The sequence below is a fragment of the Oryctolagus cuniculus genome, chromosome 9, assembly GCF_051225735.1.
Source record: "Oryctolagus cuniculus isolate XC-2025 breed Fujian yellow rabbit chromosome 9, ASM5122573v1, whole genome shotgun sequence".
NCBI lineage: Eukaryota > Metazoa > Chordata > Mammalia > Lagomorpha > Leporidae > Oryctolagus > Oryctolagus cuniculus.
In genome coordinates this window covers 17901764-17973852 of record NC_142875.1, presented here as the reverse complement: position 1 = coordinate 17973852, position 72089 = coordinate 17901764, and the positions used below count along the sequence as shown (strand labels likewise).

The window sequence follows — 72089 nt, the reverse complement described above, 5'->3', positions numbered from 1 at the left end:
CGCATTAGCAAGAAGCTGGAACTGAGAGCAAAACTGGGACTCGAATGTACCCAATCCAGATATGAAATGCAAACATCTTAAGTGGTATCTTAGCTACTGCGCCAACTTCCTGCCCACGATTTCCACTTGTTAAGTGCTAAACTGGCAACAGTGATGACAGACAAAAGAACAAGTTATAACTGCCTTTGTCTCTTTACATTTTGGTTGCTGAGCTGGGTGTCTGGCCTAGTGGTTAAGACCTCGGTTGAGACGCCCACATCCCACCATCAGAAAGCCTGGGTTTGATACCTGACTCTGGCCGCAACTCCAGCTTCCTGGTGACACAGATCACAGGCGGCAGCGGTAATATCTCAAGTAGCTGGATTCTTGCCCTCTGTGCACGGGACATAAATGGAGTTTCCAGCTTCCAGTTCTGATCCAGTCTGAGGGCCATTACAGGCATTTGGTCTGTAAACTAGCAGAGGGGAACTCTGTGTCTATCTGCTCTCTCACTGCCTCTCAAAAAACTATTTTTAGTTTGTTTGGTAAGTATATCATCTCCAGAGAGAAAAAGGGAAGTTTCCTTCGCTCAGGTTTACAGTTTAAATAGACATTATTTTGATGCTTTATGCCCTAATAGAAAAAATAGTTTAGACTGGGGTTGTAGATTAAAATTAGTTTGAGCCCAAGGCCATGTGACTATTTGCAGCAAATTCTAATTCCACTGATAGTAAAGATCCAAATTGAAGGTAAAAATAAAGCCCAATGATAACTAAATATCCCAAAGAGACTTAAAAAAAATCTAAAACTCCTAATTACTGGTATACTTCACCATTTTACATAATTTCTGATGATATGTTTTCAAGATTTTATAAATCACTTTCTATTAACTTCCTTCACAGTTAAATCCATGGTTGATCACCTTCCAATCCAGTTAGGCTAAATGTATCCCACTTGATTTTCATCTTTCTCCCAAATCCACTGTTTGTGAAACTTATGATTAGTATTAACTCTTCTTTTTTTTTTTGCTTAATTTTTTATTCATTTTTATAAAACATCAAATGGCAAACAGAAATTAAATATTTGTGTATGTGCAACAAACACTGTGGTAGAACAAAGCCTAAGGTTTCTGTCAAGACTGGGCTAGGAGCTGCGGGCCAATGATCTATGCAGTGTGGTGTGCAATTTGTGTTTCAAGGCGCACTCTCTGGAAGCCTGTGTTCCATTACCACAAATGTGTGATAGACATCAAACAAAATACACAAAGACAAATAAACCACCGCGGGAAGGTTAAAATAGAAATCAAAGCCTTAAGCTGCTGGGACGTGTGGCTAAGCAGGGAGGAGACTCTTCACGACATGCGGAGACCAGCGAGAGGTGCTGAGGTCAGTTCTGCCCTCGGTAGAGACTGAGGTCTGTTTCCAGATGTGATACCTCCTCCCCCACACACTCCACCATCCGCCATAAACTCTTGCCAGAGCTGGACCTATGCTGTTTGGACTTTCAGCCTCAAAACATGAGCGAACTAACTCTCTCTTGAGACGTAGCCTGCCTCAGGTAATTTTCCCTAGCGATGATCACAGGCAGTCTAGAGCCCCAGCTGCACACTGAGTGAGGTGGGGATCGGTCAGCTTTTTCCCTCCCGATTACCCAAGCCTCCCCTCTTCTCCCCCCACCCCAAAACCAAACTGAGAGGTAAACCAAGAAAAAGGCAGACCCTGATTATCCAGTAAGAGCTAAGAGAAACCCAGCAGGAGCTAACCACTAGAGTTTTTCATCTCATAGAAAGAATTAGAAACTGGGCACATTTTCTCTGGCTTCACTAGCAGAAAAAAAAAATGGAATTGGTAATGAAACAGAAGAATAATGTCAACTGCTTAAAGTTCACTCACATTTAACATTTCACACACCATTTACATTCCAGTTCACTCTCTACCAAGTGAAAAACAGTTTGTGCCCTTTAGGACTTAGTGGGATGGTTGGCTTTCCTTGAAGTCTCTCTCTCCCTCTCCCTCTTTCTCTCCCCCATTGCTCTCTTCCTTTGCTTTTTATTTTTATTTTTATTTATTTTTTTGACAGGCAGAGTGGACAGTGAGAGAGTGAGAGTAAGAGAGAGAGAGAGAGAGAAAGGTCTTCCCTTTCCATTGGTTCACCCTCCGATGGCCGCTACGGCTGGGCACACCAGGTTCTAGTCCCGGTCGGGGTGCCGGATTCTGTCCCGGTTGCCCCTCTTCCTTTGCTTTTTACCTCAACTCAGCAGTGAAGGGTCTTGACACCAACTGCAACTCTGACTCAGTGAGCCACCTGAGCACCAAGCAATCACAGAGCTCCACCCATCATAAACAAGAGAGCAATGGTCCCATAACAGAACCCTGCATAGCGTCTCAGGTATCTCCGTTCGGCAGAGCTGACTTTGGAGTTTGGGAGCCAAGGTCTCCTGTCTTGATCAGTGAAATTTAACCTGTAGTATGGGTTTCACAAACCTGGTATTCCAAAAAAAATTGATAAATTGAAGGGAACTCCAAAAACTCCAAAAAAGTATTGGGAAATGAAATTAATAGGTAAAAATATCTTGGTAAAAAAACTGAAATGCATAATTTTTCATATTATGCATTTTGCATTAACTTTTTGAAGACTCCGCATATCTACATTTTTGACTACTTCTCTGTTCCAGGCTCTTATACATTGAGTTGCATTCCCCCAAATCTATATGTTGAAGTATACCAACCCTCAACACTTAAAAATATAAATATATGTGGAGATATGGCTTTTTGAGAGGTTACTAACTTAAAATGGAGGGCGGGCCCTAATCCACCCCGACACATGTCTATGAGAGGAAATTTGGACACACACAGAGACACCACAGTCAGGCACATGTGCAGAGGAGACACTGTGAAAAAAGGAAGAGTGACCACCCGCAAGCTGAAAAGGGGCCCCAGGAGAAAGGAACTCTGCTGGCACCTTGTGCTCGGATTCCCAGCATCCATGCAGTAAGACATCACATTTCTGTTGTTCAACCAGTCCAATGCACAGGCAGGCACTATTCTGAAATTATGTCTAGTAACTCATTCTCAGAACAATCTGTGTGTGTGTGTGTGACAAAATAAGCTAATATCCTTTGGCAGACCAGGAAACTAAATCCCAGAGCAAACAATTAAAATTAAAAAAATAATAAAATAAAAACATGGTGAACAAGAGCTTGCACTAGAACTTCAATGTCTGTCCTCCGGCTGCCCCTGGAGGCCTCATGCCGAACCACCACTTCAGACTCCATCTCTCTACCTAGAGGAATCCTCCACCAGGCATCGGTATGTTACTCTGCTTCTCTTGCAACCCTAAAACAAAGAAATATTTCTTTCTACTCAGATTAAGGAATCTCTGGAAACAAAACAAATAAGCAAGTTGGTGCCTCTGTTCCCTCACTGTCTTTTCAAATTCCCTGAAGAAGTGTTTATTAGTATTCTTCACGCTGTAAAGCGAACCTCAATTCAAACTGGCCTAAATTCAATAAAACAAAGGACAGGTGCCAAACCCTCCACCCTGGGCTTCAAAGCCTCTCTCAAGCTGGCAAAATGGCTGCTGTGATTCCAGACCCCACATCCTCACACTGCCTGACCCGGGAAAGACCATGTCTTTTGGCTTGGTTTCCCTAAGCAAGGATCGAGTGTCTTACATTTATGACTGAAACCTGAGGTACAGAAAAGAGGTTTCCACCCAAACCTCAAAGTTAAGGGTTCTTGGGATGCAGGAGCAAGAATCGTCCGGTCTTGTCCTTCTAAGTTAGCAGGAAACGAGGGGAGGAAGACTGGGGCGTTCCAGTTAATGCCTACAGTGTTTCTCCTTAGGACCGAGGCAATGTCTCCCGCAGATGTAAAAACACTAACAGAAGACCAGTACTGTGCGCATGTAGGAACAGTATTTAGCAGTGAGGAGATAAACACACGTTCGCGCACAAGTGTGGGTCGCCACGCTAGCACCCATCCGTGGGTGAGCCAAAGGGCGGCCCCTTAACAAGAAAGAAACAAAAAACCAGAAACGGTACATCCAAGGGAACAGGGGAGAGCCTCGTCCGTCCAAGAGTGGGCAATGCCTCCGGCTACCTGGGTCCACGTCGTTAAAACAAACTACAACCTTCCGCGTTGGAAAAGCAGCCCTCACCTGCATTCCGCCTCCTTTTATAAAGTGGGCGAGTTCTGAGCATGCGCCTTGCTCTGGATGCAGCAGGTGCACCCTGGGAAGGTGGGCGCATCAAACCGACGGTTAGAGAGACAGCATCGCTTTGCAGCAGTGCACTTCCAGCTCACCTAAGCCTTCACTAACTGGCTAGTTTCAGCATATCTGCATGATGAAAAAGGTCATACATGTACTTAATGCTATGTGTTTGGACACTTACAGTGGTTCTAATGCCAAATTTTATGTTTTATTATGAAAAATAATTAAGTAAAAGAAAAAAATCAACGCATTTCACTTCTACGCAGCTGCGGCCTGTTCATATTTCACTTCCAAGTGCCCTTTTGCCATCGAAAGTAGCCCTTGGGAGCCCTCCCAAGCCGCTGGGCCTGAGTCAGGGCCAGCAGGCCTGGGAAGCAGCCAGGCCAACGCCAGCAGGGAGAGTTATGCTCAGACGCCGTTGCACGTGAACATGGGATGAGGCTCAGCAAATACAGTGCTATTCATGGCAGCCAGAAACCCCTATCTCAGACTTCCGGAGATTGTGTAGAGGGAGGAAATTAAGGTCATACTGGTGATTTGAATGAGGGAAAAAACACCATATTCCTTAACTGATGTTTTTTAAAGATTTATTTTATTGAAAGAGTGGTAGAGATAGAGAAAGAGGTCCTCCATCCGCTGGTTCACTCTCCACATGGCCACAACGTCTGAAACTGCGCCGATCTGAAGCCAGGAGCCACGAGCCTCCTCCAGGTCTCCCAGGCAGGTGCAGGGGCCCAAGGACTTGGGCCATCTTCCACTGCTTTCCCAGGCCATAGCTGTAGAGCTGGATTGGAAGAGGAGCAGCTGGGACTAGAACTGGCATATATATGGGATGCTGGCACTTCAGGCCAGGGTGTTAACCCGCTGCATCACAGTGCCAGCCCCTTAACTGATATTTTCCAGTGGCATTTCTAGTGTGCAGAGGAAGGGAATTAGTTTTGGGGTGAGGGGGCCGTGCTGAGAGGTAGAAACAGGAACTGTGTATGGTCAGGAATACAGTCCTGACCCCTCAGCAAACCCAGAGAGCACCAGGGGGGGTTGCCTTCCAACAGTGCCAGTGACCAGCCTGCTTCGGGACAAAAGCCACTCCGCTGCAGTAAAGCTACTCCTCTCCAGTAAAGAGTCAGCCAAGGCCAAGGCAGCCATCTAGTTGCAAGGTGGATTCACAGTAATTTGATGTTCCGAGTAGCTGTTGTTCAAAAACAATGAATCTACATCCATTACGCCCAGCGTGGACTTCAGAATGATTTTTATCATGCCCACTTTTGTGCGGCTGAGCTGGAAAATGTGGGCTGTGACAGACAGGAAGGAAAGGAACAAATCTGCATGTTACTGAGTTGTAAGAGCCCTTTGATTGTTGGAGAGGCCTGATAATGCTGTCAAGAGCCTGGCAGACTGAGCCGCCCCCAAAACATACCGTATCTCCGCTGCGTGCTGCTGACAGCAACGCATGGGAATCGACCCAGGATCAAAGAGTTAGAACTATCTCAAGTAAAACGGTTAAAAATGCAAAGAAGCCTGCATCTTGATAAGAGGACAGCAGGAAGAGAAATGCACAGAAAGAAAATAAATGACCTTGAGTCCATACAGGGCGACGCCTCAGAACTATAAAATCCCTGAAAAATTGAAATAAACAAACAAGTGCGGTTCAGGCACAAGTTGCTGAGCTGGGGTGGGCTGGAAGCTGTGTGCTTGCCACAGATGGAGAAGAGCAAAGAGTAACTAACTGCACCGGTAGCTATTACATGCGTCATAACTAAAACTACAGCTCTGTTTGCAAGGCTGATAGTTTGCTCATACAAGGGAACTTGAAAAAGTTTGTGGAAAGGAGAATCAAAAGATAAGTTTGTTTTGGTGCAAAAAATAATCTGCAGTCAACACACATGAATATAAATAGATTGAATGAATGAAGGAAACAAAGTGTAAATTTTAGCTGAGTATGCCTTCTTGATATGAAATGCAAGATTTCGGAAATACAAAGATTTATTTTAAAAAAGGAACTGATTATTAACAATAATCAAAACAAAACTTTGTCTTTCAAGAATCAAATGCAAGTGTTAGAGATGAAAGTTTAAGTAGGAATGTCAATAATAGTTTTACAGCTCTGGAAATTAAATCTTCAGGAAAATGTGCCATATAATCCCACAGGTGATAACAGGGAGCTATTCAATGGTTCTCCCCAAGGGAAGACAGTGTCTTCAGAAGCATTTGAAGTGTTTGAATCGATTCCTCATTTTCTTCACTTTTTTCGCTTATTCCTTAATGTCCGTAAACACAGCTACGATCTCCCATCGGGAATACTAATCCACAAAAATCATCAGAAAAGGAGAACAGCACGTAGGCGGAGCCAAACTAAAGGAGCCCCAACTTTCTCACATAAACAGTACTTCCTTGCATAAGTAAATAAATGACCTATCCCTGAGTTTCCCCTTTAAATTTTCTCTGGCTTACTCCCCAAATGCCTGTAACAGTTAAGGCTGAGCCAAGGTCAAAGCCTGGGGTCAGGAACTCAATTCAGGTCTCCCAAGCCGGTGGTAGGGACCCAACTCCATGAGCCATCACCATTGCCTCCCAGGGTCCGTATTAGCAGGAAGTTTGAATGTGGGTTTCCCTTTTCATTTTTACCTGTGTACTAGAAGGGAAAGCTTTATAAGACTTTATCATTTGAGTCCCTTTCTCACCATCTAATATAAAACCATTATAGAAAACATTTACCTTTGTCACCGTCAAGAGTTCAGTTTTGAAAAGTGAATTTTCCACAGTGAAGAACATTTTCTTTTTTGCTAACTATTTATATATTTATTTGAAAGGCAGAGAGACAGAGTGGGAGATCGTCCACCTGCAGGTTCACCCCCAAATGCCCACAACAACCAGAACTGGACTAAGCCTAAACCATGGGCCAGAAACTCAATCTGGGTCTCCAGTGTGAGTGGCAGTGACCCGAGTGCTGTAGCCGTCATCTGCTGCCTCCCAGGAGTATCAGCAGGAAACCGGACTGGAAGCCTAGTAGCCAGGACTTGAATAGGTCCTCTGACAACGTGATGGGTCACCTTAAGTGGCAGCTTAGCCTGCTGCACCATATTGCTCACCTTACAAAGGACGTTTGCTGACCCTGCTCAGACCCACACCCAAATTCAGATATTTATATAGAGTTTCCGTCCACAGATTCAATCTCATGCTAAAAACTTCTCCAAAAATTTTTTCTTAATAAAAATTTTAATAGAAAAGTTTTTTTCCATCTCCAACTGAAGTATTATCACATAACTAATATTTTTTTTTAACTTTTATTTAATGAATATAGATTTCCAAAGTACAGCTTATGGATTACAATGGCTTCCCCCCGATAACGTCCCTCCCACCAGCTACCCTCCCCTTTCCCACTCCCTCTCCCCTTCCATTCACATCAAGATTCATTTTCGATTCTCTTTATATACAGAAGATCAGTTTAGCATACATTAAGTAAAGATTTCAACAGTTTGCTCCCACACAGAAACATAAAGTGAAAAATAATAGATGATTTTTTAAATGATGATGAAATCAGATCAGACCTATTGTCATGTTTAATCCCAGTGAGAGTCAAGTTGGGAATTGATAATTTCTTTTTTTTTTTTTTTACAGAAGATCAGTTTAGTATACATTAAGTAAAGATTTCAACAGTTTGCACCCCCATAGAAACACAAAGTGAAATATGCTGTTTGAGTACTCGTTATAGCATTAAATCTCAATGTACAGCACATTAAGGACAGAGATCCTACATGAGGAGTAAGTGCACAGTGACTCCTGTTGTTGACTTTACAAATTGACACTTCTGTTTATGGCATGAATAATCTCCCTATGCTCCAGTCATGAGTTTCCAAGGCTATGGAAGCCTTTTGAGTTCTCCGACTCTTATCTTGTTTACACAAGGTCATAGTCAAAGTGGAGGTTCTCTCCTCCCTTCAGAGAAAGGTACCTCCTTCTTTGAAGACCTGTTCTTTCCACTGGGATCTCACTCACAGAGATCTTTCATTTAGGTCTTTTTTTTTTTCTTTTTGCCAGAGTGTCTTGGCTTTCCATGCCTGAAATACTCTCATGGGCTTTTCAGCCAGATCCGAATGCCTTTAGGGCTGATTCTGAGGCTAGAGTGCTGTTCAGGACATCTGCCATTCTGTGAGTCTGCTGAGTATCTCGCTTCCCATGTTGGATCACTCTCCCCTTTATTTATTCTATCAGTTAGTATTAGCAGGTACTAGACTTGTTTATGTGCTCCCTTTGACTCTTAGTCCTTTCATTATGATCAATTGTGAACTGAAATTGATCACTTGGACTAGTGAGATGGCATTGGTAAATGCCACCTTGATGGGATTGAATTGGAGTCCCCTGGTATGCACATAACTAATATTTAACTAAATTATACCCTGAGTATATGTGAGGTCTTCAAAGAGTTCATAGAAAATGCATATTATGAAAAATGTGTCCATGGATTTCAAACATTTTTATACCAAGATAAACTTACCTTTACTTCTGTTTTTCAACAAACTTTTGACATACCCTGTTTTCTGCAAAGAATAAAAGAGTTTTGCCCAGGAACCAGTATTGTGCCTCTAAACACTTATAAGTATTTAATCTTCCAAAATATATTTAAAAGGAAATTCTGAGAACCTGCATAGGGTATTGTTTCGTTCTCCATACTCTATAATCTGTTCTGATTTCTGAATTCATATCAAATATTTTTCTAGCATTTTCCCCATTCTGGCCAGGCAGTTAACCACAGTAGAAGAAAGTGGATGTAACTTTACAACTTTGTGCAATTTTCTAATAAAACACAAGAGGGCAGGTTTTGCTTTATTGTAAGCTTAATACCACTCCACTAGTAATCAAGGTGGTCATTGCTCTAATTGCAAATTCAGAAATACTCAAAATATACAATATGAGTGAGTAAGCAGGGTGTGCATCTTTGGCAGTGAAACCTCTATTATTTTAATAATGAAAGACAAGCTCAAGTCTTTCTACTTAGCATTGCTTACAACAGAGAGAAATTACTCTTAGGAGACACTCCGATAATTTTAGCTCATATCTATCAACCACCAACGGAGCAGAGAATGATTAAAAGAGAAAGAGACAAAATTCAGTCACATTATAGCCAAGAAGCCTGACTTGACACAGGCAAGTTAATGGTTTCTCCCAAACAGATGGAGTCTTGGTGAAAATCTAGAGAACATATAGGTCTTGAATAGGAATCTTACCTTTGGTTTGCTTTGTTTTAGAAAACTGTAACTTAAAGTATAGTTCAGTTTCCTTTTCTGTTTTTTCATGATTTCATTAAACTAGCTTCCAGGCCAGCTCTCTGCTGTGGCCCTGGAGTGCAGTGGAGGATGGCCCAAGTCCTTGGGCCCTGCACCCCATGGGAGACCAGGAGAAGCACCTGGCTCCTGGCTTCGGATCAGCGCAGTGCTCCGGCCGCAGCGCAGCAGCCGCGGCGGCCATTGGAGGGTGAACCAACGGCAAAGGAAGACCTTTCTCTCTGTCTCTCTCTCTCACTGTCCACTCTGCCTGTCAAAAAAAAAAAAAAAAAAAAAACTAGCTTCCAAAGCCAAAGTAAATTTAAAAGAGCTAATTTCAACTTGAACTGCTGCTACAGCTAAGGTACAGTCAGTACTTGCTATCCTCGTGTTACACACATCAGCAGCCTCAACCAAATACAGACCAAAAATATTCAGGAAAAAAAAAATGGCTTCTGTACTGACATGCAGACTTTTTTTTTTTTTTTTTTTTTTGACAGGCAGAGTGGACAGTGAGAGAGAGACAGAGAGAAAGGTCTTCCTTTAACATTGGTTCACCTTCCAATGGCCGCCATGGCTGCTGCGCTGCAGCTGGCGCACCACGCTGATCCAAAGGCAGGAGCCAGGTGCTTCTCCTGGTCTCCCATGGGGTGCAGGGCCCAAGGACTTGGGCCATCCTCCACTGCACTCCCTGGCCACAGCAGAGAGCTGGCCTGGAAGAGGGGCAACCAGGACAGAATCCGGTGCCCCGACCGGGACTAGAACCCGGTGTGCCGGCGCCGCAAGGTGGAGGATTAGCCTAGGATGAGCCGCGGTGCCGGCTCCGACCTTTTTCTTTATCATTATTCCCTAAACAATACAGGCAGGATAGCAGGTATTTGCATAGCATTTACATTGTGTCAGGTATTACAAGTAATCCAGGGATGATTTAAGGTGTGTAGGGTGTTCCCAGGTTATATGCATTTTACATAAAGGACAGGAGCATCTGTAATACTGGTGTCAGAGGAGGGGTGCAGGGACGAATCCCCTACATCCCTGATTCTGGAGGATGACTGAACTGGGTTGTCTTTGAAGCGTTTCCAGAATGATGCTGCAGGAGTCCATCGGTGTGAAACAGGCAGTGGTTTGCCCGACTACATAATTTAACCACTAACTCCTCCACTGAAACAAAGCTTTTAGAATATCAGATAATAGAGCCCCCGATTATATTCATGAGGACTGAAGGGAGAGGTAGGTAGAAATCTCAACTTTCTATCCTACTCACTCACAATGGTAGACATAATGGTAGGGGGAAAGATGCATTTAGAAATAAATTATGGCTGAAGAGTGTCCCATTGTGTCAGGTCGTGTGGAGCTACATTCCGCCTAGCAAATGTACTTCATCTGAAAGCTAGGTTGTTGATTTCATGGCAAGGATGCAAGATTCTGTCCTTATGCGCTCTCCAACACATATTAAAAGAAGGCCAGAGGTCCCGAAGGAAAGTTCTACTCGTCATTAGTTTATCATTCATTTATTCATTCAGAAAATATTTATAGAGTATCCACGCTGAGAAGGCACTGTGGAAGTGGGAAGAGTTCAGCCTTGGATTTTGTCATTGTATTGTGGAAAGTAATTACCTCCTGTTAGGGGAAAACTGACTCTTTTATGCATCTACATGAGTTAACCAACCTCTAACTTCAAGTTTAGCTGTGAAAGCAAACATCCGATAACCGTTACCTCACTGGGGCTTTCACCCTTCTTGTGAGAGTCCCCAGCACATTGACCGACCTTGAAGGCTTACCTGGAAGTCCTCAAGTCAGCTGCTTCAGGATCCCTCCTCCCTCAGTGACTTGAAGTGGCCACCATAACCCTACCCCGGGACCATTCCTCGGACTACCAGGCTCAAAAGTGATTGCTTACCTGGAGAAAGGCTGCCGGCTCCTTTTCCTCCCTATACAGCAGACACTCAGGAAGTAGCAATTGCTTTGAAACTTACGCAGAAAGGAGACTATCAGTTTAAGAACTTATTTTCAGAAATGAAGTAGTTATTAAGTATCTTATTTTTATACTTATATAAATATAAATATATAATTTGTGTATTTATCAATATATATTTGTTGACTGTCCTAAAGATGGGAACTGATATGCTCATATTAAAAACCAATAACCTCTGGGCCGGCGCCGCGGCTCACTAGGCTAATCCTCCGCCTAGTGGCGCCGGCACACCGGGTTCTAGTCCCGGTCGGGGCGCCGGATTCTGTCCCGGTTGCCCCTCTTCCAGGCCAGCCCTCTGCTGTGGCCAGGGAGTGCAGTGGAGGATGGCCCAGGTGCTTGGGCCCTGCACCCCATGGGAGACCAGGAAAAGCACCTGGCTCCTGGCTCCTGCCATCGGATCAGCGCGGTGCGCCGGCCGCAGCGCGCCAGCCGCGGCGGCCATTGGAGGGTGAACCAACGGCAAAGGAAGACCTTTCTCTCTGTCTCTCTCTCTCACTGTCCACTCTGCCTGTAAAAAAAAAAAAAAAAAAAAAAAAAAAAACCAATAACCTCTAAGTTATAAATAATAATATGCAAAACAACATGTATTTTTTTATTCTCCTTTTTAATGAGTTATACTTCTGGTTAGTGAGATTAAAATTACCCATTGGAAATATTATAATTAACAATGTTAAATCCTAAGCAAGATACAAATGAATGTGAAAGAATTTTAGAATTAAAAAGAGATTTTACAGAGGAGTTATTGTATTTCATTTCACTTCTGAATGTTAGTGTTAGAAAAGCATTTCTATTGAAATTATTATTCATATACATACAATTTTCCTAATATAAGCATATAAACTAATCAGCTCAGTTTCCTCAAAGTTGAATTTGCAATGCTTGTGACATTTTCTGAGTTTACTTGCATAATAAGCAATGTAAATAAATACCAGCTTCTTGTTCAGCAAGCTTATCCTACCTTTAGATTCGTTAAAAGGTATTCATAATTGATTTATGGTAAGGTTAGAAGATGCTAGAAAATTGCATCCCTCTCTTATGAACTACAAAATTATGAAACTATCTCTCTTAGAAAGACATTATAAAACATACTATGTATAAAGATATCCATGCGCATGTCATGGATAAAAGTAGCTAAGCATAATGATTAATATTTGTTACTATTTAGCTAGCTCAGATAGATCTTGCTCTAACCAAATCTTATGAGATTATGAATGAAAATTTTGCTATTCCTGAATGATAAGATAGAAGTGGTTATTTGCTTTACAGAATTATTCATAACAGTTCATCTTAAAAAAGTAATTTCCCCTGGTGCTTTTAACATATTGATTTATACATAATTTTTTAGGAACATATCTCCTATGCACAATTATATCTTCATTTTAGTATATTTCTCTTTCAATTTAAAAATAGAATGCAAAAATGTGTTCCCCAATAACCCTGAGCTCAGAACATAAACTTTACAGCTAGGATCACTATAATGACAGGTTGTTACATTTTTCACCAATACTGTTAATGGCAGGAATTGAAATCTATGCATGTGGCAGCAGCTGAAAAGCCAAAATGGGGCTTCTACCCCCTCTTAATTGTCACCACTGAGCCTATCCTCAAATGTATTGCAACTTCTTAAGACTAACTCTCAAATTCAATTCCAGCTGGGTGTTGTCCATTTCTGGCTAGTACAGTACCATTCCAGGATATAACGTTGGTTCTTGATGAATCTTGCACTCCATAAGCCCCAAGTATAGAAGGAAGCTCCAGGACTTTCTTAACAGCCATCTATTTTACACACATCCATTCCAGTAGAGGGACCATAACAAGCCTACAGATGGGTCACCAGATATGTGTACTGACACCAGATATGTGCAGGTGAAATTTGCCTTGAAATCTCACTAGCCATTAGCTTCTCAGAAGGAAGGGAAATCATGCTAAGTCTGAACGTTGTAGTGAATATTGACTCATTCTTATTCCTCAAGAACTGGTGAGTATTTAGCAGAAAATAACAATTTAGTTCTGAATTGTCATATTTTGTACAGATTATTTACTTTCAAATAATGACTTAACTGATTAGCACTCATCACTAACTACCAATACAGTGCAGCATTAGTGAATCTAATGCCAACTCTTTAAAGTAAGCCAGATGCATTATGTTTGAGTTTTTCCTCTGAGGCTACCTAGTAAAGCTTTGAAAAGACTTAGGATCAGCAAATGAGACCTAAAAGTAATGGGACTCTAATCAAATTGACTCATGTGCAAGCTTAGAGCTTCAGTAGCTTTCTCCAGTCAGTCTTCTGTGGAAAGAGTGAGTCAATACTTGTGAATGGGTTTGGAACAGTAGATTAATTAGAAAACTGTGTATTTTTATTCCCTTTTCTGTTTATCACTACAGGAGCAATGTAAATCCAACCACTGAATCTTCTAACAAGTCTTTGGTTCAGAACTGCAGATTTTTAATAAATTGTGGAAAGTCTAACTTACAAAAGAATATTGAATTGATCTTTCATTCATTTATTCCCCATCCTATGTGGAAACTGAGTATATTTTCATCTTCAAGGCTAGAAAGAAAAAAGAAGCCCAAGGAAGATTAACAGAAGGGCACCAAGAGGGCAGGAGTTGGCCATAGGGGTTAAGATGCCACTTGGGATTTCTGCATTCAATATTGGATTTCCTGGGTTCAAATTCTGACTTTGCTACCAATTCTAACTTCCTGCTAACGCACACCCTTGGATGCAGCAAGTGATGGCTCGAGTACTTGGATCCCTACCACTGTATGGGAGACCTAGACTGAGTTCCTGGCTCTTGCTTTCAGCCCAGCCCAGTCTTGGCCATTGTGACATTTAGGAAATGAACCAGTGTATGAAATACCTCTCTCTCCTTCTCCCCTTCTCCCTCTTAAATTGAGATAAAAGAAGTATACCTAGAGCACAGGTGTTTATAGGTAGGATGAATCTTGGAGATTCATCTGCTCCCCCCACCCCTCTCCTCCTTCACATCGCTATAACTGAAGACAGGTGAGCCAAACAGATTGAATCATGATTTTATCCAGGTCTCAAGTGACACTGACCTACAATTTAAATTTGGTCAATTTTTTTGTTATTTAGTGCTTTCTGAACAAGAAGTGGCTTAATCGATATGGACAATTCTTATCAGATATCTCAATTTGTCAGCTCTATCCTAACTTGGATTACTCTTTAGCAACAAGCAAACTACAAGCATCTTCGCCATCTGGGGTCATCGGCAACACCTGTGAAGAACATCGGGAACAATGTGATTATTATCACAGTCAGTGAGGATTGGCTTGATTTCCGTCGGGGTCAGACCTGCAGGTTGGTGGTCTCTTAAGCAAGTCATGAACTCCCTAGGCTTCTTCTGTGTATCTTTTGTTGCTTAAATGTGTCTCTATCAGGGGTGTGTATCCTCTCCGAATCCTTCTATATTGAAGGAAAACAAGCAGTGCCAAAACACCAACGAAAGCCACCAGTGTTCCCAAAACCACTGAGAAGGTTGTGGTCCAACCTGGAGTTTCTTCAACTGAAATTAAAGCAGAAGACAAGGGTCTACAATCAGGAGTTTCATCAGTTGAATGCTTTCAGAAAAGGAAAAAATAAAATTTGCTTTACACATGCATTTTTTTGTTGATAAAGCAAAACTACTGTTGCTAGAATAAAATTTATCTCCTCCTTCCTCACCAACTATTTATCATATCCACAATTGTTTTTCTTGAAGAAGTTAGAAATGGCATCCCATTATTTAAGTAGAGCTTATTGCATTTTTAAAATTCATTACAATAAATGCTTATGCAGAATAAACCCTCCAAGGAAGAATATAACTACTTTTGTGAGTTAGAAACTCATTTGTAAAAGTGCATGCTAAAATGGTACCTGGGGAACTGCACAATATACAACCCTCAGGTGGAGAAAGCCTGCTATTTTCTCTACCTGTTTTATGGGGTGATAAATGTAGGAGAGCTTCAGATTGGCTTTTATAACCAGCTACATTCTATAGCAGAAGCAGATGGTATTTGTACCCATTCAGATAGTTGTGAATAAAATCTGAATCTTCCACAGGATAAATCCAATCCTCTACTCAAATATATTTTAAAAGCACTCTTCCACAAAATTAGTGAATTCCATTTTTAGTAAATATATACCTATTTGTTATTTCTTCTTAAAATCATTTTTTCCTTGGCCAACTGTTTGTTCTGCACCCTCCAGTCATCTAAATGTAAGATTCTCTTTCTAGTCTCGCCTGTCTATAAACACTCTCTCCCGTGGAGGTTTAAGGCCATGAAGAAAAGAGCACCGAAGCAGACTGAACTTACTGAGATAGCCCCTATCTTCCGCTAGTATCCACTATATGTTTACCTTCCCAGAGTTGCCCATCTTTGAAAGTCCAAACCCTTTGCTTTCATCTTGTCACATCTCCACAATTTCTTGTTCTTTGTTTCAAATGGTAATAAGCTCCTAGGCCTGTCTGCCTCTTTCTGTCTTCACTTCTTTCTAGGAAGGACTTCGTGTCATGTAAAACTCAACAGCAGATAAAATGTGGATGGCATTTCTGTTGTTAATCTTTCTTTTGTCAATAGCATTTGTAGGGTGCCAATTACCCCAAGAAAGTTGCGGAAAAATGCATCCCCTGCCCTTCTGTTCATAGTCCTATCTCCCCAAAGAGGATTGTTAAGTTTCAACATCAATCAATAAATGAACACGAACCTGAATATTCTGATGAGTCAACCCATTCTGGGTATATCTGGGACTCAGTCTGTTCCTGTTAATTGATTATTCTCAGAGGAAATGGAGGTAGGTCAGGATACACATTATTATAATATTACGTTTTAAAAAAGGAAATACGTTTAAAAGAAATGTCCTCAGCTGCCCCAAGAAAGGAAACTTAAAATTTGTTTAGAGAACAGGAAGTAGTAATGAAGAGCTAGATGGAAAAAGAAGACAGGGTCCAAGGCCTGAAAGACTGAGTTCGGAGAGAAAGACTGGGTTCAGAAATCATCTTGATTACTTTGTCAGCTGAGATGTAGGGAAGACAAAACAGACACACATGGGGAAAAGCCACCAGTAGATTGGCTGCGTATTTTTCAACTTATTGACAAATTAAGATTTTTTTTTATTGTTTTCCTTGTCCTTTCCTAACCTGCCCTTAAATCCTTTAAAGAACATGTGGAGCTTTACTGGGGCATGAACAGAGAATAATTATGTGTGTCCCTATATTCACATCTCAAAATATCCTTCCGTGTTTTGAAACCAGGGAGAAAACTTAATGAAAGCTCTGTAATCTTAAAATGTGCCTTAAAAAGTCAATTTAAAAATACATATATAAAGTTCCATGTAGCCCAATCTGTTGACAAGTTGATGTCAACGCTCATAAACCTACCCAGTGTGCATGGTATAGATTTTTTGGAAACAAACTGATCCAGTTACAAAATAATGCAGCTGTATATAAACAAACAATAAAAATATGTTCTTATTGAAAATTGTTATTCATCTGGGTTGTTGACATCAATTGTTTAAACACTGCATTATATTATCACTTGCCTCAGTTACTGAGTTTTTCGGGCCTCTGCTTGAATTTTGTACTCAAAGTAAAACATGTACTTGCCTTCCTAATCCTGGCCCTGCCTTCATGTAATGATCCCTAAGTCCTGTCCAATGTGAATTTATTGGTTAGAAATTTCAAACAAACTTTGGGATTTTTTTTAATTAATCCTATTAATTCACATAGACTCATCATACCAGGAGTAGGAGTAGATAATTCCTCTGTGAAATAAGATCTCTTAATAGCCTACAGTTTTCTAAACCAAGAATCAGCCAACTAATCCATTTCTGATGTTTCACTGGAAGTTTAATGACTCATTTTGTTAAAAACATATATTCTAGAAAATGGCCAATAAACTTAACTAGACTTGAGTGCTTCAATTAAAGGTCTTGGTTAATGTTGAAAAGAAAGCAAGCTCCTTTGTTAGAAGGATGAATCACCCATGTAGAGTTGTATTATTAGTTACCTGGCAGATCAATGGCATAGGTATAGCCAAGTTGCTCTGTGGTTACAAACAGTTCCTCATTTGTCACCGGAGGGAAGAACGGCACCATGTTATACCTGCGATTGTGACCAATGGGTGCCAGCTCCTGAGGCCAGGCATCTATGGGAGGGTCATATCTTTTCATCCACTCATCAAAGATGGCATCAGTAAAGGAATGAAGGACCTGTGAGAAGAGTGGACACAATGTTTAGTGGTGATGGGTCTATTCCAACCAGACCAATCCAATTGGAGCATTCTCTAAAGTAGAATGGAGTTCTTCGGACAACAGGAGCTTCTCTGGACTCCATGTAACCATAATGACAGACACACTAGCATTCTCAGTCAAGTTTTCAAGGCTGGATGGACATCTCTCTCCAAAAAGGATTCAAAATTCCTATGTCAATGAACAAATGAAAGTTCATGTTAGAGATTCAACCTTGGTTGGGAATGTTTGAGGTCTTCAACAAGTGTGTGTTGATTATTAATTTCATAAAAAGTATGATAAGCTATATATTCTGGTCAATATTCAGATGCTTTGGTTTAGCAGGAGAGGAAGAAGATGTTGTATTTACTGGTATTACAATATAAATGGACTGTAATAAAAGAAAAAGGAAGGAAAATCTCCAAAATTGTTTTTCAAATCTTTCTTATCAGGAACACCTTTCTATTTATTCCTTTTATAACCCTCTCATTCAAATGCTTGGTGTTATGCCTGTAAAAGGAAGTCTAAAAATGTAATGCACACAGTGCTCATTTTATTTTCTCAAGAAAGCTGTTAAAGTCCTTTTCAAATACAGCAATTACTATGCTTTAAAATATTAATAGCAAAATTTCCAGATTATAGCCTTGATTTTGCAACAGGGTATAAATGTGAGAGTTAAGTGCAGCCTCCATGTCTGGCAGTATGAGTTCCTCTTGTATTCCTACACTGCAAGTTTAAGGAGCTCAGGGACAGTGCTTGACTCCTTCCTCCTGCCTCGATTTCCAGGTCATGTTGGGGCCTGTCATATGGAGGTAGAGAGGTTGCTATTTCAATAAACAGGTGTTCATTGAATGCATTGTTCTCGTCACCTTCATCTCATCTGTAACACTAACCAAATCATGCTATAGCTTGTTATTTATCTACCCCCCAACCCCCCCAAAAAAAGAGAAAACAAGATCTCTAACTCCTTAAGGTCAAAGAGAAAGTCTTTTCACCTTTGAAGTCTCAGGCTTAGCTTGCAGCCAAGATAGAGCCAACAGTTACTAAGTATTTGTTGGCTGAAGACAGTGTCAAGCAAAGTGGTTTTATTTAAATAAATGTTGGCCCCCATTCCTGTGCACTTCTCATCATTCAGTTCTTCTAAAAACAAGAATGAAAAATCCTTTCCTAATAAAACAGTAGAAAAACCCTCAAGCTTCTTTTTTTCTTCCCCACGATTCAACCTGAGGGACCCCTGACCGGCTGAAGCTCTTTCCTCAATCTGCAATGCTTTTCTTTCGGTTTTCCAGCATCAGAGTCTCTGTCCCTGCACTATGACATCACTACCACTATCCTACCCCACTTCACCCTCATTGCCCCCAGTCTGAATTCTTTGCCCTTTGCACTTCTCAATGGATTTTGTTACACCACCCTTTCAGCTATGTTAATCGTGTTCATTTTAGCAGACAGTGTTTTCAAGCTTTACCCCTGGCTCCTTCCCCCTTATTTTTACTTTGCTCCCCCTACTCCAAGCAGCAGAGAGAGCTCTCCACCTGTATGGCCTCCAGGGGTTACATCAGGATAGAGAAAGGAATCAAGTGATTTACTGAAGGGATTTCTTTCCTGAACGGATTTTTAAAGTTCATGGCAGAGATAATCATCTCAAAAGCAAAAGCATCAAATTATAAAATCTGGCTTTGCGAGAGAGAAAGATTTTTTGAATTCTATAATTTAGGCTTTGAGTAGCAAACGTTAAGGCTCGAAGGAAGAGAGGCACAGTTTCCTGCATCAGCAGCAGCTTGGGAAGAACATGTGACCACAGAAACCAGGCATGTTTCCCACAAGCAGAGCTCAGAAAGGACATATTTGAGGAGAGGCACCATTTCTGGAAAAGGAGATAAGTGATAGTGGTTGGTAGAGGTACCCGAAACAGGTACCTCATGTTCTGGGCCTGTGAGACTCCAGACAGGACTGGTGCTGAGGGAAAGGGGGGAAGAAAAGGGAGCTGTGCTTCATGTTCCCAGCATAGCCAGAAGAGCCTGCAGGCATCAAAGAGAAGTCTTGCTTCAAACATGGAGTTCAAGCAATAGAGGTAGAATGCCCAAGTGGACAAATGCTACTTGTTACTTAGCCAGCATCTATCCTCAGCAATTTTTTTTGCATTTCAACTGAAGTAAGGTGCCAAGATATCCATGAAATTTAGCTGAAAGTCATTGGATGGGATGCCTATGAATAAAGGTGGACATTCAATTGAAAAGTGTGTCTTTTTTTGCCTTTCCATTTCTACTTGCAACTTCCTAGAACATAGATGTGATGGCTGGAGCTTTTCAGTCTGTTCAGTTGGCTTTTCACGCCAACAAAACATTAAGAAAGGAAGCACTCATTGAGAATGGCAGAGCAAAAAGACAGAAGATATTCATGATAATCATGGAGATGCTGCAGCAGCCCTGAACTGCCTGCTAGTAGAGCTATTTTACATAATAGAAAAGTAAATCTCGTTTGGTTACACTTCTGTAATTTGAATTTTCTGTTCTAAGAAACTAAACTAAATTCTAAGTGAGACACTGAGAAAATGTCTAAAAGTACATGCAGTTGCATTTTCAAAAAAGGGTCCATAATATCTCCTGACTCACATTCTTTTCTAGAATCTTATATACACCCTCATCAGGACTTGGAGTTCATCTGCCCTCACCTTGAAATTCAGTTCATTTTTTTATTTTCTTACAACCAATAAAATACAGAAGTGACACTGTCTGATTTTTGAGGTTACATCATAAAATATATTGCTTGCCTGTCTTATGCCTGAGCTCTGAACAATCACATAAAAGCAACTATCTCAAGTAGCCATTCTATGAGAAAGCCCAAGTCAACCCACACAGAGGGACCACATAGAGAAGTTCTGAGATTTCAGGAAAAGACAGAGAGAGGATCTTGACCAGCCCACAGCTGCTTCAACAATGTCACCATCTGACTGCAGCTTCATTGAATGACCCTAAACTACAAGTGCTCAGTCAAGCCCTTCTCAAATTCCTGACCCCCAGAAATTGGAAGAATTATCATTATTGCTTTAAGCCTTCGAGTGTTGGAATGATCTGTCATGCAGCAATGAATGCTCAGAAGGGAAAAAAAAAGGTCTGAGTATGATCATCACAGGCTCATGCTTACCCCAGCATGTTTAAACAAAGCAGGTCCTAGTCCCCAAGGAAAGGGAAGAGGTGCTGAAAGGGGGACAGGGATAAAGCTTGAGATGGGAAGGACACAGCCCACAGACCTGATGTTGGGGCATGACAGCAGACTAAACATTAGCAGTAGACACCAGCCCATGGCAGTTGGTAAAATAGAGAAGATAATATATCCAAACACCTAGCATGGTGCCTCTCAAGTAGGAAATGTTTATTAATTGGTTATGTCTCATGAAGATTCCATCATTAGTACTATTATTATTTTAATTTGGGACAAGGATCTGTGGAAGAATGAAGAAATTTGCATTTTGCAGCCATACAGAGACTTTAAAATCACATTCTCTATACATACAGCCCAATGTGAAGCTGTCTCTAGCACTTAACAAATTGATTAAGTTTTATTCATTAGTGCTTGCTCTGAGTCTAATACTACGCTAAGCACTTTGCACAAAATAATATCTTGATTCCTCAACAAGGCTGATTTGATAGGTGTTATCTCTTGTTAGTTTTCCCAGGGTGTTGTAGCAAAGCACACAGACCAGATGGCTTCAGCAGCAGACACCTGGGATTTCTCTGTATTGGAGTCTAGAAGTCCAACGATAAGGTGTCACCAGAATCGGCTCCTTCTCTGTCCTGGGAGGCGGAACCTGCTGCATGCCTCTGTCCTAGATTCAGGTGGCTTCCTGGTACTCAGGCATTCCATGGCTTGCAGATCTCTGTCTTCTCCTTCACACAGGGCTCTCCCTGTGTGCAGGTGTGCAGGTGTCTAGCCCCAATTTCCCCTTTTAATAAGGCATGATTTGTGGTGATTTCAATGACACTCCATTGTCATCCTAATAGTATTAAGAAAGGGGACCTTTAAGAAATAATTAGGTCATGAGAACTCTGCCCTCAGGAATGCAGTAAGACCATTATTACATAAGTAGGTTAGTTATTGTGAGAGTAGCTTCCTGATAAAAAGGATAATTTTTTTCTGATTTATCTCTGTCTTGCACACTCACTTGCCCTTTCACCATGTTACAACGTAGCAGAAAGGCCCTCGCCAGAGCCAGTGCAATGCTCTTGGACTTTTAAGCCTCCAGAATCATAAGGCACATAAACTTGTATTGGTTATAACATACCCAGTCTATGTTATTCTGCTATAGCAGCCAACAATGGACTAAGGCACGACTCCTGTTAGAGATCTAACCTATTCCAGTATGATCTCATCTTAACTTACTGCATCTGCAACCAATCTATTTCCAAACAAAGTTATATTCTGAGGCACTAGGTATTAGGGCTTCAAAATGTGAATCCGAGGGTTGGAGGAGGACATAATTCAGTCTATCACATTATTATCCTACTTTGTACATGAAGAATAAAAGACACAGAAATGTTAAGTGATTTGTCTAAGATTACACAGATAATATTTGAATCTGAACTCAGGAAGTCTGATTCTAAATTCAGAATTCTTAATCCCCATATTCTGTTTCATCTACCCCACCCCCTTATAATGAAATACTATAATTCTCAGGACAAACTATAATCAGAGAAATCAAGTCTAAAGAACAGACTCAAGTCTTAACAATGGGGAGAAGGTATACAGTTTGATCTTTGACCAATCATGAACTTTTAGAAATGCTCTAAGTTCAAGCCAGAATGTTATGAGAAAAAGAAGAGTCTTGCATGATATAAGGAAGATGTAGATTCAGTGATGCCACAGGACAATAACTATAGTAAAGTACCATAATTCACCCGATGTAAAGTGTAAATAATTAGGGAGGAACAAGACTCTAAAGTAGTTCAGTCTGTAGAGTAAAAGAACACGTTTAAAACAATGGGAGATGATAAGTCACAGAGGGGCTTAGAACATTATACAATAAATGCTCTAGAAGGAACTATATAGAGATTCAACAATTTATAGAATGTAATTTAGGAAAGGTTAGTATATTTCTTTTGTAATTAAGAAATGCTAAGAATATGCAAAGAATACAATAAATAATAATAACAAGCAATAATGTATCCAAGGCTGGAAAGAGAAGTAGTGTAATTTATAGAATAGGTATTTTTGTTAAAGTTGCAGACATTGTTTCTCAACAAGAGACCTTGAATGGCTCTTGAGGAACAAACAGTATATTTGTTAGACACAAATTGAAAATGAGCTCAGTCAGTATTTGTATAAAGGCCAAAGGTCATTTGAGGATAAGAAGTAAAAGATAAGTAAAAATATATTATTGTTGCATTTTATCTGCCATGGAGATACATAACTGCATTTTGATGTTAGAAACTGAATGATTCAAAAATGGGGCTCCAAATTTTGTTATATGAATCTGTTCTATCTTGTTCCAAAAAATAATAATAGGTGCATGAAAGAAAAAACACTAAATGTCAACTTGGAGGCAATATTGAAGAAAACATGATTATGTGGGCTTTCAAGGTAAAAAAAAAATTTAACATACTATTGTAGAAGAAAGCAATCAATCAACAAATACTATCCTTGCAGGCATAAAGAAAATAAAATCTAAGAATGTGTGCATCTCTTTTTGAAGATCACTGGAGGGTAAACTTACTATGAAAGGGTTTTAACTTAGGTAGCTGTAAATTCAGATTCCTATCACACTGGTGAAAAGAAGGGTTTCTGTGCCTGGAGAAAAGCAGCCATGAAAAATCTGCGGCTGCATAGATGTGTGTCCATTACCAAAGGCAAGTACACTTTGCCTTTTTCCACTTGAGTCCATGTGTTACTACCCAGAAGACATCATTTGTAATCAGAGCGAATCATGCTGTGGTATCATGATACTTCGCTGATTCTCTGAGAATCAGACCTGAGAATTCAGACATGAGTGTGTAAAAGTCATGTGATAGACACGAACACAGATGCATATGGGAACTCCAATGTAGAACTCAAGGTGGAAGACATGGATAAAAAAATTAAGTCAGAATTTCTGAGCAATAGAATTCCAAATGGTAATTCCCAAAAGATACATTTAATTGTGCTTGTTACTTGGGGGAAGTATTTATTTATTCTTGCCTCTTCTATCAAGGATTTGAAGCAGTCAGAATGTTGGCTTCTCATGTCCCTAAATAAGCCATATACAGTAGGCATGAAACAGTTAAGTAACACCCAAGCTTCTACTAGTTGGTTAAGCTCTGCACAGGTACTCCATTCAGGGGAACAAGAAATGATCTCCTATAGACTGAATGTGTGCGTCCCTCTCCCAACTTCATCTGTTAGAATCCTCTGTTAGGAACTCTTAATATGATAGTGTTAGGAGGTAGGGTCTGTGGGAAGTGATTAAGCTATAAGAGTGAATTCCTCACACATGGAATTAGTGTACTCATAAAAGAGAGTGCCTTCTCCCTTTCAGTCACGTGAGGACACAACTAGAAAATGGTCTTCTAAGAACCAGGAAGAGTCCACCACACACCAAATCTGCTGGTACCTCAGAATGTCTGGAATGCTCAGAAACATATGTTTGTTGTTGAAACCAACAATCTAAGGTATTTTTGTTCAAGTACCTTGAACATACTAAAACATAATCATAGATTTAAAAAAAAAAGGCACGGGGGCACTTTGAACAATAATCGTGTCTTCTAGGCAGTGCTCAGCAAGGGTGGCATGTGTTTCCCACGTTGGTATATTTGTCTCTCCCCACCTTTCCATATCTACCCTCTCATTGCCCCCTGAGCAGACAGAATAGAAAGTATTTCTCAGGCATTTCAGAGGAGTTACAAGGGGAACACACCCTCCTGCAAACCTTTGTAAATAGGATTGTATACAAAATAGGCACACACACAGAGATGAAATGTATACAATTTATGAGGGACTTCAAAAAGTTTGTGGGAAATGGAATTGAAAGATAAGCTTAGCTTGTTGCAAAACAATTTTGAAATCCTTGCACAGTTCTTTCGTAATGCACATTTTCCATGAACTTTTTGAGATCTTTGTACATTGTTCATAATATATAATAGCATGTATATGAAAAATATTAAGAGATTAGAAATTTAATTACCAAACCCTTGAGAAATAAGGCTTACACTAAATATCATACTTCTAACAGATGAAAATAGAGGGTTACAACAGAGTTCTGCTGTTGTTTGTCAACTTTAAGCGGCCAGATCAATATGCATCAGAAGCAAACAATACATATTGAAGAGAGAGAACCAAGGTGATACTATAGGAACTCCAGGTAGAGACTAAATGACCCCAGGTCATTCTTGGCTATGGAATCATCAAAAGTCGAGGAGAGAGAAATTCAACCAGAGAATCAGCTTAAATTGGTATATAAATTATGGCTGTCATTCTATTCATACTTTGTTTGATCAATAATGAAGTATATATAATTCATACCTTATAGAGGTTTGGTTCTTCTCAACAGAGTCTATGTTATCCTTACAGAGCCTAGAGTTGAAAAGAACTCCTTTAGGTGGCACTTAGCAACTGCCGAATTAAAAAAGCAGTCTCCCATACTGAGCCATGCCAGTCCTCCCACACTTCCCAAACAGGCCATCAGTCACCATGTCTTACACCCCAGCTCTTATAAAACTCATTGAGGAAGTTACTGTACATCAGTTATTATATGTTGGGGCAGATGTTTAACACAGCAGCCAGGACGCTGCTTGGGATGCCCATATTCCCTAAAGGAGAGCCTGGTTTGAGTCCCTACTCCACTTCCAATTCCAGCTTCCTGCTAATTTTCACCCTAGGAGGCAGCAGGTGATGGATCATGTACTTGGGTTCCTGCCATTCATGTGGGAGATTATTGTGTGCATTTTGAGAGTGAACTAGTGGATGGAAGATTTCTCTCTCTTTCTTTCTGTCTCCCTCTCTATCTCTCCCCCTCTCTTTCTCCATTCCCCTTCCACTTCCCCCTATTCCTTCCAAATAAAATGAAAAATAAATTTTAAAGATAGTATTTTAAACTATATAGTAAATAAAGAAATATGGCATTTTAAAAACCAAATACATACTGAAATAAAACTAATAGTCATCTTTTCAAAAGCAATGCAAAATCCTTCAGGCCTGCCTTTCACCCATTAGTGTTAATTCCTATTAACATGATCTAACAGGAGTGAATTACCACAGCCATAATGAATGCAACAGTGAAGGGATCAAGTTAAGAATTGTTTAAACTGACAAAATGCAAAATTGTAATTAGAAGACCAGACACAGGGAAATTTTTGAGTAAAATAATTGTTTTCATAATCTCTCTGCAGTCACTTACTGGTGGGTATGACCTTAAACACATTTCTCAACCTTTTTGACCTTTATTTCTCTATAGTTAAAAAGGAAAGTAGTTTTCTATCCATAGCTTTGTGAGATAAGTGAATAATATTACACAATATCCAGCACAGGGGCTGTCACAGAACAAAGGCTCAGTCATGAACAGTCTCCTAACGAAAGTTCATCAAACTTCTGTGGAACGTTGGCCACTTTTCTCTAGGTTAGACAGGGTGTCAGGGATCACATTAGCTTCCCACAATGAAACCTAGAAAATATACCCTTATTTGACTAGATTATTGTTTTACAGAAAAAATATCTAAAGAAGACATTGTAGTTTTTACTTACTTATATAAAGAACAAATTACTTTCACTAATTCTGACTTTTTTGAATCTTTACTATTCTCTTCTGTTTCCTGAAATCACAATCCTACATAAACAGATTACAGAAAAGGAAATGCAAACAAATTTTTAAATGCATGAAAATATGCTGAACTTCGCTTATATGGACAGGAATGCAAACTAAAACTCACTGAAATTCTCTGTACCTATTAGTTTGACAAAGATGAAAAAGTTTGATAACACAGGGACAAAGAGCATAATGGGGGAGTGTTGCTGTCACTCTGACACATGCATGTTAGGAGGGAATATGTGTCCTCATTCTGGAGACATCTGGCAATATCTATGGCATTTCAAATGTACTTGTTTACCCTTTAATTCAGTGAGTCAAGTCCATCTACTTAATGTTCAGGGTTACCTACTGCAGCATGGTTGTCAAGCAGAAGATCAGAAACCTCCTAAACACCTGCTATGGTTTAGCTGTGGTCTGTCCCCACTGAAACTCAGGATGACATTTAATTCCCAACTGTGTTGAGAGGCTGTTGTGACTACCGAGAGGCAAGTAGGTCGCGAGGGATCTGCCCTCATAAACGGACCCATGCCTTTCTCGAGGTGGAGTGTGAACTCTCGCTCTAGCAGAACTGCATGTTTACAGTGGGAGTGGGTTCTTATAAACGTGAGTTTGGCTGTCTGAGCTCTCTCTTGCCTCCTTTCTGTCACACGCGCTTCATTCACATGCATCTGCCAGTGATGCCCACGTCCTGCTCTTGAACTTCCAGAGGTTTGAGCTAAATAAGACTTTTTCCCTTTGTTCTCAGCCTCAGGTATTTTGTTATAGCAACACAAAACAGACTAAGGCCATATCCATAAATAGGAGACTGGTTAATATTTCAGGAAAAATCCATATAACTGAGTATCTTACTGCCAAAAAAAAGGAATCAGAAAGCCTTTTATGAACTGATACATAGTAAAAACAAGTAAAAATGGAAGAGAAAATAAAGGCACAGAAGTGTCTATGGCATATGTTCCCATTTGGATAAACATATAAAACATGTATATATGTTTATTTGTAAAATACATCTGGAATAGTAGAGAAAAATGATAAGGAATAATGATAATTGATAATTATAACTGTATAAAAGATATGAAAATATGAAAAGAAACTAAAAATTGAGATAGAATTATGGGCATTTTGAAACCTTTTCCACTAATATTACTGCAAATATATATAATATAAAAATAAATAAACCATTAAATATAAAAATTGATATAAATTTTTTAATTTCTAAAAATATATGCATTTCTAAAAACGTGTTTTTCCTTAACGAAAAATAAAATGGATCAATTTTTAAGTGTTTCATTTTTGTGGAATAAAAGCAATTTCACATGGTTTCTTTTTAAAATTTTCAATAAAAGTCATACCAACTCAGAAGTATTTGGCATGAAGGATCATCAAAATATTCACTAAAATGCACATTATAAAAACCAAGTATGGGGTGGGCATTGTGGTGTGGTGGGTGAAGTTGCCACCTGCAGACACTGGCATCCCATGTTGACTCCAGTTCAGTTCCTGGCTGCTCCACTTCCAATGCAATTTCCTGCTGAAGCCCCCGGAAAACGGCAAAGGACGGCCAGGGTGCTTGGACCCCTGCACCCACGTGAAAGACCTGGCAAAGGCTTGTGGCTCCTGGCCTCATACTGTCCCAGCTCCAGCTGTTATGACCGTTTTAGAAGGTGGGGGATTAGCGGATAGAAGTTCTCTCTGTCTTCCTCCCTATATCTTATCTCTCCCCTGCCCTGCCCTGTAATTCTACCTTTCAAATAAATAAATAGGATAAGTCTTTCTAAAAATTAAAATTAAAAAAGTATGGATTTCAAAATTTTTTGCTCCAAAATAAACTATCTTTTAATTCCATTTTTCCACAAATATTTTGAAGTACTCTCAAATTACTGTCCTTGTTAAGAAATGTAAGTGGTAAGAAAAATGTGTATGTGTCTTAGTCCTCCTAGAATTTGTGTGCAAGGTGAAAAACAAATGTGAATGTTCAGCGACTTTCATCCATGCAACCTGTGGACCCCTCAGCCATTGAGGGAATGGAAGGGTGTAGAACTCACCAAAGGAAAGGCACTTTTGGAAAGAAGATACCAAAATCACAGTGAGATACCATCTCATTCACTAAGACAGAAGATAATAGTATTAGTAAGAATGTGGAGAAAAGGGACCCCTTACATATTGTTGGTGGGATGGAAACAAGTATGAAGGCCCCTCAAAAAATTAAAAATAGAACTACCATGATTCAGCAATTCTCCTATTGGGTATAAATCCAAAAACAATGAACTCAGTTTATCAAAAGGACATTTATAATCCTTTTTTTACTGCAACACTATTCACAGAGGCCAACATATGGAATCAACAAATTATGCTTTTAAAAAAAATATTTGAGAGAAAGAGAAATAGAGGGACACACAGAAAAGAGAGCTGCTGTCTGCTAATTCACTTCCTAAATGCTTTCAATGGCCAGGAATAACTCAGTCAAAGCCAGGAGCCAGGAACTCAATCCAGGTCTCCTATGCGAGTGGGAGAAGTCCAACTATTCAAGCCATCACTGCTGCCTGCCAGAGGCTCCACTGGCAGGAAGCTGGTGTCATGAGCGGCAATGAGGAATCAAACCCAGGTACTCCAATGTAGGGTGCAGGTCTTCACTGCTAGGCTAAATGTCCATCCCCATATACACTTTTAATTATAGTGTCTTTATAAATTGGGAAGAATATCACTGTTCTATTGCACAGTTTCTTTTTTGGCAGTTAGCTATTTAACTTTACAGTTCATTGGTCATCTTCTTTTTTGTATTTTATCTAAATTTAATATTGAAGACAGCACTACCTAGCATTCCTGTGGCCTAATCTTATTTTCCATGATAAATGTGTGGCTTTGCTTCAATTATCTTAGGAATTATAAGACTCTCATCAACTGGTTCAGAGTTTTTCCTATATCTTAACATTCTGCCTTCTTTCACTCATTATTGTGATCCTACACAACTTTGTATCTCTCTTGCTTGAAGAGATTTCACAAAGTAATTCTAATAAATGTCATGTGCAATGTGTTTGCATGAATGGCCTTGTGATTTGAAATTCCCGAAGCTATAACTCTGTTAACTGAAATGCTTACGCCTAGATCTCAAAACATACACACACACACACACACACACACACACACAAATCATTTAAGGCTGAATTGGCTTCAACATAAAATTCTTCATAAATAACAAAGTAATTGTGAGTTCTGAAACTATCACAAAGAAAGCAGTGGTTTTCTATATATTTATGTGTATATGATAACATATTATCAAAGAAAAGAAGACAAGGATGACTAAACAGCTAGCATCTTTGAACTACATGTAAGTTACAGAATTCCTCAACCAGGAAGTTATAATGGGGCTTCCATCTACAGCAAAGTGAGAAATATGACCATAGAAATAACCCTACTGCAAATAAGGAACATTGGTTCCTTACAGCAGGGGTGGCAAGCTAAAGCCTGAGCACCAAATAGGTCCCACCAAGTGTTTTTGTAAATACAGTTCAATTGGAACACGGTGCTCACTTGTTTATGTTTTGTCTTCAGCTGCTTTCATGCTGCAAGGGTAGAGTTGCGTGGCTGCAATGTAGATCATCTGGCCTGAAAGCCTACAATATCTGCCATCTGGTCATTTACAGAAAAATAGTACTAAACCCTGTGCACCTGGTGGGTTTCCTCAAAAAGAGATATGGTTCAACAGTCCTGGAAACTTACGATGCTGCAAATCGGAATAATAGCATCAACATTATTTCCTTTAGTAGAGGAGCAATGTTAGGAATGTAATTTTCAATTTGCCAGATGATGTCTCTGTTCTTATAATATTTTGCAGTTCTGGATAAGAAGTATTATGACATTTTTTAATAAATATGGATTATGTGTACAAATTGTATAGCTGAAAAATATATTTTGATGAATATTTATTTAGAGACAAATCATTTGGGTAAATAGCAGAGGAAGCAGATACCAGAAGTGCTTGGCATAAGATGCCAGCTGAGATGACAGCCAGAGCCGGGATCTGGAATGTCAGTTCAGATCCACTGAACAATGGGACAGGCGCTCTTGAAAACAGCAGAGATGGCTGTGGCCCTCACAAATCAGCCCCACCTGGTTAGAGGCTGGGACCAACGTTCTGACTCCTGACGGCCCCTCCAATTAACGCTCTGCACAAGTATTAGAGAAAAGTATTTTTTTCAAAGGAACAGCTCTACTGACTGCTTCCGTCTCAGGATTCTTGAAGCTCACTTCTGCTGTGCTTAAAGCTATCTGAAGAGCCAAAAAGTTACTTAGACCTGGGAGTCCCACCCCTCACGCCATTGGGCAAGCTTGGAGTCACTGGAAGCTACACCTTTATTCTCTCTCCTCTTGTCACCTTTTATTGTTGAATAAAATAATAAATCACCCTTGAAATACCTCTGACTTTGTCCTTGTTATTAACTTGCCTTGGGGCACAGCTATGCCATTATGGAGAACAAGATAAGGAAACTTAAAAGATTGAAAATTGAAATCCAACACATACTTCTCTAATTCTTTGCCACCAGCTACCATAAAACAGATTATCATTTTTATGATAACATTTTATTGCCCTTGACGGTTCTAAAGCATCTTCATATTATCTGAGTCTACTAAGAATCACTTAATGAGAACAACACTTTTTCCCACCAGGAGATTGAGTCATGTGACTCACACTTTGAAGGGAGTGGGAATAGAAGCTCCATATTGTTCACTGACATTTCCAAGATTGAACAAGTAAGTACTGAATTAAACTGACTGGTCTTGTAATCCGTTGTCCCTTCTGCTATGCGACACAGATTCCTTGGAGTTCAGCAAAACAAAATGCTACAAACTGATGTTTGGGGACTCACTATATGGCAGACTGAATAGTCCACCCAAATTAATATGTTGAAATCCTTTTTTCATTTTAATTTTTAATATTTTATTTATTTATTTGAGTGGTAGATTTATAGACAGAGAGAGGGAGACAGAAAGGTCTTCCATCTGCTGGTTCACTCCCCAAATGGCCACAACAGCTGGAGCTGGGTTGATCTGAAGCCAAGAGCCCAAGGCTTCTTCCAGGTCTCCTATGTGGATGCAGAAGCCCAAGCACTTGGGCCATCTTCAACTGCTTTCCCATGCCATAAGTAGAGAGCTGGATCAGAAGAGGAACAGCCAGGACACAAACCAGCACCCATATGGGATGCCAGCACTACAGGCAGAGGCTTTCCCTACTATGTCACAGCATTGGCCCCATGCATTGACGTCTTAATCCTCAGTGTGCCTACATTTGGAGAGGGGCCTTACAGGGAGATACTAGTGTTTAATGAGGTCATAAAAGTCAGGCTGTCATGTGACAGTAGTGTCATTAGAAGAAGAGACACCAGAAATCTTGTTCTCCCTCCTGCCACGATATAAGGACATAGCTAGAAGGTCTGGGAGAGATCCTTTACCAGAAGTCAAGTCAGATGTGCTTTGATCACAGACTTGAACCATGAACTATAAACTTGTCTGTGGCATTTTGTCATGTCAGTGTGGTCTGAGGTATGTTGCTAAGATTCACATTCAAGTGAGAAAAAATTAGAAAAAAAATAGTTTTGTGGTTTTTCTACCACAGTAAAATCTAAATTTCATAATATAAACTCCAAAAGATGGCAAAATAAAGAAGAACAAGAGGTGAAATTTCTCCTGTAATTGCTCCTTTATCCATCTATCCAAGACATAAACCTCTGAAAACAGATGGCGTTGAATTATGGTGAGGTAAGCTTGTGTCAAGTGGAAACACTGTTGGGGCTCAGCGGCTGAAATTCGAATGTGTACATTGTCTGAACACTAAGTCAACTGAGTGAGCTGTACTTGAGAAGGAAAAGGCAGCTTCTGACAGCCAGGAGCAGTCTGGTGTTCTCAGGTAGGCTCCAAGCCCCCATGAACATCAATGTCAGACAAGGCCACTCTGATGAAAACAAGACGAGTCCACAGCCATGTCCAAGCACAGGCAAAGCGTGAACGCTGTGAACATACCCAACAGCCCTCTCCTGGATAACCTCAAAGACTGCTGCAGCTTTAGCAGTTAGAGCTTCCACCCAGCCTAACCTTCCCTCCACGTACATAATAGTGGCACACCCCACCATAAAATCACACTGCTTCTTCACAGCATTCTGTCCAGAGCAAAACGCCTTAAGCCCTGCCCCAAACAACCTAGTATGAGCCTATATCCTGCCAGGCTTCTATGACACCCACTGCGGCTCTCCAGCTCCTCCTGCAGCTCCACACAAGCAGGAATAAAGCCCCCACGTTCAACCACAGCATCCCCTCCTATGTGCAGGATACATGTGCCATGACTCTCAGTAGATGCCCAAGTTCCCTGGTGGTACCGAACCTCATAGCTGTTGTCTTTTCTCACACACACCTATGATGAGGTTCACTGTATAAATTAGGCACAGTGAGAGCTGAACAAAAATGGTTAATAAAGTAGAACAATTATAATAATCACTGGGATAAATGTTTTGTGAAAGTGGTCTGTCTCTCGTTCAAAGCATCTTAATTCCTCATTGATCCCTGGTGATATTTTTGGACCAGGGTTAACTCTGGGTAACTGAGACCAGAGCAAAATCATAGATAAGGGGCTGCTGCGCAGATGTACTTCTAGAAGTCTTTGGATGCAGGGCATTGGCTAAGCGTAGCTGGATAATGAGACCTTGACTATCATACCCCTACACCATTTCTGTTTCTCTCAGGACTAGTCCTTGGTGAACATATCTCAAAAACTAGTAAAACTTGCAATACTGAAACATAATCCCATTGTCAAGTTTGTCCTTCTGTTTTTAGGTGAAACCCAAATCAGATTCAACTATATCAAGGGAGTTCATCTCACTTTGAATTTTCAAGAACCATGCATCTCCTCTTTACTGTCTTATATCTCAGAGGCATGAAACCTATCAACAAATGAAGTGAAGTGACACTAATGTGGGTTTTTATATTAAAGTTGTTGAAGGCATTTGTCATCTTCGTCATTCCAGACCCTTCTCCATTTTCCTCCCCTCTTCTGGCTACCAAAACCTTTCTTTCATGCAGGGAACTCACTAAAGCTGCCTTCATCTCACCAGTGAAAAATCATGTATCATTTATGCAAATTCATGATATAAATTTTATAAAATAATGATAGCATTATTCTAATTTATGAATTATGGACTGTAAACTCCTATTTAAGGTCATTAAAAAGCAGACCATCCCTAAAAAGTATGGGTTTTTGATGAAGAGAGGTGGCGAGGTATAAACGTATCTCTATGGTAGCAATTACAATTAATTTATAGGTTCATAGATCACATTATTCACACCAAAAATAAACACCACTTATGGTAATACAAATAAACTCGATATATTATCTAGAAAAAATTTTCACTATTCTGAGCCATTGAACGTACCACAAAAACAGGGTCATTGGCAGCAGAATGTGGCAAAGCGCTTGTTCCATTCAGGAAAGAGTGTACCAAGTTATGAAGACTCCTCACTTGAGAGTCCAGGGTCCCATCCGCTTTATCAAACCCTTCCAGGGCATTCCTAGGAGAAACCAGCATGTCAGTAACAATGGGCAAAAGCTGATAAAAATCTCTTTATTGTTGCCAGACTTGATCACAATCTTCTAATAGGAATGGTAGGGATATGAGAAGCTCTGTCATAGCTAATTAACTAAGAATTAGCCCCAATCTTCAAAGATAATCCTCTATAAGGGGAGGGGATGCATGATGAATGCTATTTTTCCACCTGCTCAGTTGAACCATCTCTCTTTTGTGTTCTGGATGAAACAAATTTACCTTAAAATCTTTCTCTCATGCCCTTAAAACACATAGTCTACATTTTCTGGATAATTTTTACTGCCAGGGCTCAGAATCCTGCCCAGCACACTGTAATCAATATTGAATTAACATATAATCTTACATTCATATTTCTAAACCAAATAGAACTTTAGCTTGACTGTAATCCATACAGCATTCTAAGCATATCCAAATATTCCCTTCACCTTTCTCTCTTGTTCCTCAAATCCCTATTCAAGAAATTCTAAATGTCCACACCCTATGTCTGTGATGCTCACACCTAAGCACACCTTGGACTCACTGGAGAAAAGCACAGATTTCAGGCTCCAGACTCAGAATTCTGAGTCAGGAGACAAAGGGTGGATCCTAACAATGTATATGTCAATCAACTCCCAGATGATGCCAATTAGGGTGGCCTAGGCACCACATTTTGAGAACTACTCCCCTAACTCGATTCTGTAGGGACAGACCTATTTTGATAGCACTTTTAACAAAACTCTTCACCTTTGTTTGATACCATCTGTGAGCTCTGTTCTACCCTAGCATAAATTATGAGCCCTGCTCCCCTTAGCACAGCCTTGATGCTTACGTTCAACCTACCCTGCCTCTGACAGTTAGAGAGAATTCAGTTTTAGCGAAGACCATGAATCTATTCAGCACCCCTTCTTGGAAGCACCATCCATCTTTTATTTCTGTATATGTATCTAGTAATTCTTTTTTAAAAACTTAGTTTTTTTATATAGAAGGCAGAGTTACAGACAGAGAGAAAGCAAGACAGAGAGAAAGGTCTTCCACCTGATAGTTCACTCCCCAAATGGCCTCAACAGTGAGGGCTAGGCCTGGCTGAAGCAAGGAGCCAGGAGATTCTTACGGGTTTCCCACATGGGTAACAGGGGCCCAAGCATTTGAGCCATCTTCTGCAGCTTTCCCAGGCCATCAGCAGGGAGCTAGGTCAGAAGTGGAGTAGCAGCAGGCGCCGTGGCTCACTAGGCTAATCCTCCGCTGCGGCACCGGCACCCCGGGTTCTAGTCCTGGTTGGGGTGCCGGATTCTGTCCCGGTTGCTCCTCTTCCAGTCCAGCTCTCTGCTGTGGCCTGGGAGTGCAGTGGAGGATGGCCCTACACCTGCATGGGAGACCAGGGGGAAGCACCTGGCTCCTGGCTTCAGAAAAGCGCAGCGCACTGGCTGTAGCAGCCATCTGGGGGGTGAACCAACAGAAGGAAGACTTTTCTCTCTGTCTGTCTCTCTCTCTCACTGTCTATAACTCTACCTGTCAAATAAATAAAAAGGAAAAAAAAAAAAAAAGAAGTGGAGTAGCTTGGAGCTTGGGACTTGAACCGGTGCCTATATGGGATGCCAGCAGTGCAGGTGACAGCTTAACCCGCTACACCACAATGCTGGCTCCATAATAATTCTTAGTCTTTTTTTGGTATAAGAAAATTAATAGTTGGCCTTCAAATTTCAAGTACTAAATACTGCTGCATTCAATTTGAGTTGAATTTTGCCTACGGTACTCCTCTGAGAGCTCAGACCACAAGATTAAGGTTTGTGGCCAATAAGCTTCTAATGTCAACATTACAGAAAGAAGAAAGCAAAGAAAAAGAGCATGAGCATTTTAAAAACATGATGTCTTGGGCAGGTGTTGTAGCACAGCACCTTTAGCTACTGCTTGGGACACCCACATCCCAGAGTCCAGTTTAAGTCCCAGCTATCTTCTGCTTCTGATCCAGCTTCCTACTCATTCGCCTGGAAAGCAACTTATCATGGCCCAAGTACTTGGGTTACTGCTACCCACACGGCAGACCTGGATGAAGTTCCTGGCTCCCAGTTTTGACCTGGCTTAGCTCTGGCTCTTCCGGGCATTTGGGGGAGTGAAACAATGGATGGAAGATCTTTCTTTCTTTATTTATATTTCCTTCTTTGTCATTCACCCTTTCAATTAAAATAAAATTTAAAAAAATACATATTTAATAGGGTATTCTGATTCTAAAGACTGTATCTATTTAGGCACAGAAATTAGAAATACAAAAAAAAAAAAGGTGGTACTGAGAAACTAAATCAGAAGATATGAGAAACAGTTACAGAAGGTGCATTCTGACTTTCTTAACACCAACCCCTTCCTAACCTCCCCAATGCTTAGTTTGTAGATATCTTCCTACACCTGGATTTTATTCTAGTCCATTACATGCCCAGGCATGAACACCTATGAGTATGGTAAGTGCCAGTCGGCTGAGCTCAAAGCACCAACCTGAAGCTGAAGGTAGAGTTCTGGAAGAAAGGAGGATTGTCAAACTTCTGCAGAGACAGACAGTCTTGTATGTTTCTTAAGGTTGGCAGCTTCTCACTATTTCTTCCCACTTGATTTCTTCTCAGCAAACCTTCATAGGTGCCATTACACAGCGTGACCCGGCGGTTGTAGTCATCCAAACTAAGATTTATAAGAGGATTAAAAATAACACATATTAACTCACCGATAATATCATAAACTTGAGCCCAGGTAAATATCAGGGTTATAGTCAAGGTAAAATATTATTACAGCTCTCTTAGAAGGGTCAAAACTATGTGGCTATAGAACTACCCTGAAAGCAATTGTGAATTGAGAAGTTTCAAAAAGGCAAAGGGACAAAATATGGAGATAGGCACAAAAATGAATGATAATTACTACTGCATTCGAAAAAGTGAGAGTGTTTGTTTAAAAGGTAGGATGGTGACTCCTATTTTGTGCATAAGAATCTCTAGTAACCGAAGAGAGAATAGAATGGTCTGTACGTGGCAGAGCTAAGACAGCTTTGACAAAAGTGGTTCTGTAAACCTAGGAAAGTACTTTAGGCAAAGTCAAGGCAAACAGAGGAGGTCAAAGTAAAAACCAGTAAAACTACAGAGAGAACACCAAGAAAATGGTTGGGAATTGTCCCAAGGCTTCAGGTAAACATGGGGATGTGTAGGGGCCCCATACCCATACAACATCATATCCCACATACCAGGGGTGACCTAAAATTCTAAACAGAGCCTCATTTGGTAAGTGAGGAATTTGACAAGTGTCACTGTGTGAATTTAAAGGGTAAAAGGCTAGCACCCAGGTGTGAAAACACAATCAGCACACACATGGGTATGAAAGAGGCCAGGACCTAAACACCAGACAAAAAAAGGCCTCCAAGGGCAGCATTGCCCAAGGTGTGTTCTAGGGAGATGGTCTGTGAAATAAGAGTTCCAGAGTCATATACATGTAGGCTCTTGAAGAATACGTTTCTCTAGGAAAGGCTTGAAGACATTCTAAAATTTCATAAAATCATTAACACTCAGCCTTCTCAAAAGTTATTTGGGGGCAGGTATTTGGCCTAGAGGTTAAGCTGCCACTTGGGCCACCTGCATCCCATATCAGAATGCCTGGATTCAAGTCCTGGCTCTGCTCCCAAATCCAGCTTCCTGCTAATGCATACCCTGGGAAACAGCAGTGAATGTTCAAGTACTAGAGTCCCTGCCATCTGCATAGGAAACTCAGATTGAGATCTGACTTCAAGATGGCCCGGCCCAGGCTGTTGCAGGCAGTGAAGGAATAAACCAGAAGATGGGAGAGTTCTCTTTCTCCTCTTTCTGCCTGTCCCTCAAAAAATAATTTGGGGCCCACATTGTGGTGTAGAGGGAAAAGCATCTCATACTAGTGCTTGTTTGTATCCCAGCTGCTCCACTCCCAATCTAATGGCCTAAGGAAAACAGTAGAAGATGGCACCAATGTTTGGGTCCCCTCAACCATGTGGGAGACCTGGATGAAGCTCCTGGCTCCTGGCTTCAGCCTGGCTCAGTCTTGGCTGTTGCAGCCACTTAGAGAATCTCTGACTCTGTCTCTCTCTCTCTCTAACTCTTTCAAATAAATAAATAAATCTTTAAAAATAACAATATACTTTTAAAAGTTTTAATCACAGACACTTCCTTTTAATACTACATATTAATATCTCAAGCAAGGCATCATGGGAAAATGGCTCCTCATGAAATTAGGCACAGTCATGGGAAAAGAAGTCCTCAAAAATGGAGTACTGTGCCAAGGGCAGTAACAAATATACAGGATGTAGATGATGGGACCTTAGCTAGTAGGATCCAGGCACCTCAACACACATAACTGCCCAGAGTAGGGTGTCAGGAGGGAGGCTGGAAGCCGAGCTGGGGCTTGGTACACAGGAGTGGAAAGCTGAGGAATGGTGTTTAAAATGTGGAGATTGTAGGGGAAATAACAAATAAAAGAAGCAGAGGAGCCTCTTGGGGAATCTTTTCCCAAGAGGGAATAGTCCTTGACTCCTTTATGGTTTTGTTTTCCATGGTTTCAATTCTCTGCAGTCGACATTGATCAAAAAATATGACTGTACTGCAGAGGAATGAAGATATTATGAGGAAAGAGAGATCACATTCACAAAACATTTACATAGTGTATTGTTAAAATTATTCTACATTATTAGCTATTGTTGTTAGTCTCTTACTGTGCCTAATTTAGAAATTAAAGGTATGTACAAGGGTATTTCATGAAAAAGGAAATAAAAGAAGTTTAAAAAAAAGATATTTAAATAGTAATGGAGGATTTCAATTCCCCACTTTCAGCAATGGACAGATCAAACAGACAGAAAATCAACAAGGAAACAACAGAGTTAATCGACACTACAGACCAAATAGACCTAGCAGATATCTAAAGAGCCTTCTACCCTACAGCCACAGCCACAGAATACACATTTTTCCAGCCAGTACATGGAATTTTCTCTAGGATTGACCACATACTAGGCCATAAAGTGAGTATCAGCAAGTTCAAAAAAACTGAAATCATGCCATATATCTTCTCAGATCACAATGGAGTGAAGCTGGAAATCAACAACTCAAGAATCTACATCATATGCAAACACATGGACAATGAACAATATGTTCCTGAATGAACAGATCATAGAAGAAATCAAAAGAGAAGTCAAAAACCTTTTTTGACTTAATACCATTGGTTGAACTATTTACTTAACATAGAATTAATCATAGGTGTATAAAGTCAATTGAAAATAGATAGCAGTAAAAAATAAGAGTGGGAATAAGAGAGGGAAGAGGGGCCATAGCAGGTAAAGCTGCCACCTGCAGTGCCAGCATCCCATATGGGCGCCAGTTTGAGTCTGGGCTGCTCTACTTCCTATCCAGCTCTCTGCTACAGCCTGGGAAAGCAGTAGAAGATGGCCAAAGTCGTTGGGCCCCTGGACCCATGTGCGAGACCCAGAGGAAGCTCCTGGCTCCTGGCTCAGATCAGTGTAGCTCCAGCCGTTGCAGCCAATTCAGGAGTGAACTAGCAGATGGAATACCTCTCTCTCTATCTCTCTCTCTCTCCCTCCCTCTCTCTGCCTCTGCTTCTCTCTCAGTGTAACTCTGATTTTTCAAATAATAAATATTTAAATAGAGAGAGAAAGAAAGAGAGAGAGAGGAGCTGTACAGTTCAGCACACATTCTCACTGACTTACCCCTAAGGGTAAAGCTAAAAACTTGCCATGGAACTCCAAATCCCATTAAGCTGGGTGGTACTAATGCCATCTTACCTGTTAAAGTGATCATATTCAGTGATTAATTGACCATATAGATAGGATTAAGTGTCAAAGGGATCACATAAATAAGACCAAGTGTCTGGTAATAACAATAAGATAGAATTAAAAAGGAGAGAATGTTCCAACATGGAAAGCAGTCCACAAAGCAGACCCATAGCATCACAAATGCCCTCAACAACACTCTAACCTCAGAATCAGCCCTGAAGGCATGCGGATCTGGCTGAAAAACCCATGAGAGCATTTCAAGCATGGAAAGCCAAGACACTGTAGCAAAAAATGTCATATATGAAGGATCTCTGTGAGTGAGACCCTAGTGGAAAGAAGGGGCCACCAATGAAGAAGGTACCTTTCTCTGAAGGGAGGAGAGAACTTCTACTTTATTTATGACCCTGTCTAAATACTGACAGAGTTTGTGGACTCAAAAGGCTTCCATAGCCTGGGCAGCTCATTTCAAGTGATCATTATTTATGATCACTGACATAATAAATAAGAGTGCTAACTGTTAAATCAACAGGAGTCACTGTGCATTTACTCCCCATGTAGGACCTATGTCCTTAATGAGCTGTACTATGAGAATTAACTGTAAAACTTCTTCTCAAACAATACTTTATACTTTGTGGGGGGATGCAAATTGTTGAAAGCTTTACTTAGTATAGAGCTGGTCTTCTGTATGTAAAGTTAATTAAATATGAATCTTAATGAAGAATGGGATGGGAGTGGAAGAGGTAGGGCAGGTATGGGGGAAGAACCACTATATTCCTAAAGATGTACCTATGAAATTTGTACTCTAAATCAAAGCTTTCTTAAAAAACCACATTTATTGGGTGGCACCGCGGCTCAATAGGCTAATCCTCCACCTGCGGCACTGGCACACCGGGTTCTAGTCCCTGTTGGGGCGCCAGATTCTGGTTGCCCTCTTCCAGGCCAGCTCTCTGCTGTGGCCTGGGAAGGCAGTGGAGGATGGCCCAAGTGCTTGGGCCCTGCACCCGCATGGGAGACCAAGAGAAGCACCTGGCTTTTGGCTTCGGATCAGCGTGGTGTGCCGGCCGCGGTGCGCCGGCCGTGGCAGCCATTGGAGGGTGAACCAACGGCAAAGGAAGACCTTTCTCTCTGTCTCTCTCTCTCACTGTCCACTCTGCCTGTCAAAAAAAAAAAAAACACATTTATTTTGGTGCAAAAAAATTAAAATCCAGGCATATGATGAGCCTTCAAAAGTTTATAGAAAATACTGTGAAAAGAAATTACTCATCGATTTTAAAAAATTTATCTTTTAATTCCATTTTTCCATGAACTTTTTGATGTATTCTACGTGTAGGATAAAACATAGCACATATTCAAAGGCTCAGTACTCTGCAGTTTCAGGCACCCAAAGAGGGCCTTGGAACAAACACATTGTAGATCAGAGGGGCCACTGCATGTGACAGGAAAGAGAAATAAATTCAAGGAGACTTGGAAGATAGTATCCTTCCTGTTCCTCAGGCTGCTCACCTACCTGGGTAGTCTTCAGTGATTGGGAGAAGTTCCTCCTCTGAGCCTCTCAGCTCACCCTCACCCTGCGGCCTGGCCACAGCAAGCTGCTTCCAGAGACTTCATCCATGATGTTCTCTCCACCTAGGAAACAACTACCTCCCTCTTAACACTCTCCTCATCCTCCCCTGCACCTGGCAAAGACTGCTGCCTCCTTCAGTTTTCAGAACCTGCATCTCCTCTTCTTGAGGACTTGCCTTGATTGGGGTCAGCTTGTCCATCTATTATAGTCCTTCTCATATTTAGTTATAATTCATTGACAAGAGGTCTACCTTTGTAAACACAAATTGATGGTCATGGAGAAGGCTATATTTTCTCAGTATTTGCATTCCCAGCAGGGTTCCCTTACCAGGAATATGACTGCTGCTTAGCAAATGTTGGCCACATACAGAAATTCTTCCTAATTCTAAAACAGTTGATGTCAATATGATGTTTGTGCATTTTCAATTCACAGAGAAATTCTTATTAAAGAGCATAACAGTTTTAAAATGTCAGCTCTCCTGGGAAATTGTTTTCAGAAATGTGTAAACAGAACCCCACATGCATTAGAAACAGAGACACAAAGTGGCCCCTTCATCTCTCAGACAGAAGAAAATATGGTCCCGGCATCCATAGTGTAGTACATGATGGGTTTTTACCTGTTACAGACAATCTCCCAGTTGGAGAACCGTGAGTTCTGACTGATCAGAGTTGGGTCCTCTTGTCTTGCTGCCCCAAGCAGCTGGTCTGTGCACACATCACATTCATTCCTCCCGGTGGCAAAGTTCCAGTACGGCAAAGCAAAGGACTCATTGCCTGTAAGTCGCTAAAAGCAAAGGGCAGGTCTAGTCATTTAATTTCTGCCATCAGATACAGCAAGAAAGCTTATATGGTGAAGACTGCTAAGGGTCTTGACCAAATGTATAAGCAAGATGAAAAATACCAGGTGAATGGATAACTAATCACAAAATAAAATTATTTTGGCACAAAAAATTTTGAAATCCGTGCATACTCATATATATATGGTGGATGTGCATAGGTTATATGTGAATACTGTGCTATTTTATATAAGGGAATTGGGAATCTGCAGATGTTGGTATTCTATGGGAGGGAGTGGTCCTGGATGCAATATCCTACAGATACTAAGGGACTATTTATATGCATATACTCACACATGCAATGCACTTGTCATTCAGCCTTTAAAAAGGAGATTCTATCATTTGTGAAAAGGAGAACCTAAAGGACATGAAGCTAAGTGAAATAAACCAGACATAGGATCTCACTTATATGTGGAATTCAAAAATAATAAAATAGAACATTTAGAAACAGAGAGCAAAGAGTGGTTACCAGGGGCAGGGGTGGGAGTAAGAAAGTATAGATCAAAGGTTCAGCATGAGTTAGCCTGGAGTTTCATTGTTTAACTTGGGTACTATAGCTAGTAATATTTTATTAAGTACTAGGAATTGTTCAGGACATTAGATTCTGGGTATTCTTAATGTGGGGGGGGGGGTGGGAAAGGAGGGAGAGAGAGAAAGGTAGACAGAGAGAAAGGGAAAGAGAGAGGGAAGCAAAGAGGGAGGGAAGGAAGGAAGGAAAGAAGAGACAGAACTATATGAAATAATGGGTATGTGAATTTGTTAACTGCACTAATCACTTCACTCTGTAGATGTGTATTATGTACAGCAAAACATCATGTAGCAGTTCTCAAGTACATATAATATTTTTTAGAAATAAAAAATATGAAATGCATAGTTTTGACCAACCTGGAGATCTCTTTCCAGCCACATCAAGTGGTACCGGTGCCAGGTAACAAAGGCAGGCCCTTGGTGTGAAAAATCTATGGCCTTATAGGGGCGCCCTGGTCCTAAAACAATTAGGAAACATATTACAGATCACAAAAGAGAATATTTAAAATGTCAAGCCTTACTTAAGATGTGTTACAAGCAATAAAAAAAAAAGAATTTCAGAAGCAATAAGCACTTTTAGGATAAACGCTCCTTCATCTTTCAAAAATTTGGTATTGCAGCAGCGATTTGGGAAATTCAAGTCATGTTCAGCATTAACAGCCTTTTTTGCATATTAATTTTTGAGCAACAATAAGGTGAACTGGAGTATCCAAAAGAATACATCATTAGACATAAATAAAATATATTTTAAAGACATTTTCTAACTTATTCCTTACAAATGCACAAATCCGTAAGGAAGTAGGTAAATTAAAAGTATATCAGCTTTAAGCACACATAGTCCTAATGCTATGTTTATACAACCAAAAAGAGTTTCCATGGGTTGTGCCTCAGCCATCAATCAGTTACAACCACTAGCTGACAAGCATGGTCACTGATACCAGAAGAGAGAAAAATACATTCAAACCAATTTGGCTGGCCACTGGAACTGCCAATTTTAGTGAAAAGCTTTGGGCAATTTAACGCCCTCCTTACTGCCTGTTCTATCCTTCTTCCCATTTCATAACAGTTTTTGATGGTTATGTAGAAACTTTAGCTAACTTTAGTTCTTTTTCCAAGTACCTATAATAACTTCAAAGAACTGAACAGACATGAATATAAATTTAATTCCTGGATATGACCAGAAAATATAGTTTTCTCTTCCTCTTGAGAGATTCCCCTCTCATAAAGCAAACATCCCTCAGAGTGATGACAGCAGAGACTATAAAGGTTTACAGCCAGAGAGCCTCCATATCTATCGATAAAGAAAGACAGATGCTTACCTGCGAGGCAAGTTTTTGAAAAACCCACACAGAAAAGAACTGTTCTCACTCTTTGGACTCATAGTCTTTTTAAAAATGTTTCCATCCAGATTGAAGGTTCAAGTCCTCATGACAAAATGATGAGGGGACACCAAGTGATAAAGACAGGGATGGGAGATTCCAGATGAAAGTCTCACTATTCCAAGTGGGTAAGATGTCTTCATTTGCCCTAACTCCAATGAGGAACCCCAAAGCTTGAGGGTTAGCCAAGCACACTGAACTGCCATGAGAAGACTCTGGAATGAATTCAAGCCCTCTTGCAAAAAAACTGGTGTCTATATCTCTCCCCACAAAGAAAAATAATTCAGGTCAAATCTGAACCTATGAGGACAACCTCTCCTCCCATCTTAAGCGCTATCTAGACCCCAACTACTACGGAGCCAGCTGAAGCCAGGAGCCAAGAACTCCATCAGGGTCTCTCCAAGTACTACTGCTTTCCCAGATGCATTAGCAGGAAGCTAGATCCAAATCAGAGAAACCAGGACTCAGACTGGCTTGGACATGGAATGTGGTGTTGCAGGTAGTGGCTTAACCCATTGTGCCACAACAGCAGCCCCTGGGCACCACTTTATAAGCATCTAACAAACAAGTTAAGTATGGTTCAAAGGATTAAGCAGGAAAAGCTAACTCTGTGTTACTGTGGTTCAGCTTACACTTTCCCTTGACAAAAGATCTGGGCATTCCCAGCAGAGCATGATACAAATGACTGAAGACACGTGAGTTTAATGAGAAACCCACTTTCAACACACACTGTCTAATTCTGCACAAAGAAGCATCATATGCTTTGACATATGTTCAGTTAATTCCTCTAATTTGAGGAAAAGGTCAGAAAGGGCTTCCCCAGACAGACTTACACATGTTTTCTGCTGGAATCCAAAGGAATTTGCCTCCACTTCGCCAACCCATGCGTTTGAGGATTAATAGCTTCATAGAGAACAGTTTAGATTTTGAATTAAGAACATAAACTAAAGGACAGATATTGAAAGTGTTTACAACCAATATATCTTTCCAACCGGAAAGAAACCATTCCCTTTTAATTTCAGGCAGTATTCGATAATTCTACAACTTTCATAGACCTAACATAGCCTTGAGGTTACTCTCTTGTCAATTAACTTCAGTGAAATGACTTCCCATCCATGTCCCCTCACCCAGTCATAAACCTATATATAACATACCTTAAGCCAAGGAAAAAAACTCACCTAATAATGTATCTCTAACAGAATAATAATGGAGCCACACAAAAAAGTCATATATGCTGCAATTGGCGATCTGAGGCTGGGTCCTATTGGGCCCAAGAAGGCCCAGCCAGTGCTGCGTGGCAATCACGTAGTCGGGGTGTGGGCTCTTCTTTGCCAGGTCTAAGGCACCCAAGAACTGCTCCCTCTCCTGAGCAGACAGGGAATGGATGTTCCGCCGAACAACTGCCGGTTTCCTCTGATCACAGTTGGGGCCAGTCCAGCCAAACTTGCAGTCTCCACAATGGTAACCAGCAAAGTTTCCTGGTTTAGAAAAGGGGAAGATGGGAGAGGAAGTGAGTTTAGGCAGCTTGGAAGACATTTCTGAATTGGATCTCTGGCATAGAATAGAAGAGACAAAAGTGGTTACAAGAAGGCAAAGAAAGTCCAATTCCTTCCCTTAGGCTCCTCTTGAGATCCAAGTGGGCTGAGCACTAGAGAGGCCTAGAAATATTCCCAACAAAGAGGCAGGCAATGAAATGCAGTACATGATATCATGGATGAATCGCCCCCCCCCCAATGCATGTGCTCAAGTCAGTTGGACATTGCTTGAAGGTAGAGTTTTTAATGAGATAAAAAAAAAAGTCACATGCTGTCATTAGGGCAGGTCCTAATCCAACACCACCAATGTCCTTGTAAGAAGAGTCTCACACAGAGAAAAAAACATGAGAAAAGAAAATTAAGAGAGAATGTGGCCATGTACAAGCAAAAGAGAGAGGCCACAGAAGAAACCAGCCCCTTCACCCAACACCAGGATCTCAGCTTCCAGCTCTAGAATTGAGAAAGAAAGTCTACTGTGTAAGCTGGTGATCTGGTGGTGGCAGCCCGGGCTAACTCATACAGGTACTCTCCTCCCTCTTGTAGGACACAGGAGCGTCCCCTGCCATGTCTTCTCCATGTTCCAACCTGGGGCTGAGCCGCAGCCTCAGCATGTCCTTGCTGACTCCTGCTACCTGTGTGGCTCATACCAAAGGCCTAGAGCAGACAGCTCATTGATTTAGAGAGGGAAGGGAACATATACCAAGCTAAACGTGGAATCAAAATAAATAAATAAGCTCACTTCCAGGAGTTTAGGTGGAATCTAACACCAAAAATGCTGGTTTATTTCACAAAGGAGACAGTGTTAAGACAAAATCAATGGAGGCTGACAGGTTGTAAAGGTGAATTAGTTGCCATGATGTCAGGGAGCACAAATCACTGAGGGTTTCCCATCAGCTGCACACATATGCTCTCTTTCTCTCTCTCTGCACGCCCAGGGAGTGAACACTAGGAACATCAAGCTCTGAGCATCTCTCTGATCAGCATCTCAGGTGGAAATGGTGTCAGCTTGCCCTTGGCTTCCTTTCCTCTCTTAGCCTTTTGGACTACTGCTGGGAGTCTAACCAGTCCCTCAGTTTGTGGTGATAGGTTGAAGAGCGAAAGTATTCCTGGAATGAAGGAAACAAACGAGGATAAGAATGCCTGTCTCCCAGGAGACTGAGGGTTGATGGAAAGACAGTAGCATGGGTGACCAAGACATCTCCTTCTCTCTTCCTCTTCCTCTTCCTCCTCCTCTTGCCCCAAGACTTACTGTTCTTCCTTCTGCCTGAAACATTTTTTCATCCCTGCTTCCCTAAATTCTTTGTCCAGCTTACCTAGCCCTCCTCTAAACTTCACAGTGGGCTCTCTATAAGCACATTCTTTTTTTTTTTTTTTTTTTTTTTTTTGACAGTTAGCGTCATAGACAGTGAGAGAGAGAGAGAGAGAGGTCTTCCTTCCGTTGGTTCACTCCCCAAATGGCTGCCATGGCTGGCGCTGCACCGATCCAAAGCCAGGAGCCAGGTGCTTCTTCCTGCTCTCCCATGCAGGTGCAGGGGCCCAAGCACTTGGACCATCCTCCACTGCCCTCCCTGGCCAGAGCAGAGAGCTGGACTGGAAGAGGAGCAACTGGGACTAGAACCCAGTGCCCATATGGGATGCTGGTGCTGCAGGTGGAGGATTAACCAAGTGAGCCATGGCGCCGGCCCTATAAGCACATTCTTGACTCCACACATCAGGTTCAGACACTCCTACATGACTGTGCTCCCACAGCACCTCAGAATCCCTTTCATTCCCTTTTCCATGATGTCTTTATGCCCTTGTCCCTTAGTATGTGTGGGAGATTAATTCCAGGACTCCTCCTTGGATACTCCAAATTGGGGGGTGCCCAAGTTCCTTATATAAAGGGGCATAGCATTTCCATGTATCCCATGAACTTCCTCTGGTATATTTAAATTATTCCCTGTTCACTTACTATATCTATCATAATGTAAATGTTGTATAAATAGCTGTTACACTGTGTGTTAAGGAATAAAGACAAAAAAATCCATACATGTTCAGGACAGATGCATTTTTTCTGAATATTTTCTATCCTCAAATTGGCTGAATCCAGGGATGGAGGGTCCTACAGATGTGGGCCCATGGATATACAGGGTTGATAATATTATTTTCAGCTCCAGACAACTGGAAATCAGTGAACTCACTATGTAGGCCTGTGCTTGGTCTTATGAATAATTAATGTTTGTTGAATGAAGGAAAGAAATATACAAGTATAACATTTAATAGGTAATGCAATAAACATAAATTTTCTCTCCCTGTCCTTTTGGATTAGCAGGAAAAGCTGTTTCTGTAAATAATTTTGGAAAACTACAGGTACAAAAATAGAGGTAAATAAAAGGTACTATGACCATAAGAGAAAAAAGGTCATTTGTATCTCTAAAGGAAAAGAAAATTGTCCAATAGCATAAAAAACAAAATGATTAGTATTTGTGCTCTGTAAAGAAAAGGCACAGCTTCTTTTCTACTCACCAATGAATTTTTTGATAGCTAAGGAAAATTTCATCAGAAATGTAGTAAGTAGGTAGAAAGAAAAATGGTAATTGGTTGCTTGAGTTCTGTGTTCTTTGCAACATACAAAATATCCTACCTATCCTCACATAGCTCAATTATCTGTATTTCCTACATTTCAGCACTCTTTGAGAATAGAAGTAAAAATACTCAAAAAGGAAAAATTCTACTATTCCCAAGTGTATCTGAATAGTTTGAGTTAAACATTAATACTGATGTTGATTGCAGGAGCCAAGTCACCAAATATACAAGATTTATTCAACAGGTACTTATTGGGCAGCTACCGTACTTTCAAGATGCTTCAGGCTTCATTACCCCTGGAATTTCAGATTATCTACTTTAGAGACAACCTTTACTAAAATGCATTACCTACTCTGATAGCTTTTCCAGGAATATAGTATTTTTTTGTGAAAGGATTGAACAAAATGCTGAGAAGAATAAGAACTACCCAAATAAAAATTCAGTCAAACTTTCAGCTGGCTACCTAAAGTTAGGTCAGATGGCTGGGGATGACAGTGCAATCACATCTCTTCACTTCTTGCTTCAAAAATGCTAAGACATTTGGGTAAAAATCATGTATCAAGGAAGGCCACTGATTGTCACAAATGGGGCTTCTGGGGCAGTATGTTGACGGTGAAGGGGAGGGGGCACGTGCAGGGGAACTGGTTAGGTATTTTATGTTTAAGTTTGCTAGCAATCCAAAACTGCTCTAAAAATAAAGTTTACTAATTTTTTAAAATATTAAGAAATAACACACCTAAATTTTGTAATAGTAAATTCAATGTATTCCTACATTTAAAGATATAGAACTTGTTTTTGGATTTGAGGATCTCATTATTGAGTAACTCATAACTTACGCCATGAATTCTAAGACTACTCTACTTTGTTTATCAACATTCTTTTTGGTTGGTAGAAACAAAATTATCAGTAACTAATTGCCTCTCCCATTTATGTAGCCTACATAATTTACTGAAAACCTACTGCTTAAAGGGCAGTCAAAACTGAAGCTATCATGACAGTGCAGAGGCTGTATGTAGGAGAGGTATGTGGGAAATCTCTGTGCTTTTGACTCAATTTTGCTGTGATCCTAAAACTTCTCCAAAAACCGAGTTCTGTTTTTTAAAAAGCACTCAACATGCCTTCATATGTACTCCCATAGCTTTTGAACCTTCTGGTAACTCTGGACCTAACCTTGCAGAGCCTATTGTATCAAGGTAATATTTCATAGAGTTCTTACAAAAAGCAAGCACATTAATATGGAGCACTTAAAACAGTGTCTGGTATACATCAAATTCTATATTAGGTGCTATTATTAGTTTTATTATATACCACATATCAAATAGTACAGCAACAATTTGTTTTCATGTCTGTTTTATACCTACCCTGTAGACGCTTCAAAAATTATGACATTTTCTTCCCTCCCTGTCCATAAATTACTTAATTTAATTGGTCCTAAATAAATGTTGGCCAGGTGAGTGATGAAAGAACCATTGGAAAGCTGAATAAAAGGCATTAGCTAATAGGGTATACAAACATGAGGGGACTTCAAAAAGTTCATGGAAATAGAATTAAAATAATTTATTTTAGTGCAAAAAAATTGAAATTCTTGCATCATTTTTTCATTAGATGTATTTTTCCAAAAATTTGGAAAACTCCTCAAATGTATGGATTTCAAAAATTTTTTACACCAAAATAAGCTTATCTTTTCATTCCATTTTCCATGAACTTTTTGAAGTGCCTTCACATAAATAAGATATAATACCTTAGCTTGGAGGAAGTAAAAGGCGTGTGCACATAACACAAGCCTTTTCATGGAAAAGGTGAAAATGACGACCCTTGACTCAGATCAGAGATGCTTCACCACCTGATGAACAAAGAACTTCAATGCAACAAAGTTGCCTACACAAAGTAACGTATACATACTAACAAAAGAGCATTTGTCTGAATTTGAGTTCCCCTAATGACCTGGAAGTTTATTTAATTAAAAAATTCTTTTCCAGTACATGTCACAGAAAATACACTAAGACCCTTCAGCCAGACCCCTTTCAGTTTTGAGCCTGTAAACCTAGCCTAAAGAATTTGTTGTAATGCTGAAGACAACTTAAAAGTTTAAGAAAATGAAAGCGGAGCACATAGAATGTTTATTACTTTAATTTCGATTTTTAGAAGATTTTACATCAATTTAAAATGAGTTAATCCCCATCCCCTATCTACAAATAGTAACACATGTAAAAAGAGGGTCTTTCAGAAATGGTTGTGTTAGCTTCCTGCGAAATGGAGAGAGAAAACAAAAAGATCCCTAGATGATGCCAACCTATCCACCATGGAGAATGTCCTTGAGCAAAAATTAAATTGAGACAGTCAAAGTTCTTTATCTACTGAGGAGTGGGATAAAAATGGAAGGGAATGAAAACATCCAAACACTACACGTTCCTACACGAACTGCATCAGCTCAACCTCAAAAAGCCATTAGACTAAATAAGCTTAAAGACCACCGATTAGTGACTTTACAAGGAACTCTAAATAGCCTATTCCTTTTAATTAGAGATTCTATTATTTTAATAACAATACTTTATACTCACATAGATCCTTTCATCTAGAGAGCTCAAAAGGATTTTACAAGTGTGGTTTCATCATTATCCCCATTTCAGAGATTGGAAAATGGAGGCACTTAGTCATTTGTACAAACAAGACGTTCTCAGCCAACTGTTCAAAAACGATTTGGTGCACACATTTTTTCAAAAGCCCAAAGACACAATTGCAACTGGTATATTCTCGTAAAGGCCAACTGGTAGGTAAGCCTTATGAGCTGAATGGCTCATGCCAAGGTCTCCTGAAGTTAAGCTCCCCCTGACCACTAACTTTTTCCTTGTTTCAATTCATCCCTACATGGAAAAGAAAAGGTCAGAATTTGAGCATAGAGCTTAAAATTTTTTTCATCAGCTGCATGATTTGGATTCTACAGCACATTTATTTTTCCAGTGAATTAACAAAATTCATGGTCATCAATAGTCTGGTTGCCAGATGACATTTTTTCCTTAAGAATTTTTTTTTTTTTTTTTTTTTTTTTTTTTTTTTTTTTTTTTTTTTTTTTTTTTTTTGCCAGGCAGAGTTAGACAGTGAGAAAGAGAGAGTTATAGACAGTGAGAGAGAGACAGAGAGAAAGGTCTTCCTTTTGCTGTTGGTTCACTCCCCTAATGGCCGCTACAGCTGGCGCTGCACCAATCCAAAGCCAGGAGCCGGGTACTTCTTCCTGGTATCCCATGTGGGTGCAGGGACCCAAGCACTTGAGCCATCCTCCACTGCCCTCCTGGGCCACAGCAGAGAGTTGGACTGGAAGAGGAGCAACCGGGACTATGAGCCACGGCACCGGCCTTCCTTAAGAAACCTGAGATTGTGCAGGGATTCTATTTGGAAAAGAATCATGAAGCTACCAGAAGAGAAGGTCTTTGGTTTAAATTCTAAAGACTGTTTTTGCAAACCACGAGAAAACAACCCTGAGACAGTAAACAAATCTCTCTGGAGGTAGAATAAACTGGAGAACTCCCATCTTGTGTTGGGATGTGTGGCACATCACAGAATGGTAATTACCACATACACGAAGAAACTTTGCACCTCGGCCACTAAGACTTGGTCTGGTGCCCTGAAACTTCAAGAGCTAGACCACCTACTCAACAAGCGTGAATCCACCCAAAATCAGTATGAAAGTGTAATGGAATACTATTCAGTCTTTAAAACAAAGAAAATTCTAGGGCTGGCATTGTGGCATAGTGGGTTAAGCCACTGCCTCCCACAGTGGCATCCCATATAGGTGCTGGTTCATGTCCTGGTTGCTCCACGTCCAACCCAGCTCCCTGCTAATACACCTGGGAAAGCAGCAGAAGATGGCCCAAGTTCTTGGGCTCCTGCACCTATGTGAGAGACTTGGATGAAGCTCCTGGTTCACGGTTTTAGCCTGGCCCAGCCCTGACCACTGTAGACATGAGAGGAGTAAACCATGGATGGAAGGTTTTTATCTCTGTCTCCCTCTCTTTCTCTCTCTCTCTGTAACTCTGCCTTTCAAATAAACAAATAAATCATAAAAAATAAAATGAAAAAGCAGATGATTCTAACTTGTGTGACCACGTGAAGAGAACTGGAAGACATTGTGCTGGTTGAAATAAGACAGTTATAGAGGGACAAATAATGCAGGATTCCTCTTAAAAGATATCTAAAATAACCAAATATCTGTGTTTCTCTCTCTATCCCTCCCTCTTTCCCTTTCACCTTCTCTCCCTCTCTCCCTACCTTTCAAATAAAAAACTTTTTTAAGCTTTTAAGGATTGGGTGTTATTGTGCAGTGTGTTCAACTGTATCCAGTGCTTGGGACACCTACATTCCACATCAGATTGCCTGGGATCAAGTCCAACCTCTGATTCCCATCCAGCTTCCTAATCATGCACACCCTGGAAGGCAGCAGGTGATGGTTCAAATACTCAGATCCCTGCCCTCCACAGAGAGCTGGGCGGAGTTCCTATATGCTGGTTTCAGCCTGACCCAGCCCTGGCTGTTGTAGATATTCGGGGAGTGAACCAGTGGATGGAAGATATTCTCTCTCCCTCTCAAATAAAACAAAAATAAAATAATATCCAAATATATGACATTGACAATGGAATGGTAGCTACCATGGGATGGAGGGAGTTGTTCAGTGGGTATTAAAGTCACAATGACACAAGATGAGTAAGTCCCAGAGATCTGCTTACAACATTGTGCCAGTATCTAACAATAAGGTATCCTGCACTTAAGAATGTGTTAAGAGAACAGATCTCAAGTTGTGATTTTGCCAAATAAACAATAACAAGCAAACACAAAAACAGAGACACAGGGAAATGTTTGGAGGTGATGTTTATTCCCTTGACTGTGGTGATGGTACCAAGAGTATACATGTATAGCCAAACTCACTAAAACTGGAGAAAACAAAACATATAGCAAACAAAATTCGTAGATTCAGTAAGTCTTAAAATACCTTAGAAACTCTCTCTCTCTCTCTCTCTTACACACACACACACACACACACGCACGAGAGACAGTTGATATCAAGAGTTACTGTCCAGAGTCAGGCTCAGCTGGTTATAGGGAGGAGGTGAACCACAGCCTGGTAGTGGGAGTCAAAGCAGCATACATGTCCTTCACCGTGACTGGAAATGGAGACCATACACCATGACAGAGTCTTGCTTTGGGACATGTGATGTTCTCACGGTATGGACAGGCCCTATTTCTGGTCAGCTGCCTTCTTAGAACAGAGAATCCCCTTCTATATTTTGAAAGTAGGTCACTGTGACCTCGAGTTCCTGTCGCTCCTAAGGAGAATTTATAAAAATTCTCTCAGCAAAGGAAAATAGTAAGTATTCCTCTCTCCTCTGTCATTCTCTATTTTTCACATCCCTATCCTTTAAAATAATAATAATAATGTTAGCCAGTCAAAAACATAAAGGGGATTGAGATAAAAAGAGTCAATAATTATATATGATTTCATAAAGTAGTCTGCCCTGGAATTCTATAAAATGGAGATTCCCAACTTCTGAAAAATTGAAACATTTTAAAACATTTTAAAACGTTTGACATGGAAATAATTGCTCTAGGGATATTTTTGAGTTTGGAACCAAAAAGTCACTATGTTAGTATGGTTTTCAATCACATAGGTAATATGAAAACAGTTGTTCCTCATTAGACTGAAAAACAATGAAAACCCAAGAGACAATGTCAAAGGAAGCATGTACTTACACAGCTTAGAAAAAGATGGATAATATATATTCAATATGCCACTGAAAACATTGTCTCAATACCCAGGACAAAACCAGGACCCAAAAATTCCTTTGCATTAAAGAATTAAAAATAAGATTACAAAATGATTTTAAAGCCAGGACTTCTAAACTTAAAAAAATCCAACATCATCCCTATATCAATATAACATCCCTTTGGATATTCTTTTAGTAATACTTCTTCATGCCCTTACATGGCTCAATTATCCTACATCCTGGAATCATACAAGAACAGAAATAAGTATTTAAAGAAAGCAAAGTCTGACACATTCAGCACCCATAGAAAAGTAAGAAGGACTGCAGAAATTGCAAATTAAGTCTTTTGTGTTTTGAATGCCCTGCCAGCCTTTGAGTGCTAATCATCACTGGTCATGGCTGCTGGAAACCAGAGGAAAGCAATGACTGAAGAGGACCTGGGAAGGCCCGGAGGGCCAAAGAAAGAAGAAATGCACAGAGATTTCAAAGAAGTAGGTCATAAGAGAGACCAGAGCCTACAGGAAGGACCCTGAGTTCCTTTTGTGACACCGCGTTCAAATCCAGACAAGAGTGAACCAAAGCCACTGCTTTTGGGTAACAACCCTCTCTTTGCAGGTCACTGAGAAAGCTCTTTCTTGCTGCGTCTGTCCAACACTGACAAAGCTACAACCCAGCCACAGCTTTAATGAGAAAGATGTACCCTGCTTGAGATCCATTCAAATCATGAGAAGCACTGTGGCCAGGACAGCAGAACACCTGCCTCCAACTCCTGTGTGTAAATACCAAGCCTCACCCATCCCCTCCTCCGCAAATACGGACCCATTTCAGGAGAGGGCACCGAATCCATCTTGAAAGGACTTGTTCTGACTTTCAAAGCTGACTCGTGAGCTCTTTAGCCTCCCTTTCCAATAAACAAGTCAATGGTATGTTGGCATGTGTTCATATAACTGGGCTTGGCCCGGGTAATATTTATTTAGTTTTCATAACTGGATGTACCAGAGGATGTGAACCAAGACATCATCAGTCCTACTACTGCTTCTCACTAAAATATAATTGGTTCATTTTTCAAAGTCTCATCCAATAGCCTCTGTCAATAGTCTCCTCTCCTCCTTAGAAGGGGCTCCTTTCTCAGCCAGAGCCCTCCCCACAAAGCCAGTAGTGTGGGCCAGGTCTGTCCACAGACACCTCACCTGTGCACTTGCAGGTCCGGTTGAAGAACTTCCTTGGCCACTGCTCACGGTCATCCTGGTTTCGCAGGACATAAGGGCCACTCCAGGGCCTGGTGTCAGTTTGTACCTCTGCACACTGCCCCCGGCCATCCTGAGAACCACAGATGTTGGAGGGCTCTGCACCCAGGGGCGGGCAGCATTCCTTGTTCACCAGGCTATCGAAGGTCATGCACACCCGAGGGAACTGAGCCCAAGCCCCAGGCAGGATTCCACAGTCCAGGCACAGGAACAGGAGTCCCAGCTGAAGCAGGCTCATGGCTGGGTGATAACTGGCTCTCCCTTCCCAGTCCTTCTTTATGTCTTCCCTTTCTCCTAGTCTTCCACTCTTGAGCTCTTGAGCATTCGCTGTCTTTTTCTCTTTTTAGTATATAGTTTTTTGCATTCTATCCCTCTCCCCCTAAAAAAAATACCTACCCAAATCACAAACCCTTCACGTGTGCATGTGTGTACAGGCACATGTACACACTATTTTATGTGACTCAAACGACTAACACAAATTTAATTTCATTAGGAGCGCCTCTAACAGCCAAATTTAATGAGGGCAGTGCTTCTCACCATCTTCCCCCGTTAAATCGGGCTTTGTCTAATTGAGTTAATTTGCAGAGTGCTCCAGTCACACTGCTTATTATGCTGGCATTTCTATACCCCCTCCTTCCCTCCTTAGCCCTTGACTTTAATTGCCTTGAACTCAGTTCAAAAGCCAAATGCCGTGCTGCCTTTATTCTGTCTGGCTTGCCAAGCCACGGGGCCTTGTGGGGTTTGTGTAAGGGCTGGGAGAAGCCGTCATTAGGCGGATTAGTATTAGAAAAATCCTCATCGTTAGCACATGGTCCAAAGTGCACAATGAAGAGATCAAGTTTCTGGCTTTGTTTCAGGAGGGCAAAACCATCTTCTTTATTGGGCTCATGTGCACCAGCCAAGCTTGTGACCTCAGACTTCCCGGGGAGTCAATGGATGCAGTGAGTCTTTGTCAAAGCCCCTCACAGATGAGCGCACATTGGGAACGGCATTGCACTCCTGACTGCGCGCTGACGCACGAGGAAGACCACTCCAGGAGGTCACGCAACTGCAAACATAAAGAAACATTTATTTAGAGCTGGTGTACAAGGGAGGGCTTTGTTCACAATTAGGAATCTGCTTCCCTCTAAACAACAACTTACTCTTATCCTATTCAGCACATCTATGATGCAGATTTTCAGAATTTGCCCAAATTAGCAGGCCACTGGAAGATCCCAGTTGTCATTATCTGTACAGGAGACAAGGACAATCTGGAGTGGGGACTCACAAGTGAATGTCTGGATTTGCATTACAGTGAGACCTTATCAAACTGCTGGGGAGAAAGAGGTGCCTCCTGGGAGCTTCTGGGAACAGCACAGGGAACGCACAGATCAGCAGTCGTAAGCACCTGTTGGAGCATCCCTTCATCCCCACATGGTGGAGCAGAACTGTCTCTGTGCTATGGGGTCTGTAACTCCTCATAAAAGCACTGACTGGCAAATTCCCCAGCTCAAGGACCTCTGTGCCATCCCTTGACAAATTGTTGTGACTAATTAAGTGGCAGTTCTTACCTCTGGCTCTACACCAGTGCCAGACAGGAGCAGAATCTCTGAGTGTGTGCCCCAGACAAAAGCACGCTTTATGAATTCTCTAGGCGACCCAACTGTGTAGCCAGAGATCAGGGGCACTGGGTCAGGACAAAGCTTGGATCCAGAGCAAAGGCTGCAATAGCATCAACTAAAAGATATAAAAGACATCCTGCACATTAGTTTCCTGGGGGATGCTATAACAAATCACCACAAACTGAATGGCTTAAAACAAGAGAAATCCATTTTCTCAGGGTACTGGAGGTCAGAAGTCTGAAGTCAAGGTGTTGTTGGCAGGGCTGGCATGTCAAATAGGGCTGCACTCGCTCTGGAGTCTTTCAGTGAGAATCCTTCTTGCCACTTGCAGCTTCTGGTAGCGGCATGCAAGCCTTGGCTTCCTTGGTTTAAGGCTGCAACCCTCCAATCTCTGCTGTGGTCACCTGGCCTTCTTCTCTTCTCTTTCTGTCTCTCCTCTGTTCTGTCTCTTCCGAGGACACTTGTGATCAGATTTAGGGACCACTCAGGATCCTTAATTCAATGACATCTACAAAGAATACCCTTTTTCCCAACAAGATCACATCCAACACTTCTGAGTAATGAAGTTCGCATCATGTTGGAATCACAAAATCTCAGAGTTGGAAGGGTGTTTTGGAGCTCACCTATGCATTTCATACATATTTACAGATTACTACTTTGGGGGATTTCATTCTATGTTTCATGAAGCCTTGAGGCTCCATAAATGTTAGATTCAAAATTCCTGGATACTGAGAATGTTGGAGTCTGCTCTCACATCAGAATTGTCACACATCTAGGTCTGGAGTTTGCTTTTCTTTCATTATGACATTTGCTAGATAACTTGGTTGGTCTACAACTTTAAATTCAGGTTGTCATGACTCCACCAGAACTCTGGCTCTGACCTCTGTGGCAAGCCCCAGACCCATATATCTAAGTCCCTTCTTGACCTCTCCCCCGGGAGGTCTAGACATCTCTCATTTAATATGTTCAAAGCAGAACTTTTGCCCTCTCCTTCAATTGTAGTTGTTCTCCATGGGTCTGCTCCACCTTGATAAGGAACACCATCACATTCCTGTAAGTCATCATTGATTCTCCTTTGTCCTGCCTCCCCAGGTATGCTTTCCAAGGCACTTAGAGCAAAATTCAAGGTTCTGTTTATGCAGTACTCCAAATGTGGTCCACAGATCTATGAATAACCTGTATCAAGATAAGAACAATAAAGACAGAAGTTGAGTCAGTCAGCATTTGGAATCTTTCACGGTGATTTGATGCTGCCATACATTCAAGCACATGACTAGTCATGTCCTTAAAGAGGAGAGAGTCTTACTGGGGGTTGTCAGACTTGTAAGGAGAAGGCCTATGGCACAACCTGTCAGTCAGTCATGTATATTTGAATTGCATGCTGGTCTGTGTTGGAAACATCTTGTCTTGGAAGATTCTTTACTGGGGATACTTTCAGAATTAGCTTAGAGAAGCTTTATGATCTGTCACTCTCCCTCCTCTTTCTTGTTCTGGAGGGGCAGAGTCCTACAATCTCTCCACTACTCACATGTGTTCCATTCATTTCCACCTTTCCTGTTGTCCTGCTTCCCTCTGCCTGAGATATTCCTGCTCAGAATCTTGTCATTCAGGTTTCAGATCCTAAAGACACCATTCCTGACTGCTCACTTTAACATACCTACACTAAGTCACCCACTCTCTATCATGTCGCGTAATTTCATTTGCTTCACAGCACTATCACTATCAAAAATTTTTCTTCTTTTTAGTTTAGTGACTGGAAGTCTGTCTTCTCTACTAGAACATAGGTCTCAAAAGGGGGATAATCTCAACCACGTTGTGTTTTTCCAACACTTGGAACCCTGCTTGGCAAACAGAGGATACTTAATAAATAGTTGATGTATAAATAGCCCCAACTCAATTTTTTATGTTCATCAAGAGACTCATTACTATAATGACCATATTTATACAAATTAAATGCTATTATGTAGGGGTTCCAGGTAGGATTTTTTAAACTGCTGCAAATGTGTGGAATCCACTGGCCACTCCAGGGCTCTACCACTGCCCTCAATATTTCTGACAAATTATCACCAGGGTCTGGCTAAAAACGTCTAGTGAGGAGGTTCTCACAAACTTTTGGGAGCAGTTATAAATGTTAGGAAATCCTTCCTTTTTAATAAGTATTTAATATTAAATATGATTTAAATGTAAATATTAATATTTAATAAAAAGTTCTTTCACCAATGTTCCCATCAAAAGCCCTTCATAACGCCTTCAAACCTCCTTGAATGGGCTTACTCAATTTCCCATAAGCTTTTCCCTCTTCTCCTTCTTAAACCAAACATCCTCAACCCCTCCCCCATTTTCCTTTCCATGAGACAGTTTCCCCATCAGCTTAGTCTCTCCTTTTCTGGCCAGTACAGTCTGCTCTTTGACTCCTCTATACATGTTTCCTGCAGCTTAATACAATATTCCTAATGTGATCAAAGCAGAGCTGACCGCCTGAGTTTTGCTTGGCTGTCACTTCACCCCATCCATTGTGTATTCATCTGCTCAGTCTAACTCAAGCTGCAATCAAGATTTCAAGAGCTCATTGGCTCATGGGAGGAATGTTTTTGCTAACATATACCCTGTGCCAATTTTCACCATGCTCTACCTTGTGTGCGTCCCAAGGTTCAAATTAAAGGGGTGTCCTTTAATTCCTTTCCTGACACCCTTCACAGGTAGTGAGGAAGAAGGGAGTGATGGGCCACTCCCTGGCCAGGGTTCACCTCACTCTCTTCTGTTCACATGTAATCACACTCATTAGCTGAAACAAGTCCAAGATGTCATCTTCTGGAGATGGACTGAATGTATGCCCTAGAGGATCATGTGCTGGATGTTTGGTTTCTGGTGCGGCAATGCTGGAAGGTGGTAGGACCTTTAAGAATGGGACCTCATGGAAGGTATTTAGGTCATGTGGGAACCAACTTCATGGACAGATTAATACTTTCTCACGGAAATTCTAGTTCTCATAGAACCAGATTAGTGTTGCAAGACCAGGTTGTTATAAAGTGAGATCACCTTGGTTTGGCTTTCACTGCACATGACTAGTGTCCTTTCCATTCCTCTACCACATTGTGCCACAACCATAAGGTCCTTGCCAGGATGCTCCACCATATTCTTGTTCCTCCAAAACTGTGAGCTAAATAAACTTCTTTTATTAATAAACTATCCAGTCACAGGTATTCAATTATAGAACATACATTGGGCTAAGATACATGACTCTCAAAGGGGGAGGTCTTTTTAAACAAAATACATTTTTAAAATTCATTGGATCTCCACTTGCAGAAGTATGCAGCAAGACTCCTACCTTATACCTTATGCAAAAATCCACTCAAAATGGATCAAGGACCTAAATGTATAACCTGATACTATCAGATTACTAGAGAACAATACTGGGGAAACTCTGCAAGACATAGGCATAGGAAAAGATTTCTTGGAAAAGATCCCAGTAGCACAGACAATCAAAGCAAAAAAAAAAAAAAAAAAAAAAAGACAAATGGAGCTAGATCAAGCTGAGAAGCTTCTGCACTGCAAAGGAAACACTCAGCAAAGTGAAGAGGCAACTGACAGAAATGGAGAAAATATTTGCAAACTATGCAACTAACAAAGGATTAATACTCAGAATTTATAAAGAGTTCAAGAATCTCAACAATAATAAAACAAAAAAACAGTTAATAAATAGGCAAAGGACTTGAACAGGCATTTTTAAGGGAAAAGGTTTATTGGGGAGAACCTGACAGACCAGAGGGAAGGGGCGAAGAAGGAAAATAGGGAGGAGAGTGTAAGAGAAAGATCGAGAGAAAGAGAGAGAGATATCAAGAGACATAAATAGAGAGGGAGACAGGAGAGAGAAAGAGATCAGGGGATGGAGAGAAAGAGAGCCACATCAAATAGGCATTTTTCAAAAGAGGAAATTCAAGTGGCCAACAGACACATGCAAAAATTCACACTATCACTAGCCATCTGGGAAATGCAAGTCAAAACCACAATAAGGTTTCACCTCATCCCAGTCAGAATGGCTATCATACAGAAATCAAAAAACAATAAATGCTGGTGATAATGGGGGGAAAGGTACCTTAATACACTGTTGATGGGAATATAAACTAGTATAGCCACTGTGGAAGACAGTATGGAGATTCCTCAGAAATCTGAAAATACATCTACCATACAATCCAGCCATCTCACTCCTGGGAAATTGATGCAAATTATGTGAAATAAGAATATGAAAGAGTCATTTGTACCCCTATATTTATTGCAGTTCAAATCACAATAGCTACAATATGAAATCAACCCAGATGTCTATCAACCAATGACTAAAGTAAACATGGTGTGTTTATATGATATATATATATATATATATATATATATATGCTATGGAATACTACTCAGCCATAAAATATGAAATCCTGTCTTTTGCAACCAAATGGATGCAACTGAAAACAATTTAATGAAATAAACTAGTTCCCAAAAGACAAATATCATGTTTTCCCTGATCTATGGTAACTAATAGAGTATAAAAGAATGTAATATATATGAGCAAAATTGACATTTTGGGATTTTATTATTATTTACAGCCCTATCTCTACAGTTGAGAAACAGTTTTTTCTTCTTCTTGCTATTTGCTGAATTCTCTACTTAGTGGAGGGCTAAGCTTATAAAATAAACAAATCATGTCATTGTAAAAATTAAAAGAAAGAATAATAAAGGAAGAAGGAGAGAGGGTGGGAGCATGGCCAGGAAGAGGGTAGGGTGGAAAGTATCACTATGCACCTAAATCTGTGTATATGAAATACATGGAATTTGTTCATCTTATATAAATAAAAGAAATTGGAAAAAATAAATCAACTGAACTCATTTAAAATAAACTTTAAATCTCTTTTTAACATATGACTTTCACAGAGCTACTTCAATGTCAGATACTTCTCCTAGCCTCATTCCCTCTTCTATTCCTATGGAGTTGCCCTTTGGGATCTGAATTAGTTTGCTTGGACTACCATAACAAAATACCACTAACTGGATGACTTCAACAAAACAACTTTATTTTCTCACAATTTTGAGGCTAGAAGTTCAAGATCAAGGTGTGGGCAGAGTTGATTTAAAAAAAAAGTTATTTACTTGAAAGGTAGAGTTACAGAGAGGCAGAGGCAGAGTGAGGGAGAGAGATCTTCCACGTGCTGGTTCATTCCCCAAATGACCACAATGGCTGGAGCTGTGCTGATCTGAAACCAGGATCCAGGAGCCTATTCGGGTTTCCCACATGGGTGCAGGGGCCCACGTACTTGGGCCATCCTCCACTGCCTTCCCAGGCCATAGCAGAGAGCTAGATCAGAAATGGAGCAGCTGGGACTCCAACTAGAACCCATATGAGATGCTGGCATTGCAGGTGGCGGCCTTACCCACGACACCACAGCGCCCACCCCCAGAGTTGATTTTTTTCTGAGGCCTCTTCCTTTGACCTGCAGATAGCTACCCTCTTGCTGCTTCTTCACATGATCTTTCCTCTGTGCACCCCTGGTATCTCATGTTACCAAATGTTTTCTTCTTACCACACCAGTCAGACTGCATTATTGCCTGCCCCAAAAGCCTCCTTTTAACTCAGTGATGTCTTTAATGGGCCTGCCTCTTCACACAGTCATATTCCAAGGTACTGGGTTTAGGGCTTTAACATGTGAGTTGGGGAGAACACAGTTCAGCTCATAACAGGGTCTACAAATGCAAGAGTTTACTTTTGCCTGTATTAAAGTTGTCATAATTGCCAAACAATGTGACTTCACTTGTTCCTGCCTTGTCTTCACCACACATTTGGTTGGCTGTTGTCATTGTCTTTAAAATCTGGTTCATTGATGAAAATAACCAAGTTAAGGCCCACGGCTAGACCCTGGGGCATGCCACTCAAACAGATTCCTAACTCTGGGAGGTCTAAGACGGACTTCAGGGTGAGTCCTTGAATGTCCTTGTATGCATGGCTTTTTTTTTCTGTGAAGATTCATAGACTTTGTTAACTCTCCAGAAAGATCCAAGACCATTAGACTCAAGTGCAGATGAGGTCTCAAGAGTTCACCCAGCTGCTTCCAAACGTTACAGTGATCATAAACCACCAGCTTGCTTGCCCAAGTAAGGAACTTGAGTTTACTGACCTTCTACTAGAGCAGCAGGGCCCCAGAGCTTTCCTGTACTGACCCGGGCATAGAAGAGGCTTAAAGGTTTAAAGGAGAGGTTTAAATGAGCTTGCAACCAAGCAGCCTTGCAGAAATACAGTGTCTGCCACATAGTAAGCACTTTAAACATATTTGTTTATCCATCAGTGCTGTCCTCTTCAAACGCATATTCATTCTTAATAAAACAGGTCACCCTTTATCTCATGGAAATCCCAAGTCTGGAGGTCCTACCCAATGAAAGAGAGCAGAGAGGAGTAGTAGTGGTCTAGTGGTCAAGACACCAGATAGGATGCCCATATCCCACTGCAATGCCTGGGTTCAATTCCCACCTCCATCTCCTGATGCCAACTTCCTGCTAATGTGGATCCTGAAAAGCACCAGTGACGGCCCAGGTAGTTGATTTCCTGCCACCCATGTGGGAAACCTGAATTAAGTTCCTGGCTCCTGACTTTTGCAAACATTTGGAGAGTGAACCAGTGGATGGGAGCTCTTTCACATGCACTCATTGTCTCTCTCTCTTTCTCTTTCTCATGCTCTCTTCTTCTCAAATTAAAATAAGAGAGAGGGAGCAGAAGAAACAAAATGGGCCGGGGAATGATCCCATCACTGCTGGGTAGGTGAGAAAAGGTTAAAGAGCATGGACTATTTGACCAAGGTAGAGTTGCTAAGGGATAATTAAAAATGTTCAAAATGATGATGAGATTTACTTTGAATTTGGAAGGATAGGGCTGCTGCTTACATATACAGTGTGATTCACTCAGTGTCACTTGACCGCGGTCCTTTGTAGTTCCTATGAATTGCTTGATCCCATGATGTCAAGAGTAAGAAAGCAGCCTAATGAATTACATCCTTGCTATGTTCCAGGCTAGGGAGTGGTATGTAATGTTTCTGGTTACTTGTTAGCTATTATTTCAGTTGTACAGAAGACACAGAGGCTTGTGAGACCTTAGTTAGTGAGACCTATGACGGAGCTGTGTTGTCCTGACACAAATTCTTTTCACTATGCTGCATAGACAAAGTTATTACCTTCTCTGGGGAAGTCATCACAGTGTCTCAAAATGAGAAACTGATGAAAACTTATATTTCCTTAATGCTTGCTCTATTCCTGAACTGTGCTAAGTGTGATTTATGTTATCTCATTATCTCACTGAAATCCCAAGGAGTTGCTGTTTGAAATTTAAATGCTTCTAATTTAAAAGAGTTGTTTGAATATTGCTACCCTAAGTGGAAGCCATAAGCAGGTCAGAATAAAATTAGGAATCCTCATTCTGAGAGAGGAGCCTGATTGGAACAGAGAATAAGAGTTGGGTTCCTCCTAATCTCCCATTAACCGAATTACCTTTGGGTATAAAGTCATCAGCCGACATCGAGGCATGTAACAGGGAAAGTGCCATGTGCAACTTCTAAGTTATCTGTTACACCTTACAGTGAAGGGATTCTTCTCAGGCTCTGTCTCCATAGAAGCTTCACTTCCTCATAGCAGTCAGCTTGTCCTGAACGTTTTGTCTTTGTGAATAACAGAGTAGTGTTTCTTTCTTTGCCTTGTCCAGTTATGAAGCTTACAACCAAATCTGCAGCCCCACTTCTAGTAACTGACTGGTGCAGTATCCAGCTTGCTATTTTCCTTACTTTTTGTTCCTGAAGCTTGGGATTCTCATTTTATCCTTTTGCAAATTTATGTATTTCTCCAGCCTGTCTCAAATCCTTTGAGAAAACTGTGACAAAGAGACATATTCATGCACCTATATTTCTGTGTAAATCCAGAGGCAATAATCATGCAGCCAAGCTGCTTTTTCGTAAAAAAACATGGGGCTTCAAGAAGATTTCCAGAAGAATCCCTGAGATGTTGTTCCAGGTGATCAGAGAGCTAATTATATAAACCAATAAGATCCGAGATCATAGGCCCAACAGTAATTAAACATTGCCTTATTTGCCAAAGGGAAAATCTTTGTCGGAAACTGAATAGCAGAATCCAGGAGATGTCTCATGGCATATATGGAGAAATTCTGTTGCCAACAAAAGCCATAAAACCAAGGACTATCACAGGGAATGTTCTGAAATCCAGTAAAAGAGGAAGCTGTATATCACAGAGCTAAATATCTGAGAGTAGAACAGAGTTCTATTAGAAAGCAATTCATTCTACCCTCTCCTTTTATAGTGCAGCCAAGACGAAATGAACAGAGCTGTTCTGCATATTTTTTATTTTGCATTTGGGCACCAAGCATAGCATAAGGACACAATGCTTGCTGATGCGATGGAATCAAGTTGGACAGTTTAGAGAATTTGTGAGTGGAATGTGGCACAGGCATGCAGGACTTCCCTACATCCAAAGGAGTGGAAAATGGTCTGAAGCCCGGTGAGCTATTGAATGGGATGATAAGTATTTTAGAGCCATTACTAACATTAATACAGAGAAAGCATACACATCTTTCTTCTGCTTGTCAGTGACTAGCCTGTTTTCCCTCCCATGCCTCTGAAGGCGAAAATCTTCCTCATCTTTTAGCCCCCTGCTGGACTCCTCTGTCTCATGCTTTTTGATCGATTCTCTGCTGCCACATCATGGGAAAAAAAGATTATTTTTTTCTCCCCATGTCCAAATGGTTTCCCAAATGCTGGGCATCTGTTCTGATAAAGATTTTGCTTTCTCTATCTAAGAGCCTTTCTTTTCTTGATGGTACCAATTGTTCTTCAGAGGAATTAGGGATTAGGAATGGCCTGTGCAGTTTCTCTTATGTCAGGCGAGTGCATTTTCCCCCTCCTGCATGCATTTTTAAATATTATATCCTTTAGGCAGTGTTTCTACATCAACCATATTTTTAGTTCAGATTTTATATCATACATTTATATTCCTCTCAATTTGTTATGCACGTGTGCCCACATTTTTTCATTTTTGATTTCAACCCTTCATCCTGGTACAAACTGTTCAATTTAGCTTTCTAAAATGTGTATCCCAGGGGCCAGTGCTGTGGTGCAGTAGGTTAAGCGTCTGCTTGCAGCACCAGCATCCCAAATGGGCGCTGGTTCTAGTCCCAGCTGCTCTTCTGATCCAGCTCTCTGCTATGGCCTGGAAAAGCAGTAGAAGATGGCCCAGGCACTTGGGCCCCTGCAGCCACATGGGAGACCTGGAAGAATCTCCTGGCTCCCAGCTCCAGATGTAGCAGCCACTTGGGAAGTGAACCAGTGGATGGAAAACCTTTCTCTCTGCTCTCCCTCTCACCGTCTGTAATCATATCTCTTAACTAAATAAATAAAGTGTGTATCCCTGTAATTTAGTGAATGACTTTGATAGGTTAATAGAGCTACTCCTCCTTCACAATATGGATCAGTGGGAGGAAGGGAATGACTCCCTTTCAACCCGCTTCTGATCAAATCAGCAGATACCACCTGAACATCTGCAAAAGAAGGGACACTTTTTCTAGACACCGTTGCTAAGAACAGATTTACCAGCACTTATAAATGTGTATTTAAAACCTCTGTTTATCACCAAACACATCATCAAGGAAATGGCATAAGGTACATATCTACGAATTTACTATGCCCATTCTAACACTCATGTGGCGTCTATCTGCTTGTCTTATGTGTATAAATGTACAGATAAGGCAGAAGAAATTTGCTGGCAACTTGAGGGCTACATTACCTAAGAGAAGGAATGCAGAAGAGGTGAGCTCCAACAAAAATTTCTTCTTAACATTTTTTAAAAAGGGAAAATTTGGGTTGGGGAACAGGTATTTGGCACAGTGGTTAAGTCACTGCTTAATCTCCACTTAAATCCAGCTTCCTACTAATGCACACATTGTGAGGCAACAGGTAACAGCTCAAGGAGTTGGGTTACTGTCATCCATGTTGGAGGGCTGGCTGGAGTTCAGGCTCTGGCTTTGTCTTAGAACAGCCTTGGCTGTGGGCATCTGGAGAGTAAACTAGCAGATAGAAAATTTCTCTCTCTCTCTCTTCCCATCAAATACAATGAAAAGAAATTTTAAAAAATTAAGAAGTGATCTCTACATTCAGCCTACATTTTTTGGAAAATATTTTCTTGTGCCATTAAAATGGATGGATACTATGGTATGCAAATAACACCTCAATAGAGCTCTTTGAAAAAAAAAAAAAAAAACACCAAGAAACTAGTTGAGCAGCTGTCTGGTAAAGAGGTCTAATCTAAAGGTCTGAAGAACAAGACAGGAAAGGAGCTTATTTACATCCTATAGCTTTTTACATTTTCAATTTTCAACCATGCATTTACTTACTTCAAAATTTTTTCAGTAAAAATTTAGAAGTTAAAAAGGATGGGAGCTGGCCATGGTATAGTGGGCTAAGTCTCTGCCTGTGGTGCCACCAACGCATGTGGGCCTTGGTTTGTGACCAAGGTTTCTGAGCCAGCTCTCTGCTATGGCCTGGGAGAGCAGTAGAAGATGGCCCAAGTCCTTGGGCCCCTGCACCTACATCAGAGACCCAGAAGTTTCTGGCTCCCAGCTTTGGCTAATGCAACCATTTGGGGAGTGAACCAACAGATGGAAGACCTTTATCTCCATCTTTCCCTCTCTCTGTAACTCTGCCTCTCAAATAAATAAATAAAATTTTTAAAAAATAGAATGATGGATACTTGTGAGGATGAAATTCTATAAACACAGAAACTTCTCATAAGTAGTAAAAAGAGTATACACCAGTCAAATTACCTTCAGGCTACTTTGTAGATAAGGAGAAACTGATTCAAAAGCTCAATGATCTTGGAAAAGGTGACTATCCTATCTCAGCCTCAAATTCCTCATCCGTAGACTCTAGAAGATAATGTTTATGGCCGGCGCCGCGGCTCACTAGGCTAATCCTCCGCCTAGCGGCGCCGGCACACCGGGTTCTAGTCCCGGTCGGGGCGCCGGATTCTGTCCCGGTTGCCCCTCTTCCAGGCCAGCCCTCTGCTGTGGCCAGGGAGTGCAGTGGAGGATGGCCCAAGTGCTTGGGCCCTGCACCCCATGGGAGACCAGGAAAAGCACCTGGCTCCTGGCTCCTGCCATCGGATCAGCGCGGTGCGCTGGCCGCAGCGCGCCAGCCGCGGCGGCCATTGGAGGGTGAACCAACGGCAAAGGAAGACCTTTCTCTCTGTCTCTCTCTCTCTCTCTCTCTCTCTCTCTCACTGTCCACTCTGCCTGTCCAAAAAAAAAAAAAAAAAAAAAAAGATAATGTTTATGAAATTTAATTGTAAAGATTGAATATGGCACAACATGTAAGTTGCCCAGAAAAACTTGGCACATAGTCCCCAGCAAAAACTGACTATAATTATTATTATTTTCATATAATTATCCATTAAATCCATTGTCAATCTCAAATTTCTACATTGGCAAATTGTGGGTCTGACCCATTATGTCATGGTTGATTTGTTTGAAAATCCATTGTCATCTTAATCAACAGTCTGCATTGCTTCTATTTCAATGGACAATGAAGAAGTGAGAAAAATTCCTCTAGAATAATGAAAAATCTTCCCCAAGAAAATTTTGACTCTAGAAATTATCAATTCATACAGATAGTCATACCTATATACAAATATGCATAGAGTTCCAGAACCTAATTACGTTTTAAAATATTTTTCCTTCTGGAAACTGAATCAGTATTTTCAGCTCTTTATATGGAAAATATTCTTTTTGTAATGCAAAATTACTACCCAGAAATGAAAGTAACTATTCTTTTTATAGATTCTGCTGAATTCATCAAATCATGTTATGGGGCCAGCGCTGTAGTGTAGTGGGCTAAGCCTCCACCTGCAGAGCTGGCATCCCATATGGGTGCCAGGTCATATCCTGGCTGCTCCTCTTTTGATCCAGCTCTCTGCTATGGCCTGGGAAAGCAGTAGAAGATGGTCTAAGTGCTTGGGCCCCTGCACCCACATGTGAGACCCTGAAGAAGCTCCTGGCTCCTGGCTTCAGGTCAGCCCAGTTCCAGCTATTGCAGCCATTTGGGGACTGAACCAGTGGATGGAAGACCTTTCTCTCTGTCCCTCTCTCTATATATAACTCTGCCTCTCAAGCAACTCTACCTCTCAAATAAATAAATAAAATCTTTTTAAAAATCTCATGATTAAAGATGTGTTATTCTGTTAGGCTTGCAACTTAGGAATCTCTATAATTAATTATAACAAATATATGGGGGCCGGCGCCATGGCACGGTAGGTTAATCCTGCACCAGCATCCCATATGGGCACCGGTTCTGGTCCTGGCTGCTCCTCTTCCAATCCAGCTCTCTGCTATGGCCTGTGAAAGCAGTGGAGGATGGCCCAAGTCCGTGGGCCCCCGCACCCACATGGGAGACCGGGAAGAGGCTCCAGGCTCCTGGCTCCTGGCTTTGGATCGGCACAACTCTGGCCATTGAGGCTATTTGGGGAGTGAACAAATGGAAGGAAGATCTTTATCTTTGTCTCTTCCTCTCACTGTCTGTACTCTACCTCTCAAATAATAAAATAAAATCTTGGCTGGCGCCGCGGCTCACTGGGCTAATCCTCCGCCTTGCGGTGCCGGCACACCGGGTTCTAGTCCCGGTCGGGGCGCCGGATTCTGTCCCCGTTGCCCCTCTTCCAGGCCAGCTCTCTGCTGTGGCCAGGGAGTGCAGTGGAGGATGGCCCAGGTGCTTGGGCCCTGCACCCCATGGGAGACCAGGATAAGTACCTGGCTCCTGCCATCGGATCAGCGCGGTGCGCCGGCCGCAGCACACCAGCCGCGGCGGCCATTGGAGGGTGAACCAACAGCAAAGGAAGCCCTTTCTCTCTGTCTCTCTCTCTCTCGCTGTCCACTCTGCCTGTCAAAAAAATAAAAAAAATAATAATAATAAAATAAAATATTAAAAAAAGCAACAAATATACGATGATACTTCAAAAAGTTCATGGAAAATAAAATTAAGACATAAGTTTATTTTGAAGCAAAAAGTTTTGAAATCCACACATATGAAGATATGAAGACAAAGCTTAAATAAGCCAGATACCATAGCTAAACCAAAAATGAAAGCACTCATTAATTTCAAGGGCTAATAAAAATGAATTCCATCATTTAAAATAAGGAAAATATCTTCAAAAAATTATTGACCTGAATCTGGTGCATTTACCAACCTCATTATTTTATAACTGCTGCTAAAAGGCACCACGCTGTATGTCTGACATTCTTTGAAAATGTCTCCTTCCTATTTAATCCCATCTGTACTAATTCAGATACTTTTAATGCATCTAGTATGCATACATTCCCTCCAAAAAAAACCAACTCTAAACTTCCAATTCATTGTATAAGCTATAGAAGAGAAATATGTTCTTACAATTAATGACAGAAAGCTGCCTGAATTTTGAAGCTAGGAAATTTTCATTTCTAAAAATTATTCTAGTATAATAAGCAAAACAGACCAAGACATAGTATTAACCAAGAAAATTTCTTAGAGACGTTGGTTTACCTTTGCTGCTATGCTTCCCATCCAGCTCCCTGCTAATATGCCTGTCAGGGCAATGGAAGATGGTACAGGTACTTGGGCCCTGGACACCCACTTGAGAGACCTTCAGTTCCATATTCCTGCTTCAGCCTGGCCCAATCAACAATGTTGCAGCTAATTGGGGAGTGAACAGCAAATGGAAGATTCTCTCTCTCTCTCTCTCTCTCTCTGCCTTTCAAAAAATAAACAAATTAAAAAAAAAAGGTTACCTTCTAAGGTACTGAGATTTGGACATCAACAAACAAATTTGAGGGGGACACAATTGAACCACTAGCAGATAATAAATGGTGAAACTGGACAGCAAAGTTCATAAACTCATTCTTGTTTCACAACCAGGTCACCCTCAACACACATTCAAACCTCTGGATTTGGAAGAAGAGTTGGTGTGGGTCTTGCTGGTGAGCAAGATAAACTAAAATAAGTAGAGGAATCACCATCCTAAGTCTTAGCTACTTTCTAGTGACTCAAAGAATTCTAGGTAATCACAGTGAAATTCCAAATGGCACATGGGAGAGCCTCTCTCTGGAAAGGTTGGTATGTGTCAATCACAACCAGAAGCTCTTAGTAGTGTTTGACAGTTAGTGCCACACATGGTCTTTTTAAGCCATGTCATCTCAGAAATGATGAAAAATTAAAGATCATTTAGATCAAACACTCTCAGTCAAGAAAACCAAGTCCTACCCAGAGTCAAGACCACAAAGCTCAGTCTCCGGATTCATAGTGCAGTACTCTCCCCCAACTCAAGGCAACCAGGGATGAGTAAAACTTGAGATATCTCTGCCCTGAGATGGACACTTTTTTCTCCAACCTTTGCTTCAAGCAATGCTTGTGCAAAAGTCACACTTAACTCATCTTTATACCAGTTCAACCATAAGGGACACACAGATAAGAAGTGCATAATAATGTTTATTAAATGGACCTATTGATGAGAATAGGTAGGCTTATGTTTAACTTCCAAGATAAGCTTTTCAACTAAAACAGCCAAGTGGTCTCCTGACCTGCTTGCTCCTCGATCTCTTCAGAAAGGTCCAGGGAGCCAAGCATCTTTACTTTCTTTTCAATTGGAGGTGGGTTTGCTCTTTCTAGCAAAACATCCCCTCCCTTCCTCTCACAGATTTTCCCCATCAACTGAACTTAATAGGTTCTCCTGGTATTTCAGCTTCTCTTCTTGCAGGAGGCAAGGGACCCTCCTTGCCTTCCATGGCAACATGGCTAGTTGTGGCTGGGAGCTACATTTACTTCCTATTGCCTTTGTCAAAGCCCCTTTGCAACCACATTGCTGAATGATTGCCTTCAGGAACATTCCTTCCATCAGTCTTCTTCCCACTCATAAAAACAAGCCTCAGTGGTCATAGGTTACTTTTTTTTTATTCAGTGTGCCTCCAACCTGATGGTTAGGAACTCTTCCTTCATATTTACATATTAACTGCATTTGAGAAAATAATTCTGAGTTAAGTTGATTGACACATAATCCTTTAAGTCAACATTTAACTATTATAGAATCAAAAGAAAATTTATTTTGAGGAAGTCCTTTATTCAAAGTATGAAAAAGGGTCTGGTGCTGTGGAGTAGAGGGTAAAGCTGCCACCTGCCGTGCCGGCATCCCATATGGGCACCGGTTCAAGTCTCAACTGCTCCACTTCCAACCTGGCTTTTTGCTATGGC

At 40.9% G+C, this 72089-nt stretch overlaps 1 protein-coding gene across 2 annotated transcripts; it reads right to left on the bottom strand.

Annotated features, from left to right (window-relative positions):
* Positions 1 to 12012: 12012 nt before the first annotated feature.
* Positions 12013 to 57966, bottom strand: DCT (dopachrome tautomerase). Of its 2 annotated transcripts, XM_051849930.3 has the most exons (9): positions 56740 to 57966; positions 55133 to 56237; positions 45265 to 45564; positions 43065 to 43165; positions 41961 to 42127; positions 36486 to 36665; positions 33849 to 33984; positions 17438 to 17639; positions 12013 to 14955 (listed from the first exon to the last, which is right to left on the bottom strand). In XM_051849930.3, exons 2-9 carry the CDS (start codon positions 55425 to 55427, stop codon positions 14783 to 14785), a joined length of 1554 nt encoding a protein of 517 aa, XP_051705890.2. In that variant the 5' UTR covers positions 55428 to 56237; positions 56740 to 57966; the 3' UTR covers positions 12013 to 14782.
* Positions 57967 to 72089: the final 14123 nt, after the last annotated feature.

Coding starts and splice junctions, on each gene's coding strand:
- DCT (XM_051849930.3), bottom strand. CDS start 55,427: ATGAGCCTGCTTCAGCTGGGACTCCTGTTCCTGTGCCTGGACTGTGGA. Junction 45,565..55,132: donor CCGGACCTGCAAGTGCACAG/GTGAGGTGTCTG, acceptor TTTCTAAACCAG/GAAACTTTGCTGGTTACCAT. Junction 33,985..36,485: donor AACTCTACCTTCAGCTTCAG/GTTGGTGCTTTG, acceptor GGTTTCTCCTAG/GAATGCCCTGGAAGGGTTTG.